The sequence below is a fragment of the Scomber japonicus genome, chromosome 2 (assembly GCF_027409825.1).
Source record: "Scomber japonicus isolate fScoJap1 chromosome 2, fScoJap1.pri, whole genome shotgun sequence".
In the NCBI taxonomy this organism is placed as follows: domain Eukaryota; kingdom Metazoa; phylum Chordata; class Actinopteri; order Scombriformes; family Scombridae; genus Scomber; species Scomber japonicus.
Genome location: NC_070579.1, coordinates 31,513,243 through 31,585,331, shown reverse-complemented (window position 1 = coordinate 31,585,331; position 72,089 = coordinate 31,513,243). Strand labels below are relative to the sequence as shown.

General features: G+C 41.1%; 1 protein-coding gene across 3 annotated transcripts; it reads left to right on the top strand.

Annotated features, from left to right (window-relative positions):
• The first annotated feature begins 24,289 nt into the window (after window positions 1-24,289).
• On the top strand, window positions 24,290-40,828 carry LOC128375787 (axin-2-like). Of its 3 annotated transcripts, none has more exons than XM_053336214.1 (11): window positions 24,290-24,492; window positions 25,951-26,894; window positions 29,458-29,598; window positions 32,322-32,424; window positions 34,361-34,501; window positions 35,095-35,516; window positions 35,627-35,776; window positions 35,895-36,131; window positions 36,315-36,419; window positions 37,092-37,217; window positions 40,005-40,828. In XM_053336214.1, the coding sequence occupies exons 2-11, from the start codon at window positions 26,062-26,064 to the stop codon at window positions 40,129-40,131; spliced, it is 2,385 nt and encodes a 794-aa protein (XP_053192189.1). In that variant the 5' UTR covers window positions 24,290-24,492; window positions 25,951-26,061; the 3' UTR covers window positions 40,132-40,828. The 3 variants fall into 3 exon arrangements, with proteins under 3 accessions (XP_053192189.1, XP_053192196.1, XP_053192181.1); XM_053336221.1 differs by lacking the exon at window positions 24,290-24,492 and adding an exon at window positions 24,725-24,838; XM_053336206.1 differs by lacking the exon at window positions 24,290-24,492 and adding an exon at window positions 24,984-25,056.
• The last annotated feature ends 31,261 nt before the right edge of the window (window positions 40,829-72,089 follow it).

The window sequence follows — 72,089 nt, the reverse complement described above, 5'->3', positions numbered from 1 at the left end:
TCATATTTCTGTTTTTTATTTTTAATGGCAAGCCAAGACATTAAAGGCAGATTATCCACACTGAGATATAAGCCTGTGAATGAAAGAGTTCAATAATCCAAGATGTAAATTGAGTCGGAGCATCTCCACTGAAGATTTCCCATTAGAAATAATCTTAGTCCAGGATTAGCCACAATTAAAACTGTTTTGATGTTCCCACACATACACACAAGCAGTGTTTCCATCGTTGAGGCGAATGCAGTAAAATAAGATGAAAGATTTTACGGATGACTTACACCTCTGTGGTATCTTCCATTGTGTCTATTGTAAAATGCAGCTAGACTATGGGAACTGTCATAATTGCCCATGCACCTTGAAAGGAGTGAAAGTGTTAAATGGTTTCAGGTCAGTAGAATTCACATACTTTTTATACATTGAATGTATCTATATTTTATGCCCATTTTTGATTTGAGAATAAAAAACTAAAACTAAAAATTATAAAAAAGTTTTTACACTTTTTACACTATGCAATGGAAACAGACTGCAAAGATATTTCCATCACATCTGCTACATGGCCTGCATTATTTCAATAACATTATCTTCAATTCATAATTCAATCCAAAATAACACATTTAATATACTTAAAATTATTATTATTAATGAGATCAATATAATGTAAATACATATTATATAGTAAAGTGCATGAATGCATTCCAGTTCATTCTTCTATTATGGTAAAGTGCATGTTGTTCCCTCTTCCTTTGTAGTGTTTTATTGGAGAATTTGTGGGACCAACTGTTTGTCTTGATGCACCCAACTCCTAATATTTGTATAACAGTAGTGGATGGAAACAAGCAGTAATATATGCATTTTCTTTTACCAGTTTTCTTAAAATTTGGTGGAACATTTGCTGTAGTCAATCCTTATTTCCTTGCCTTTGCTGCTTTGCCATGTTATGTATAGAAGGAACCGTCAAACCATCTGTGAAAACTCACAGATTACACACTGCAGATGATGCTGTTGTAGCTTTACTGCTGAGGGGAACAGGATCATGGGTCTGTGTCAGAGGACTTTCTGTCATGGTGTTAAATCATAAAAGGACAATAGAAGCAGTGTTGAAAAGTCATTACTCAACACTAAAAGTGTAATACTGAGCTGGTGAACAAATACAAAGAAGAGTCGGAAGCTGTTCTGGACAATAAATAGTGCTTTCAACCACATGCAGATGCAATATAAAAGAGCAGGAACATCTTCTGTTGAGGAAAATTAATTATTGTTAACATTTCCATGCTAATAATTACTCATTTTATGCAATTTTTATCCTTTTGTGTTGTTGACTTGCATGTTTGACAGTCTTATTGAAGTTACAAGGAAGATAGTTGGGCTGAGGCAGGTTCAGCTCATGGATATTTCAGGCTGATTCTAAGGGGGGTCTACAATATTGGTTGTCCTGATGATGACTGGTCCTGCATGTAAGGAGTCTAGACTGTAACCAACACGTTGCTGTTTTAAGGTCACAGTGAAGGAGTTCCCTGATCTACTTTGGCTTTTGTTCAGCTTATGTGAGGAACAATGTGAATCTATACTCTGTAATCATTCCCATTGTTGTATTGTGATTCAGTGACATTTTAATATCTGTTGTTTGTTGCTAGCTGGTTAATTGTCACAGTTACCATTTTGAACACTGGCTGCAAACAAAGATTTAACCCTGGTTCATCAACAATGATTGATTAGATTTGAATAAAATAAACCAGTCCACTTGGTATCACAATACCCCTCCCATTACTACAGCATCGGTACTTTAAAACAAAGACAGCAGTGTCTCTAATTACTAAGACAGTAATGCCGGAGAAAGTGGGCATGGAGCGGGATGAAGGAATTGTGGGTCAGGGTGAGTGGGTGGTGGATGTGTTTTAACTTGTTTATTCCAGACAGGTAGCCTGCAGAAACAATGTTAATGTACTGTGTAGCTTGTTGCTGATGCTTCTTCCAATTTATAAATCAGATATTGCAGAGCGAAAAGAATATTTCAGAGTGTACTGACTGAGGGTGTCTACAGCAGAACCTTGTCAACCATATGTTGCTAATGAATACCAGTGGAAACAGAACTCAAGTAGAAATATGTTACTTAACTGAGTTTTTATAAAAGTAGAAGCACTGGTGTAAAAATATACCAAGTCCAACAGATTTTGGGAGTCAGAAATGAAAACAAGCTCCTCAAATGATAGTCATAGTTGTACATTTTCTAATACTTACAGGAAATCAACATAACTTGTCCTCTAAGGTGTGTTGATTTTAAATGTACCGTGCCAAAAATCCATACTACCTCGGTAAAATCTAAATTAGTGTCTTTCAAAGTCACTCAGAAATGTGCAATTGCAGTGAAATACCACTAGGGGGCCCAAATCTGAGTTAAGGCCCCTGATAGGGACTGATTATAAATTCCTTTTGTAATCCTCAAGAGTATCTAATACTATTATTTGACACTGCTCTGCTCTCAGTTGAAATGTTCAAAACTGTAAAATAAAACTTTCCAGATCCTCATGTGCTTGTGTTATCTGAGACAAAATGGGAAAGGCAGGAAGAGACTTAGAACTGCCTTCTAATAAACCTACATTATGGCTGATATTTTATAGTTGATTAGATAATGAGAGAGCCAGAAAACAGAAATACGAGTTGTGTCTCATAATTTAATAATGAATGAATGTTTGAGTTGTGGATTGGTAGTCTTAAATGGTAATAAATGGTGTAGGTATTAGGTGAAAGTAGTTGTGAATGCAGAACTTGTAGCCATGGTCTTTCTCTGTGTAAAGTTGAATGGGAGGACACAAATTTGTTGCCTTATATGCAGGGATGTGCTTGTAGATAAAGTGCAGATTATGCACAGTTCAAAAGCCACATGATGGTTTTATCAGATGGCATCACTGTGCTGCAGTAGTTCAAAAGCCTGTCTTTTGTCTCTCTGTTCTGGATCTCTTTCATTCTTTCTGTTTCTATGCATGACTGTATATATTTTGCTTATCTAGAGTATGTCTTTCTTTCACCAGCACCATGAACACACACACACATAAGAACACACACCCTCCATTCATGTACCCCCCTCCTCCCCCAACCCCACAGCCCCGTGTCACTGTTACCACTTCGCCATCCGCCCTCGCTCTTGACCCGCTGACCCTCCGCTTGGTGTCTGGCAGCATCAGGGTATGATGTCGGTGACATCACCCGTCACAATGAGTCCACTGCCACCTCCGGCTCTGCTGTCCATTGTCCATCTGACAGTGAGCGGCCTTGTTTTTCGACGGAGGACGGCGCTGGCGTGGCACGCTCCCTCTGTAAATGATGAAAGAGAGCGAGAGAGTTCTGCTGAAAGCACAGGCCTTGTTTGGCTGACCGCGCTGGACGCTGAGCTGATCGGAAGGCGCCTTTCTCCCCTGACAGTAACTTCTGTGATCTGTGGAGATAAAAAAGAAGAAAGAATGTGTTTGATGTCTAGATTTGAATAAATACCCTGATGTTAATCGTTTTACAGCGTTAATCACATTTGGTGATAACACAGCTCCTTGTGTGTGTGTCTGCATGTGTGTGTGTGTGCGTGTGTGCTAACATGAGCGCATTTATTCTGTATGCGTAAATATGAGTCAGACATTGTGTACATGAGCTCGATTGTTAGTATGTGAGGATTTATTGTTCTAACATTGAGTTTGGGGGAGTGTTCGTGGCTCTGAAGTCCAACAAAAAAGGCAACTGTGCCTCTTGAGTCTTCTCTGCAGGCCTTAAATTTTTATGACACTCCCATGTTTGTTTTGTCTTAATTATGTGGGTCTCTTTTGGTTAACAGAGAGGCACATGATTAAATCTTCACATGTAGCGGCTTAACAACATGCAATTAAGACCCTCCATACAGAGTAGAACCCAGAAACACTTTGATAATTCCACATTCAAGAGATGAAACGAGAGAAGTTGAGAATGGCGTGTCTCAGACATTATTAGGTGGTGATTGAATTTGCTGTCTCAGTCATCTTAACCTGTTGTTTTTGACACATGTGAGACGTACATGTGGATGAACAGATCAGTGGAGATAGCGAGTGTTTCCTGGAATTCCACAGGGATCCACATCTGGATTGGATTTTTTACTGCGTTATGAAAGCTCCGGCTGCTGAGCTGAAAGCCGAAATGAACAGCAGCAGCTCAGATGTTGTGGTTTTTACCCTAAACTCTCCGAGCCAGGTAGCCTGGGGATCGGCTTCAAGGTGGTAAACTTGTAAGCATCTGGCTACGATATTACTGAGCCTCTAAACAGCTCTGATAAACTGTAGTGAAAGTACATTTTTAGCCTCTACTGAGTGTTTTTAAAGCAGATGTCTTGTCCATCTTCCACAATCTGTTCTATTAGATATTGATGTTTGATATATCTGATCTGACATGCCTGTTTGATCATCTGTTATACCTTTACTTGGTAAGACAGTTCAGGGTCTTTTGTGATGGAAATTCAACATCCTATGGCTTGTGTCCTTTGAAGGATGGAAGAAGCTTAGACAGACCTAGACAGAACATTTTCTCAGGAATTCACCATAGGTGTCACAGAGACAAAGCTTGCCCCCCTTCCTTGTCAAAAAAAGAAGAATTTTGCTTGCTGCCACACCATATGGAGAATTGTCCCAATTTCTTTTCCTTTATATCAAATGCGAGGCTTTTCAACTCAAACCTTTTGTAGCATATACCACATGCGATTTGGGCTCTTGTGTGGTGACGCAAACTTTGTGACTTTTTGATATCTCGGTGAGTGCTGTCTGACAAGTTTCTGTCACTCACTTTTTTTTCCCTTTTTCTCTCTCCACCAGCAAGCATATTTTCTACCCCATCGATTGATTAGCATACATCAAGCCCCTGTCGTCATGGCAAAACTTCATTTGAATCTTCAGTACTTTCCCCGTGTCTTTCAACCAGCAGCTGTCAGCCACATCAACACTAGACGCGCTCTGCGCCAGACAAAGTTAAATTGAAGCACACTCTAAGACTATATATAGATAAAATGTCACTTCTTTCAAGAGACAAGGCACCTTCGAAGTCGTCAATACTGAGCGCTTTATCACGGGCAAAATAACTTTGAAACTAGAGAAGAGAGTAAAGATGAAACAATTATTCTCTCTTCCCACTTTGTGCTTGAAAGAGGGAAAAAGCGAGATTATTCTAAAGTGGGTAGAAGCGTTTAAGGGGCTTGCTTTTTGATCTGCCTGTCCGTCAACGAAAACGATGAGCACCTCCTGATGCTTCTGATCGTTAGGTGTCCTCAAAGTGTCTCAAAGTCTCTTTGTTATCGCTGAGTGCGTCGATTAAAGGGAGGCATATCATTTATTCATTTTGCCATTGAGCGAAAGAAAGAAAGGATTCAAGAGCTTAGCGTTCATTTTCGTCAAACTCTCGAGGTGCGGTGATGAAGTCAGCTTTCTTTTGAGAGACGAGTAGAGTTGAGGTAAAAAGATGTGGAGTGAAAGTTTTTGCTCGGCAAATTTTGAAAGGCCCCACTGATCTTTGAGATAAAATAAATGGTGTTCAAACTTTATTAAACTTTTCTTTTAACAGCTTGCTGCAGGACGACAGTTCTGAAAAGAATTCTGTCTAACAAGGTGTTACTGTTGATTGTAGCTAATACATAAACATATGCACACCACCACACACACATACACACAATTGCTGTCTTTCTATTTTAACTATCTAGATCTGTCTTGCCTGTGCACACACACAGACACACACACACACACACACCAACACAGTGTGCACATACACACTGATCATATATAGAAAGCTTAGGTTTATTGGGATATGTCAAACTGATTTTAAGGATGTGGGGACACAAAGCATGCCAGAGTCAACACGCTCTGTATGTGTCTGGTTCCTCTTTTCAACAAAGGACAATGCCATATTCATCTTCGCTCCATTTTCCAAATGTGGTATCTGATTCTTTAACATGCCTCTCAGTCTGGAAGTCCCTCCATTCCTACTGTTTCAGTTTTTTTTGTCTTTTTTCTTTTTTCAAATACTCAATCCTGTTGCGAGGTGTCTCTTAGAAGTTGAAAAGTTCTTTTCAAGCCCGAAGTTTTTGCCGTCTTCACTTTTCAACTGGCAAGATGAATATTGGTGGGACAAAGCATAGAAAGGAAAGGCTTTTGACAAGACTTCTGAAGGCCCAGGAGCTCGTCCTGTCTCTCCCTTTTGCAGTTTTCCCATAACTGGCTTTCTCGCGTGGCTGCTAAAAAGACACCGTATCAAATGCAAACTGAGAAGTCACAGTCTTTCATGATACATCAGTGGGGCCCTTGTGGAGATGCTGCTCTGCTTAGGTTTTTCACAACTTTTGAAAAATGAGAAATTGGTGCATTCTCTCTTGTGTTATCAGAGCTGCTGACAGTAAGTTCATGTTCTGTACGTGCAGAAAGGCGATGCCATGAATACATGACCTGGAGCAAAATGGAGTTTTAAGGTGAAACTTGTCAGACTTTATCCTAAATAGAATTTATATGTCATGTATTTTATGAGTAGCAATATGTTGCTGTCTGTTTATGTTTCAAGCAGACCCTTCTCATTCATAAAAATCTGAAATGTGTGAAATGAGAGGAATGCTCAAAGACATGGCATAAAACAACATAAATGCCCAAAATAGTTTATTTTTGTGTTACATAGGCGTGAGTTGCTCTTTGTAGCTAGCGCTGTCTGGATAATCTTTGTTGGATATTTCAGTCTAAACACTCAGTGTTTTATGTTCACCAAGGCTGGGGGGCCCGTGGTTTAACACTTTCAAGAATCACTTTGTGAGGCAGCATCGTGGGGCAGCCTCAAGAAAACCTGAAATAGCTGAAACTAGACCTCTGTGCAAATAATCACCCTGGGCCTCTGTAAACCATCATGTTTATGCATTGTAAATTGTGTAAAGGAATGCTTTAACATTGTGTGGCATATGTATTTCAAGGCTTTGAACATTGGATGGTATCCGAATTTCACCCACACAACCGCAGGATTTTGCTCTTGCCTTTTGACTGAAATATCATTCAGATTCCAAAGGGACTAAAAAAAAAGCAACCTTTTTTGAGGCTTCCTAAAGAATGTCTCTGAAACCATTCCCAAGCTCCTTCCATGCATTTAGCTATCACTGCTGCAGGGTCAAAAGCCTTTCACCAGCTTTCTCAGTATTCTAAGTTTTACTTTGGTGACCATGCATTTTTGGAATTACACAACAGGCTTTGAAAGGTTTGTCTGAGTCTAAAATGTTCTAAATCCATAGAAGACATATTATAATCCCTCAATCCCCCACTAAAACTGGACATACAAGGTAACAACAGAGCTGCTTATATAAACACACAGTAGAGCATATTTAGATGTTGCGTCAACCTCTTTTCCACCTTTGAAGGAGTTTATAAGAAAGGTTTTTGGCAGGAGTGCAGTCGCCACACCGGTTATCTCTTTCCGACGCTGTAATTCACCTCATTTGTAACACACCTCCTTCTTTGATCTGCGGTTTCAAAACCTTGTCTCTCAACCTGTTTACCCACTGAGCCCTTGAAAAGACTGGGAATAGACTTGGTGATGTCATGACACACATACAAAAAGTTGCACCCACTCCTTGCATCCTCAACAGGTTGTATTACCCACAGTATGTCACAGGCTCAAAGAATTAGTCGCAGGCAGCTCCTAAGCCATGACTGAAAGATTTGTTGGTTTTACATCACATCTGAAGTATGTGCAACCAGTTGAAGTTCATCCTAGAAATGAACTACTGTTGAAGTAGACATTAAAGGATGAGCTCAAAAATGTTTAAGTCTGTCTTAACACAATACTCAGGTGCCCATACGTACATTGAAACAGGCAGTCCTGGTTTGAGCAATAATGTATTTAAAAGTTTATCTTATGATTATAATATGAAGTTGACTTTGTTTCAACAGAGAGTATCTTCCTTTTCAGCAACTGAAGGGATCGTAACAAAAAGAGGGGACTTGGCAGTAAAACTACTTTTAAAGATATTGACTTGATTTGACTATTTTAAACAGCCTCATGTTAGCCAGGCCTGTATGAACAGAAGGAATGATTACAGCAAGAACAATACGTCAATATTCATATGGGCACCTGACTATTGTTTTGGATAGACTCGAAAAAATGTTAAGGATTTTAGGATTTTCTAACAGACTCCTAATTGAATCAAGAATCAAGTCTAAATTGACATTTAATCTGATTTTAGAGTGATATATGTCACAGTATGTTATTGTCGTTCTGCAGTTGTTCTTCCTCAAAATAGTTTTTTAAAATATTAAATTCGCTAGTTTTTCCAATCACATAGGAACGTGATTATTGGACAATTCTGCAAAATCCTGAAATATGTTTTTGTTTTTTATTTTTTACATCCACTATTTTAAAATTCTTTCTTTTTTACACTATCTATGGTTAAGGTAAGGCAACCAAAAAATGTTATTATTCACTGTTATGGTTGGTAAAAAGGCAAATGTTAATTGCATGTCTGTGGCAGATACAAACAAACCCCTCCCACCCACCATCCTGACCTCCACAGTCTTACTCCCCACCTTGCCACATATAGAAAACTTTTCCAAACTCGAGTAAGACATAAATTAAACATTGGCGCTTTAGAAACATGATCAACATAACTCAAATGATGAAGCTAGTCACTTGACTCCATTCCTCCTACCTCATTAACAACTAAAAAAGTATGAGGAACCATCCAAATGTGTGAAACCAGCATATGTGCTCTTAGTGCTATCTCATCGTTCTAGCCAAGCCAGGAACTTAAATTTATGTTTGCTTGTGCTTGACAAAAAATTCCTTGTGTTTACTAACCATACAATAAACCTTAAACACAGAGTCTAAATTGGCCTTCTTAGAACAATGGACAATCTGGATGAGGTTCCCAGACAAAAACTGTCAGCATGACAGTTACAACGCCCGTGTTAAGATCTTAAAACTCTACAGTCATGCTTCTCCGGCAGCCTTGATCTTGCCGCCTTGACATATGAACACATTCAAGGACTCTCACATATGCACACGTTTGCACTTACACACATACCCAGGTAAGAAACCTCCCTCCTTTGTGAAGCAGGGAGATGATTTATATCGGGCACAAAAGCAAGTAGGGTGACATTTTGGAGCTTTGGAGCTTGGAGGGGGCTTTGAAAGGAAATATGATAAGTTATGTCTGTGGAATGTCTTAGCAAGAATGTGCAAGGATTTTGAACTCTCACCTCATCTGTGTAGCTGCTGAACTCTGGTTGCAATAGCTTCTGCATTCCTGTTCATTTGACAACATGCAGATAGTATTTTTTTTAAACACTGTAGCCTGTGCCATATCACAGATTATCCCACAGCCCACTGGTTTACAGAACTAGTTGCAAATGAGCTCCAGTGTGGGAATAACCTGTAGTGGCACAAGTAGATGATACAACTTGCCAAAAGTTATAAAACGTGAGATAATTTGTAATTTGCTGTTCATGTAGGAATAATGTTTTTTTTTTGCTCTCTTGACAGGTGCCGGCTAAGATTGTGGTGGAAACATCATATGGATAGAGCCTATACATGCAGTACTGGGTGAGTCATTGCTTAAGACTTTGCTGAGGAAATTGAAATGAAACATTTGGCGTTTTGGAGTCTTTTTACATCATTGCCTGTAATGCTAGGCTGCCACAATCCTGCTTTACAATAATTCATCTGCATCATGACCCCCCGCATTTGCCTGTTTATAGGTCTGGCCTATGTGAATGGTCATGCGCATTCAATTTGTACATGTTGTGACACTGACAAAAGAACAGCCTTCTCCCTCCGATTTTTCTCTAAATGCACACAATTATTGAGCTTCCTGATTTCAGCTGGAATGTCTGAGTAAGTTGAAATTCCTCCATTTAGTATTCTTTGGAGAATGTTTGCATTTGCTAGATAGTTTACAGTAGATGTTACAGGAAATGAGAAGAGGCAAAGATGGGGGACGACATGCAGCAAAGGTCCTAAGCCAAACTGGAACACTGTAACTGAACTTGAACACAGGAACATTTCCATTACATAGTCTGCATTACCAGACAGCAGTACAGTAGGACTGTGCATCTCCATCACTGAGGACGCATTTGCCAATGATCCAGTACATTAAACACATGCGAATTGTGATACAATACAACGCGATATGATACGATATGATTCATCCATATTGCAATGCAGTTTCAATTTGACACAGTTTAGTTGAAGACAATGAGATTCAATGCAATATGATGAGATTCAATGAATAATGCTGTGCAATTCAGTGTGATACAGAGAGTGCAATTTTATTTCTTAAGCATACAGCAAATCATAAATTAACTAAAAAAGTTCAGTTTTTTTTTAACAAACTTATTTAGATTGTACTGCAACTCAGTAAGCATCTCATTTATTCTACTTCTTTTTGACCTCTAAAAAAACACTTGGACTTTCACAAACAGGCCTTTTCATAAGTTCTTTGTGGTTAGGTTTAGGGTTAGGGATAGGGTCCTCTGTCTCCAGTTTACATGCGTATACTCCATAACCAAACCAATTACTATCAAAATAGTTTCATATTCCACTTACTCCAACATGCAGAACAATAATTCTAGAGTGTAACCACGAGCTACGCTCTTGAGAAACAGTTTAGAGAGGAGGGATCGATCTAAATATCAAATCATTGGTTACATTTATAAATAATAAGGCACAGGGTTAATAATTATGTATGAATAAATTGGATTTTGCCGATTAAAAGATGTTAGAAACAATGCATCACAAGTTCATCCCAATTACTATCCGGTGCAACTTATTTAATTGGGGCAATTGCATTGTGAACGGTGGTGAATGTGTATTTAGTTGCTATACACATCAAAAATAATCAATGTCCTTTCACAAACTCTCAGACAAATATTCCTCTGTTAATGTCATAGATCTACTGTCAAACCACTATTAGCAGCGTCAATACAGAATAATGAACAAAGCCTTCAGAGAAGAAGTTCCAGGTTGGTGTATTACAACCACTCATGTATCTTATCATTGTATTTTTGGTTGTCATTAGTTCATTCATTCAACTATTATATGCACCAAATTAATAGTTAAAATCTGGAAAAGGTGTTGACATGTTGCTACAAAGAATTCAGACAGGAATACAGGTTTTAAACCATTTCTAAGATTAGATTAGATTAGATGCAACTTTATTGATCCTGAAGGGTTTATCTTTAAGTTTTTTTGTACAGTGAGGGATTTTACATAGATTTAGGATACACTCAAAAGTGGCGTAGATAATCTGGCTAAACTATTGGCTTGTTTACAACTTTTTCTGATTTTGATATTGCTACGTTCCCATATCGAAGCAATAAGCCTTCTTCATAGCAGACATTTTGACTTTTCATAGTAGGAAAAGCACAGGTGTTACTAATAACATTAACAACGACGCCTATACCAGGAACCGCTGAAACTGAAGCAGCTACAGTAAATGGAATTCAGCATTCATCAATCATTTTATTTTTAACACCTGCTAGCATGTGCTTTTCCTACTATGACATAAAAAGTGTCTTCAGTGAAAAAGATCCATTACATTGGAGAGTACAATGTGGTCATAACTAAAGCAGAATTACAAAAAGAAGAGCCTAGTTGTAATAAAACTGAATTATCCTTTAAAGTATAGGATACGCATGGAATTTTGAGATGGAAAATGTGCATGGACCCTGATTAAAAGGGTTCAACACACACACACACACACACACACACACACACACACACACACACACACACACACACACACACGCCATTAGTCCCCAGAGCTCCAGCTGCCCAGGGCTCTAAAGTCACGTTGTCCCAGTGTGATTGAAGGTCCAGCTGGTAGACCAGCCCTTTTGATCCCTTTCCCTTTTATGAGAAAGACAAACAGCTCCTCGTCGTCACCCACACTGGAGTGATTGATACACACACACACATTGTGATCACAGTGAGGCACACACATGCATGCACACATTCACACGTTGATCACAGACAGGCACATGCGCACACACACGCACACAAACGCTCGCATTTTCTTAATGGATGCCCTCTCTCTCACTGTAATCACTCTGCTAATGACCTGCTTGAACTCTGAATGAAACCCAGAGGGTGAGAACAAAAGGTGGAGAGAGAGAGAGAGAGAGAGAGAGAGAGAGAGGGAGATAGAGATACAGTTGAAGCCATGCAGAGTGTGAACATGAAAGATTTATTCTGGCCCATTGTTATATATACTATAAAGTTCTGAGGTTTTAGTATTAGTAAGAATAGTCACTAACTTATTTTACAGTCATATCAGGATCTTTGACAGCGTAGTTCTTTCCCAAAAATGATCTGTTATAAAATCAAGAAACAAATGAAACATGTCAATGAGTGTCACTTCCTTGCATTGCACCATGCAACAATATCACTGCAGAATTTGGCTGCTCTGGGTCTTCTATTCAGTGAACATGAAGAAGCTTCAGTGCATCACAGAAACAGTCTTGCTTCTTTTTCAAATGCAACCAAAATGCTAAATAAGCTGGTAAAGGATCCGTTGTGATTTTTTTTAAATCCTAAAAAAGTTACTTACATTCTGCTATGCAGCGCATCTGCCTCCAAGCTTTGCCATGGTTGTTGTGTCTGGCTGGTGACAGGCTGCTCTTGTTGTGACTCCTTCACTTCCCAGTATTATTTATTTGGTACTTCTTTTGGATTTTAATGTTCAAGGAATTTATCTGTAAAAAACATTGATACTACAAGCACAACTCCTTTCTAACAAGACATTTTGTCTACTGCTGTTATATTACTACTCATATTTTGACCATTACTGAGTTTTTAAAAGTCTTATTTGCTGCAAGCAAGTGCATAACTGCGAGAAATGTTTGAGATTGAACCTGTTTGATTGTGATCTTCTTTAAACTTTTGTGATGTTTATCTGATATCTCTTCAAAATATGGAAACACATTTATTAAACTTTTCTACAACAAGCTCAATTGTGCAGAGATCCAGAGAAGTACTTACACTTTTGAGGGGCAGAGCCTCAGTTAAACAAAGGGTTAGGGTTATTAACTGTATATAATAAGTATATAATATAATAAGTTAATATACATACTTCACTTCTATAAGAGATGAGACAAACATATTTATTGGAGATCAAGTGTCCCTTCTGTCACCGGTCTTTAGAAGTCACTGTCACTGTACACATTGAAGATTCATTAATAAGGTCACCTGAGCCTTTCACTTACATGTGCTTTGACAGCCCAAGACAATACAAAATGTTTTGCACATGTACATGGGTAAAAAGAAAACACATATCACATCTAAAAAGGAGCCTCAGGTTGTAGTTGCATTTGTGATGCATGAGCTGTTACTTGGATGTTACTTATTTTTTGGTCTAAAAGGGTAATGGGGCCATACACTGCATAAGGCACTATGAGCACATTTAAAAAAAGAGAGGAAATCTTATTTTAAGGTTCTTAAGATAGTAAGTAAGTATAATATATTTATGTATAATATATGTTTAGTGAATTTAGTTTAGGATATTCAGTGTATGGCTACAAATTAAACATGTGGATTATATAATATAACATATATGGATCTGTAGTTGGTCCGTACATAAACACAGTTTAATGAAGCTGTTTATCATATACAGTTATTTGCAAGCTAATATCCATCCTGAATGTTTGAAGTGGGCTTTTCTAGTGATTGGCTTGTTAAAGCTGTTCTCTGCCCCCCCTCCTTTGACAAACTCTGGGAACAATAGAGGGACAACAGAAGGGCAGGGGAGGAAGGGAATGTGCAGCCGGATATACACTTCCTGGGTCTCTGCTGCCCCAGAGGCCTTTTAAGGACCTCCTTACATGGGGGCAATCCATACATGACACTTGCTCGAAACTAACTTTGAAGGGTTCTCCCTGCAGCAAAAGTGCTGGAACATAACATGTATTCATATTGACAACTGGACACTGCACAGAAACTGGTGTCATCTTTCTCATTTTTGCACCAAAGGGCATCAGGATGTCTGGGTTTGTTTTCAGTTTATAATGTTTGTAATGATAATCTAAAAAGAGCGTGATATAAAGAACAGACTCATACACTAAAAGTACCTAATGTGCTGTAGATGATTATTTCACAGTGAATGTAGAGAGAGAGTGAGAGCACAAGAGGGAGCGGGTAAAAGGATGGACACGATGAAGGACAAATGCAGACAGAAACAGACTACAAATAAAGATGGAAAAAGATAAAGAGTTGGAAATGCACCAAGCCAGACAGAGTGAGAAACAAAGGGAAATCGACAAAGAGATATGGGGGAGAGAGAGGGGAGGACATATGAAGTAAAAAAGGGCAGAGATAGAAACAAAAAGATGAAATGAATGAGTGGAGATACTGTGAGTCCTAGAGGTCAGCTTCTTGTTTTTTTTCTTCCCTCCCACCCTCTTTCTCTTACGGTAATCCCTCCAGTAGCAGTGAGCTGTTAGGCTCCTCCATAAATCAGCGTTTGTATGAAATACCAGCGGGAGCCAAAGGTCAAAGGAGAAAATTAGCAGCTGTCTTTTCCTCTCCTTTCATGTTAGCCGCGGGGCTAATCGCCAAGTGCGCCATCAGCCTCATTTCCACTTTAAAACAAACTCCCCGACAAGCTGGGGAGGAGCTGTTTGCCCGCTCTTACATTTTATGGCACCGGATTTTATTCTGAGAGAGAGGAGGAGGATTGGTGGGTGGGTGGATGGTTGGGGAGGGGGTGGGGGTGGGGGGGTTCCTACCCTTGCTTTCTCTCAGACTCTCTCTCTTTATGCACTTTTTTTCATATCATCATCTTCAGGTGTGGGAGGGCAAACAGTGGAGCATGCTCTTTTCACACTGCTTTGTTGACACATTTCAGCAACGCTGTAGGAGCAGTGATGATTGGCGGCCTTTCCCTTTGCTCCACTCCAAGGTGGTGCTACTTGTTAATATGAGGCCTGGTGAACTCTGTTGACCTTTTCAGTCCCACAGACTCTGTTATTTTCCTCCCTACTGTTTGGACTTGATAGTAGTTGAAATACTACTACTTTGGACCATACAAAGCATTATTGACTCAGTAATATTGCAGAAAGGTCTCCAATTGTGCTGAATAATGAAGACAATGAAAGATTATGCTTTGCTCTTCATCTGTCCTTCTTATATTCTGTCTTTCATTTTTATACTCAAATTCAGATACAATTAGCTTGAAGTGTGTTTGCATTGAACATGTAATTTACATACTCAGCTCTGAATGGGAAGATTTTCTCACACTGCCATTATATACACATAACAACGTAGTTTATTTCAAGCATCCCTTTAGCTCAAAGTTACATTGACCATTAGGGTTTCCCATACTTCTATATATTTGAGTGTATTCGAGTATTTCTGTTTCACGAGACGACCAAAACAAGTGTGATTGGCATGGCCAGATGTGCCATACGGGCAATCTGGGCAGGGACCCGCAATGATGAAAGAAAAAAAAAGTGGGTTTTTTGTAATTTGTTTGGCTCCACAGAAATATAACACAAGGCTTGACTCATTGTCTTGAAGTTGATCATTATGGTCACTGCAGGAAATCTAGTACGTCCAAAACAAAATATGAAGTAACAAGGTTTCCACCTGACAACAGTGTTATCCAATCGGAATAATACAAAAGTTGTTTGGGGTACATGAGCTTCGGTGCACTGGGGCCCCTCGGGGTACTAATCCAGCCTTGGTGATTGGTTATCTTCAGGTTGTAGCTCCTGACTGTTACAAAAAGTTCTCAACAACTTCACATTGCTGGGCTGCTTTGAGTCATTGAGTAATGAGCAACACCAGCATGTGTTGCTCTAAGGTTTGTCCAGTGTTTGAATGTCTATGTATGAATGGGGTCCAACAATCTTACAACAAATACCACTTTGGCAGATCCAGAAATGATCAAATTCATCTTTCCGGACAGTGAGTCAGACTTGTTGATTCAGTTTTTGAGGTAATAAATTGTTGCATTTTTGTATTTAAATTGTGTTACTATAGTAACGTCTATGATGGGGTTGATCATTTACAATAGAATGCAATCCAAAATAAAATGACTCCTGCACAGTCTTACCAAAAGCTGAGCATTATCTGCTTCACAAATGTAGTATTTGTTGTGCAGCTGCTGTACTTGATAACAAAAGATAGTACAGGTGCCTCCATTATTGTTGCACCCCCTGTATCTTTGTGTCTATGTCTGCATTTCTCCTCCATATATCTCTGTTGTTCTCTTCCTCTCTTCAAAACCTCACATTTCTTGTTTTCTGGTTGTAAATTCTGATCCTACATTCACAAGCAAGATATATTTCTTTCCTCATTCATTTTTCTTTGTCTTCCTTGCTCCTCTTTTGTCCCTCTTTGCCTCTCTTATCTCTTTCCATCTTACACTATACATCTCTCGTCCCTCTATCTTTCACCTCTCTCCATCTTTTTTTTTTCGCTGTGGGAATGTTTTCCCTATCGGTTGTCAGTGCAGTCAGTGAGGTGCAAAGCAGCAGTGCTTTGTTGATGTTCCTCTTTGCCTATCTGCTGCGCTGTGTGTTTTGAAACTCACCCTCCCTCTGCACACCTGCTGAGTAGCTGCATGACACTGGGAAACATCCCACAATAGGGTCAAAACACTTTTATCTTAGTTTTAGTTATGGATTTAGAAACTCTCTCGGGAATTAACGAACAATATGCAGCTGGCCAGAGCTGAGGTCCTGGATGATTGCTCTCTTTTACTGTATCCGGGACTTCCTTTATTCACAGTAGGTGGGTTTAACTCTTCATCTAGTAAACAGAATATAAATAAGAACCTGACTTGTACATTGGCCATTTTGAAGCACCATTACAAGAACAAAAAACAGCACATACACTTATATATAAGTTGATAAAAGCAGACATAATTAGGCTATAGACATGCATGTAAAGAGGCAAAGATAAGTAGATTTTATGCATGAGTAAACCTACTTGTGCAGCTCGATGAACATTTCAACATACTGTACTGGTCTGTACCCTTTCCTGTACTGAAACTGCTGCTTATAGTTGAACTGTCCAACTCTACAAAAAAAGTCAGCGGTTGTTGTTTTTCAGAGATTGGTCACAGCAACATGACTGGCGACCTCTTAGCCTTCTGCTATGAATTTCACAGTATTTAGTGTTTCATTCCCACTGTCATATTGGCACAAAATCCAAATCACTATTTCATTTTCAAACCTAAAATCAAGATTTTCTCATAAAAGACAGTTTGTACACACATGAGTCATTGTGGCTTCCGACCAAACGTGATGGAATGCTATAAATTAGGTTTCAGACTGCTTTGCTTTGTAATTGCGGTTTCCGATTTAGTATGAGATATTTCTTCGGGACTGTCAGAGTATGAGGCCTTGAAGTGTATGACGTACATTAATACCATGGAAATCTGAGGAAGTACTAGTTAACTCTCCTGCAAATTTAAAGCATCCCTTGAGTTGTTGTCGTTAGGTATGTTGAGGTATTGTTAGATTTCTTGTATAGAGGCATTCATCTTCTGGGTAAGGCAGTGTAAATTCCAAATGGCTGCTGTGGGAATAATGTCAGTGAACACTTCTGTTTGGCATGAAAATGAGATGAGGACATTACTTTTTCCTTTTCATATTATGACACATCTCTAAAATTAATAAGTAAAACCCTGCAAAACTCACCATCCGTTAAACATGCTACAGTGCTATTTCATGCATATTAGCATACACACATACCCTCAGCAACAGCAAGGAAAAACATGTAAATATTTCTGGAAATGAACCACATTTTAAACAATCAATAGGACAGCTATTCTCAAATCTAATCAATTAAGGAGCTAGCGGAACAAAATAGGCTGTGCACACCACATTTAGGGTAAATGAATGCAACCCACCATCAGCATACATGATTGGCAGCTCATATTTCAAAATATCCAGTTGACAGCTACAATAATTATGGCTTTTTATGACAAGCATATTTGCTCCTTCTTGTTTCATTAAGATAATTAGCATCTGTACGTATGATAATCCGACCCGTGTCAGGCTCTTTTATCTAGCCCATTATGACTACTGCTCTACAACTACAGCCACTGTGCAAATTCATTGGAGAAGTTGGGGAATTAATTTAGTAGTAGAAAGTAGTATGGTTGTAATGTAGTGTGTAGCAACAGGACAAAAAAGCTAAGTTTTAGGCGAAAAAAACATGAAAGTGACTGAGTGAAGTTGTTTTTAAATTGAGCAAACATTTTTTAAACTTTTTAGTTGCCTTACCTTAACCATGATTGTTGTAACAACCAAAATCTTTGCCTGAATTTAACCACTGGCTACCACTATTACTAAATGCGGAATAATTACTAAAAAAATCAACATTGGATGCTGAAAAAAGCTGCATTTGAACATAATCAGGGGTTTTACTGAATCAATTATCAACATTCTTGTCTAGCGATAGTGTTGGGTGTTTGGTACCAGCTCTGTCAGATTTCTGTCACAGCACATTTTGACCACTATCCCTCATTACAGAAGCAATTTGTTTAATTTGGGCTTATTTTGGCAAGATATTAGAGCCTTTTCCAGCCTCTCTCTCTGTTTTTATACAGTATCACTGTTTCAACAGTTGCATTTATAATCCAGGGACCAACTATTTATCTCTTTGGAAGTCTGATAGTTGCTTTTAAAATTCACATAGGAAAATGTTATTCGTCAGTCTCTTTTAAAGCTGACACATACTGCTAATTGGCATTCAGCTTAATTTGCCTGTGTAGCTGCCTTTGTAATCATGGTCCAGTCACTTCAAAGTTTAGGACCCTTTTCATGTAGTGTTTGTATTATTTTGTCCACCCTTTGGTATTTATGCTCGCGTCGACCTCAATCTCTATGATTGTGATTTTTGTGATGCCCTGTGAAAAACCGTGTGCCAGACTGTATGGGACGCAAAACAGGTTTTAAAGGTGACAACAAATCAAAACCTGTGTATCAAATCACACTGATGATGAAATACTTGACAGGTTAATGCTAACCCCACTCACAATTGTTTTTTTGTTTGGGTTTTTGGCATCAAATATGACTGGCCACAGAAAACACCCACGCTTTTCTTGTGTAGGGCGTCTGAAGCGGCAGGATGTGGATATGTTGATATCACAGCGGCTGGTTGTAAAGAAAGATTGTTAAGATTTTAAACAATGAACAATTGTCACACTGTTCTGTTGGTTTTATGGTGTCTCATGCTGCTTCTGTCTTATCCAAGAGTCAACAGCTAGGGGACAATTCATTTTGCCTTATCAGTGCATGGATTTGCTGTCAGGTTGAGCTTGAGCCGATGTCAGCATAGGTCTGTAACAAGTATTGTTCAGCCTCTAATAAGCCCGACTGCTGCTTTATATCAAGCATTTTTCTACATCATTTGTCTGATGCCCATTAAAGAAGTCTAACTGAGCTCAAAGTGAACACACACACATTTTTCTGGCTTGCACAATCAGAATGAGAATGATTTATTGAGCGCGACAAATTCACAAACTAATTATTACACATTAAATTGTTCTGGTGACATCACTGCAGGAATAATGAACAGTTATATAGAAGAGTCAGTGCGCATAGTGTGTGAGATGTCGTTGTGTTAACAATTTTTTAATCATTTTGTGCATTCATTAAATGATGCAACAAGGTCCCCAGAAGGTTGTTTTTTTAGTATAATATTTGGGTTGTATATAATCTTTAAACTGAGAAGGACAGACTCACGGACTGTCTGACTGTACAGGCTTGCTTGGCAAACATTTGTTCACATCAGATAGGGGGGTTTTGGGTTACCACAAAGGTTTGCCAAGCCAAAACGGATTAGGCCAAGCATCACAGGCATTGTTTCTATACATTATTAAACTTTTAAGCCACCGAAAAACAGGATTGTAAAGAAAAAAGAGAGAGAGAGAGAGTGGGTAGAGAAAGTAATTATTCATCCTTAGTGCTCACACGCACCCCCACATCTTCTTTAGCAAATCCCTCACTCAAGTTTCAAAAGATGACCATTCTGGATATTCTTAACCTTTTTATTATTATTATTATTATTTTAAAAACCTCACCTGATTGTTCCCGCTCTCCATTTTATTTAGACGTTTTCCCCAAAGTTGAAATTAAAGTTTATTTTCTCAAATTGGGCCTTTTAAAAGGAATTGTCTTAACAAGCCATAACAAGCGGATGAATGGCTGGCTTCTCAAACTTTAAGGGTGTTATGCACCATGTCCGACTTCAAAGCCCGTCTTAACTCCACACTTTAATTGTATCTTCTTCAAGCCTGTCTGCCTGACCGCCATCTGATTCTGCTGACAACTGCACTCTTCTCTCTTCTTCATGCTCATCCTTCTATCTCTCCATTCCTCCCTCTTCGTCTTTCTCCATCTGTCATGACAGATACACCCCCCTCCTCCTCCTCCTTCTTTCCTTTAGCTCTTCTAAAGTCACTCCGCTACAAGTGTCAACTCAGGCACGAGCCCTAAATTACTTTTTTTTGGGGATGAGTGTTGACATCTACCACTCACCCTTCAGCTCATGCAAACAGAATGATGCTATTTGCCCCTCTTTTCCTCTCTCTCCCTCGCTCTGTCTTCTCTATTTATTTCTCTATCGCTCCTTTTTTTTTCTATTTCTCTCTGAGCCTACAAACAGACATTCACGCTTCTCTCCATATGGGCTTTAATTTGCCATTGTCCCCCAAGATATTCCTCGCTCAGGCTTGAGATAAAGGGATAATCACTTCAAAGGGAAGCTAGGGGGGAGACTGCCCCCTCCCTCCTAGCTGAAAGGAGAAGTGGACAATACGCTAATTGAGAGGGAGAACTGATCACAGGGTCTGTTCAAAGGGACGCCTGGCCACGCCCCCTCCTCCCTCCGACGCACTTAATTTTATTAGTGTTTATGGTGATGCTTCAGCCAAAATTATCACTCAAACCCACCACAGCCTTTGAACTCCCAAATATTGGGTTATTTGTAATTATCCACCCTATCCACTTTTTTTTGGGTGCTATTTTAGCACAAGTGTAGGATTTGAGCAGAGGAAAGGCAATAAATCAGCCGCTGTACAGAATTTATTGTTCGCATTGTGGGGACATATACTGTGGGCTGTGATATGATGCAAATCCAAAAGTTCTTATGAAAAAGCGACAAAAAAAAAGAACACAGGCCTACTGTTTGACTGATGCAACTAATGATACACCATCAAAGACTTCTGCAGTATACTAAGAAAGAAAGAAAGAAAGAGAGAGAAAGAAACAAAAGATAGAAGTTTATTTTAACAATCCGTCCACTACACATTGAATTAAGTCCACTGTCTTCTTTGTGTTCTGATGTGTCACCTGCACTGAAAGCAGTGAAATGCTTGTCTTAAATACAGCCTCTAATTAAAGAGGAGCTTTATTTCCAATCTGTGGTGATACACCAGATGCCTTTAATTTCTTCCCAACCACAAGCTCTCAATTAGCCTCCAGGTCACCCCGTTTTATTGGGGCTTCATAGCAAGTCAGTGGCGGCACTCTTGTCCTGTATTGTGCTTTTAAAGCGTTTGGATCTTCCTGTGAAATGGTTAGGGCCCCCAACAAAAGGGTCAGGCCAGGGTCAACATCAAAAAGGGGGCTTCTTGTGCCTACTTTACAGCAGCCCTCTCTCTTTTGTCACTGCTAAACACAAGAGTGGGCATTCAAGGGTCAACAGGTGTGGTCTCGTGGGTTGAGCGTCTCATGACACCCAAATGAATTTAAATATAGGCCTACAGCAACGTAGCATTATCTATCGTGGTCATACGTGTGTTAGTTTTAGCAATGGATTCCAAACAAACACTTCCTGAATTGTTGAATAGTTTGAACTTTGCATGTCATTCAAAGCAGACTGAGCAAAGCATGAGCGAACCTTCTTGCCTGTCAGCAAAAATTAGTCTGTGGACTCTTTTTTCTTCTTCTTTTTTTGCAGTGATATGTGCGGCCTAATTTAATTTGAGCAAAGATAACATCTTATCCTGAATGTGAAATATCCCACTTTTAAGATTGTCCTGCACATTTTATAACCCCTCTATATCTCAATTCTCCTTTCAAAGCAGACTTTAAAGAAGTTAGCGTGCAGATAACAGTACGGCTACATATTTCATGGCTTTAATTTGGGCCCCATCAGCCGCGTGGCCCTTGAACGTCACAGCGCTAATGTTGCTGACCCATTTTATGATTTCATGATCCATCTCTGCAGACAGTGGGCACTTCCCCATCGCAAAGTGTTGGAAGCTTTTGTGCATTTTGGGTGCTGGATTGTTGGATTTGTGGCAGCAAGGTTTGCTTTACAGAGCCCTCCAATATCAACAGTGACAATGAGTGATCTCTTCATATTCACGCTGTCACACACACCTAAACTGAGACAAATAGACAAATACAGAAAGGGACTGTAGCGCCTGATATCGTGTAGCTTTGTGATAACATCTTATAGTGAACATTTCTTAAAAGATTACTCCTTTTATCTAATTTTTTGCATTTATTGGACAGTTAGTGGCAGAGAGGCTGTCAGGAAACAAGGGGAGAGAGAGAAATGGGTATGACATGCAACAAAGGTCCCTTGCCGGACACGAACCAGGGACCTTGCGGGTATATGGCTTGTGCTGTAACCACTCGGCTACAAGGTCGCTCCATAAGTTTACATTTTAAGTAAGCTGGACTCAATCGCCAGACTAGCTCACAGCATGCAGAAAGTGGTTGGCAGGATGTCAGTGTGATCATCTGGACTCATATTTGGCTCATATTTCTGTGCAGAATCTGGAATATATTAAAATGACTCAACAAAGTATGTCACAAGTAAATCCACAAGTTGGAAACGTATGTAAATGTTATTACTGTGGTTGGGGATTCAGTAAGAAACTTAACATTGAATCTACTTTGACAATGATATAGGTCTAAAGTCACCGAATAATCATTTTCAGCACTAAACAGTGTCAATCCATTAGATCACATGTCACCCAAACCACAAGACATAGTGCTTTGTGCAAATGCATTTGGACAAATGGACTAAGAAACTGACACATCTAGAAATCCACATGGGAACTGCTACACAGCATGCTTGTTTCTGTATGTATAGCTCAACATGAAATAATCACTACTTGGGGACCTCAGAGAAGTTGGATTTCATTAGCTCTCTTGTCCTGTACCATCATGAGAGTTTTGTGAATTTGAATCCTCTGACTTATATAATTATATTCTCCTTTAAAGTTGATTTTCAACATCAAAGGGACAATATAGCCTTTGAAGTACCATGGGATTGGATCACTGTCTAACCCACTCTTTAAGATTCTGTCACAATGACATTAGGGAAGTCATGTGAATTAAAAGACTAGAGAACTGCTCTTGCCTTTGCTCTCTGTCCAATTTCAATCAAAATGTCATGCTGTGCCATTTTCCCTGAATGTGGAACTGGCAAGTGTGTTAGCTTGACATCTTTGCAGTTAAAAGCCTGTGACTAATATGTAAATTATTTGACAGTTACACTCTATAGGATTATCCAATCTGGCTATAACTTAAAGAATAAGTTTTAAATCATTGAGGACATTATTTAAAATTATAGTTAACCAAAAATTCTTTACTGTCACTCCCCTGGCTCTGGTAAGCATGTAATTAAGTAGCAATATTACTGTAATGACGTAAGGATAAAGCACTTAAATTCCCTTTATGTTGTAAAACAATATAGGGGTAATAAAGAAAGATTTGGCTAAGGAGATAAATACATAGAACGGTAAAAGTATTGTAGCCCAATCCATATCATAAGAGCTTCTGCTCAGCTATATGAGAACGGACTAGACTCACTCCTGTCATCTGTAGAGGCCACAGGCAACAAAAGTATCGCTTTTGTTTTCTTTGTGTTTCTGTTGAAACTTTGTGTAGTAACAGACGGACTGTAAGAATAATGCTATTGGCGCGGTAGATCACTTACTTCTGACGCTCCAAAGCCTCGGGGAGTTGGCTCTAGATTGCCTGTCTTTGATAAGGTCCTGGCACACGTGTAAATTATTTCCCTGTCTAGAAAAGTTCATTTAAACATAAGTTAACTTATTGCATGGTTTCGCTAAGGAAGAAGCGATCAAGGAGAGATATGATGTCATTTGTGGCCGTTTCCATTCCTTTGTCTCCATTTTAGTTCATTTTCTTTTCTTTTATTTCATTTTGTATTGCGAAGATGAGACGTTGTGTTTTTATGTATCTTCCGGGACCAGGCCAGCGGTTTTTTACTTTGAAGTCCACAGTTAAACCTTCAGCCCAGTTGGTTTAGAAACAGCCCGGAGGATTTCTACCGCCTGCCATGACTTCTTGAAACACTACCTGGGGAGAAAAGTCGAGGGGAAACGCGTCTCTCTTTTATTCGCGGTTGCACCAATGTTGCCCAATGTGAGAGACATTACAGGACGGAGAAGAGCACCGGGGCGGTTGTAGGCACAGCCTGTTGTTGGACTACTTAACTTTAACGTTTTCTAATCAGGGAGGCTGTTCGGGTACATGGATGGTAAGTTGTAGGAAAGCTGTTCCACAGGCCCCCTCTCTTGGCCGCTTTGATGTGCTGCTGCTGAGCTTTGAAGTTGAGAAATGCGGGCTATGTTTCTTGTTTGTGGGCGAGAAATACGGTGAGATAGATAAGAAGCTTATGTGTGTGTGTGAGAGAGTGTGTGTGAATGTTTGAATGTGTAGCTCAGATAAAAAAAACGAATATTTGTCGGGTGGTGCGTCTCCAAGCTGGGAAAAAAGTGGGATGTATTCTTCAGTCAGAGCCCCCCCTCCACCTCTTCTTTTACCTCCTCCAGATTTTGACACCCCCAGTGATCTACATAGGGACTGAGCCTGCCTACTCTGAGGTCAGTTGTTGAATGGGACAGGGTACATTAAACTACAGCAGTTGTTTTGCAGCGAGACACAACACATGTGGCACGGTACAGGCTTTAAATAGTCCGACGTCGCTTTTTGTGCTGGATTAATGTTTGGAGAGTTTTGGATCATACTCAGCTCTACTGAAAATGGAGTAATAATTCAACTTTTTAACGGGTTTTACTCTGGTTGGATCTGCTCTGCGATGGTATGTTTTACGCACGTTTATTACGCCTTCATCCATTGGATTTTTTAGCATCGCTTTCGCCAATCTGTACACTTACACTGCCTGCTGAGTGTGGAAGTCGTTATGTAGCATTTGCAACAGCCGAGCAGACACTTTATGTTGTTTTATGTTGCAGTCTCCTTCGATCAGGAACCGAGGCTCCGATTAAAATCGCTCAACTATTGGATAAGGTTTACGGTTTTAAGGTTTTAAATATAAACATCTTTCTGTCGTGTTGGTAGTTCAGACACGTTGCCGGGACTGTGGCTTTAATAATGTGCTGTAATAGCCTTCTTGGGCAGATATTAAAGCGATTGATCGCTTACATTTACGCACGAGCGACTGGCTTTTCCCGCGGGGCTTTTTACCCCCGTACATTACAACGTTTAAGGTCATTATGGTGCAGATCAGACGCATATCCACTCGTCTGTACATTTCTGGGATGGTGAGGATGAGTGTGGGCTCCGAGTGAAACCGAGTCTGTGTGTGTATGTGTGTGATGCAGACCGGGGTAGGGTACGGTCGTCCGAAACAGATTGGGAATTAATTGGAGTTGAAGCCTGTGACATGGACTCGTTAGGAAAACACGTGTAAGCCACAGTTGTGAGAATACGGTTTTGGTAAAGAGTGAGGCTCTGTGATATGATTGTTCTTGTAAAATGTTTTTGATGTGACAAATCAATGCACGTTGAGAATGTAGGCTGCAGTTGATCTCTGATTTAGATTATAAATAGATAAATGAAACGAAAAAAACCCTTTCATATTTCCTTTCTCTGTGAACCCGGCGAGGGTTTTTGAAAGGGACTGTTTACTTGATGTCTTTCTTTGAAGTTCAGCAGGATATGGCTTTGATTAGATCAATACTTTGTGTTTCAGAGTGAAGAGGAGCTGAGAAGCTCCCCCGCTGCTTTTAGAGAGTGAGGAGGATTAGGCTGGAGCTCAGTGGAGGCACGACGGCACTCTCACACGGCAACCGGAGCTGGAGCCATGAGCAGGGCGCTTACGGAGCACATCAGCAGTAGCTTCCGAGAAGATGCTCCTCGTCCTCCGGTACCGGGGGAGGAGGGAGAGGCGTCATGCTACAACCCCAGCAGATCTGCCAAAATGAGAGCCCAGAGCAAGGTTAAAGATAGCGCCGTCTCCGCCGCGCCTCCCGGCTCCACACCGCGGAGGAACGAGGATGGACTCGGGGAGCCAGAGGGCAGCGCGTCCCCGGACTCGCCCCTAGTTCGGTGGACAAAGTCTCTGCATTTTCTTCTGGGCGACCGGGACGGCGCTCACCTCTTCAGGACCTTTTTGGAGCGGGAGAATTGCGTGGACACTTTGGACTTTTGGTTCGCCTGCAACGGCTTCAGGCAAATGGACTTAAAGGATACCAAAACGTTGCGAGTTGCCAAAGTTATTTTCAAGCGGTACATCGAGAACAACAGCATTGTCGCCAAGCAGCTGAAACCCGCCACCAAGACCTTCATAAGGGATAGTATTAAGAAACAACAAATAGACTCTGCCATGTTTGACCAGGCACAGACGGAAATTCAGTCGAACATGGAAGAGAATGCATACCAGATGTTTTTGACCTCTGACATATACCTCGAATACGTGCGCACCGGCTGCGAGAACGCTGCGTACGTGAACCACGGCGGTCTCGGCAGCCTCAAGCTGATGTGCGGATACCTTCCTCCTCTCATGGAGGAAGAGGAGTGGAGTTGTAATGACCTAAAGGCGAAAGCGTTAGGGTCTGTGGTTGGACTGTCTGCGAAAACCCTGAGGGCTACTGCTACCATCCGGACAGCAGCTGAAGTGCTGGAGAATAGTTGCAGGTAAGGGCAGCGCTCACCTATCGTTCGAGGATGCATGCCTTCCTTATTACATCTTACTGCATGAGGACTTTTTTATGACTTTATTTACTTTCCTCGTGTTCATTATTCCTTCATTAGTTAAACTGCAGTGAATATGTGGCAGTTGGTAGTTATTTAACAAATGCCTTAGAGAGAGATAAAGGCGCTTGATCAAAGGGTCTCAGAGGAACATGCCTGTATATTTGTGCCCTCCTGCCTTGCAGTTAGTCAAGGGGTTGGAGGGGTGGAGGGGCGGGGTGAGTACAAAACATCAATGGATCTGAGCCTTCCTTTTAAGTAAATGGTGTCTTGCAGGCAGCCCTCTGCTGGCTTGCTCAAGTTTCCTGTGCTTTGAAACCCTTCCTCCGGTTGAGGCACAAATTCAGACAGCAAGACACAGACTGTTACAACTACATGAAACAGTATGATGCTATTGTAAAGTTATGCAGTATCTCTCTCTTAATTCTACTAACTTAGCCCTATTGCTATTGTACACCATCATAAAATCTCCCTAACCCAAAGAAATGCTAGTACACAGTTAAGAGAACTTGTGCAGTCAGACTTGTGCCAAGCAGAGATATTGTTCTCTTGGTCAGAGATGAAAGCAGAAATGTTTGTAGAAAGCATTTAGTCTTTTATCTCCAGAGCCCTTCCCACACATTGTCCAACAGCTGAAATCTTTTTAAGCCAGGAACATTTTCAAAAACTGGATTTTATGCATGAGCCTCCATCAAAGGGTACTTTAAAAGTGTTTTGTTCAACTACTTTGTCCTCACATCTGGACACAATTATTACTGAGAGGTTTGACAATGTCTTGATGCTTTGGTATTTGTAGGAAAAGTGCAATTTAAAGATAATCCATACTTTCCTTGTCAAGTTAACCAAACATTTTGTGAGACTGAGGATTGAGCATTGCCTTATGTATGACTTTTTAATAACAGTGTGAAAACTAATTGATTAAGTTTAATAACTCACTTAAGCAGTCCCTTTAGAATGTTATCTTTCATGTGAGCAGATGTCAGATAACATCATAGGACAATTACTCATTTGCCTGAAAGTGGCCATGTTTAGTTAGGAACCAGTAAGCACAGGGTTTGTTGACATGTGAGCATCTCCTGGTTTCCTGGTGTGATCCCCTGCATTCTTGGTTTTCACTAAAAGAAAAGCAGGAGGGAGAGAGCCCCTTTTTCTCCCTTCCGTCACCCGTTCTCTCCCCCTTTCCCCCTGCCCCTCACCATCTCTTTAGGTCAACCAATTTCCATCTCAAACATGTGGAACTAATTTTGCCACTGCACAGATTCCTTTTTTCTCCTCTTTTTGAGAAACCTCCAACACTGGTGATAGAAGAACAAAACAAAAAACAAAACATCCTCAACTCAGTTCCGCAGCTTCAACCACAGATCCTATTTTACCATAGATAGTGTGTGCATCTCAGTGTTTCCCTTCTCTTTCTTTTCTATCCAACACTTATCTCTCCTTTTTGAAAAAAATCTGTCTGACAGAGACTAAGCATGCTTTGGAGGGAGACAGGGAGAGACAAGAGGAGGGGAAGGGGGAAAGACAGGAAGGGGGGGATCATGAAAGAAAGAAAAGAGATGGAGAAAGAGAGTGGGGGGTGCAGAGAGCCCAGCTGTGCTAAATACCTGACTCTTTGCGCGGACCTTCCAAAGGTCAGGTTTGTGCTTGGGGCCTACGGCTTTAGTCATGCTGGGGTTCTCCTCTCAGCACTCCCGGCAGAAGGCATTCTCATAAAGAAAGGGGCCCTCCTTCCCCCTTTCCCTCTCTCCCTCTCCCTCCCTCCCTCTCTAAAGCTCAAGTTCCCCCTTCCTCTTCTTCCCTCTCTCTTCCTTGTCCACCCCCTTCACTACTGGAACAGGAATGCAACACAGCAGGAGAGTAGAAAGACAGGGAGAGAGACTTTAGAAAGGAAAGCAGGGGAAAGTGGGTAAAGGAGGGGCCCCAGACTGAATGATGGAGAGAGGGAAAGATAGAAGTGGGAGAGTGTAGAAGAGAAAACACTCCAAGGAAAGAGAGAGTGGAGTTTCAGAGTGGAAAAGTGGAGGAATATGGGTTGGCCCAAACAAAAGGGTGGGGAGATAACAGAAGAGAGGGAAAGAAGGGAAATACTGTTGTTCATTCACACACAGAAAGTCTGCTCACTTCACTCACTCCAACCCTCACCCTTCAACCCCGCCAAACACACACGCACAACCCCTGTATGTTAAGGGGAGGGGGGCATGAAAGAGAGGAGGAAAGAAAGACCAGAAAAAGAGCACCCATAGCTCAGTCTCTAATATGGTTGTCACATTCCTCCAAGCTCCAAAGTCTCATGAAAGTGACTCTAATTACAGAAATCTGCACATAACATCAACAAAAAAAGTCCAAGCTGCCACATTTCCTTTTAAATTTGTATACAATGAAAACAGAAGCAGGGGGTAAAGTAACTTCACCCAACTCTGTCACAACTCTTCAGTGTTCTTGCTTCACACCACAATCTTGAAAGACATCACATAAAAATGTGGAAAATCTCTTCCTGGGTCCACAGGTCCCACCGTCGGGGAGATCCTGCCAGCCCATACTTTGTCAACTCCGGCTACATCTTTGCCCCTGCCACCAGTGCCAATGACAGCGAGATCTCCAGCGATGCCACGACAGACGATTCCATGTCCATGACGGACAGTAGCGTGTAAGTGTTTTTAGATTTTATCGAAACCAAAAAGTAGATGGGTCAGTTTCATTTCAACTGGGGCTACTCCGGAGATAATGTAGCAACTTCAAAAGGCTCATTTCCATTCAGCTGACCCCGGCCAAAGCTCTGTGAATTTTATTATTTCCATACTACCTTAATGTCCCTGGAACAGAGTTCAGTCAACACCTTTCCAGGAAAATGTTGAGAGATGTGAAGAAAAATATTTGGCCTTGTAGTTCAACAGACTCAGCTTTTCTTGGGGCCAGGGGACGGCACTGTTGCGAAATAATGGTCTGTAATGTATTTTAATTATACAGGTAATTCTATTAATGTGTAGTTGTTGCTGTGGCCTCTAGGGAGATAACTCTGGGAAAGTCATTATGTCTGAAGACCTTTTGAAGTTTATTCTGATGCGTTGCAGGCTGGAGAGAAGGGAGAAAAAAAATGAGATCGTCTTGATGTGGGTGGGGGCGTTGCCTCATTTTCCTCAAAGTTGAAATGTATCCATCCCACCCACCCTTCTGCCACAACAGACTTGTTTTTTTCATATTATCTAATCGCTTTTTCCCTTTGAAGAGCTGGAGGAGAGGGGGAGGGAAATGGCCATTCGGGCCTCAAGACAAACTCATTGAAAAATGTTGGCACCAAATGAAAGGAGGCTTACTCACATGGTGGGTCGGTTTCCTGCCACTGGCCTCTGCGGCGTGCTGAGATCATGTGTCTGCAAGACTTTCACAGGGGTTACTCATTGCTAGACCTTGGGACAAGGCATGAGGAACTCCCCCTGGCCAGACTAGGGCACCCCCAGAAAATCACCTCCACCCACCCAACCCTCCACAGCTTCTCTCCTCCACCCTCCAGAGCCAATAGCAGGAGTGGTGAGGCTCGAAGTGCAAGGGAGTGAGAAAATAAAGTGCATGGAGTATAAAGGGCTTAACTGAATCGCTTTCAGCCTATTGTTAGGTGAGGGGAGCTTAGGGGGATAAGAGGGTGGCTGGCTGCTTTGAAAATGACTTGCACAACTGAATAGGAGATCCCCATAAAGTAAGGGCCCATGAAACCATGAAAGAGTCCACGGCTGTTTTCTCTTCCCCAACCTGCACAAAGCACCCAGTTGTCAAATGGTTCACCAGGGTGGGGACAGTTTGGGTTGATAAAAACATAGTTAGTGAGACGGAAGTTGGCGAGCTTTGTTTGGGCATGATGTTTTGCCACTAAGTTTGGGGTTCCTCTTAGCGCACAAATTCCTCTGGGCTGTTGAGTTTTACTTTTGAAGAGTTTCCTGTGTTTCTTCCTGCGCCTTGAGGGATGATGGCTTGCAGTCTCAAGGGGAGAGTTTGTGAAGCATTGATTTTGCCAGTAGGCCCAACTTACAAGAAGCTTGCTGCAACAAGGGTGATGTCTGTATCTTGGCTTCATGGTCTGATTCTTCCTGACAGTGTCACTCTGAAATGTGACTTCAGAAACTTGGTCAAGAGGAATAAAGAAGAAATAGATTCATTGTTGAACAGCATCGTCTGTGAAAGTCATATTCTTTTAATAGTTCTCGCCAAGGTCTTTGACACTGAGATCTCTCCTGTCCTTGTCCCCAGCTCTCTCTCTCTCCACCCCTAACTGATTTTAATAAAAAACGCAGCTTCTTCCTCTCTCATTCTAGGGAACAATTTGATTAGTGCGTCCTTTTATAGTGGTTAAAAGGCACACTGCAAATTTGAATCTCATTTCCCAGATAAAGAACAAGAAGAGGAGGATTTGGGAAGGGGGGGGATAGAAGAAGGGGTGGGGGGATTTTTTTTTCTCTTTTTGCTTATATCTTATTTATGGATTTACTTGGACGCTGGGGAATGCTGCTGCACCAACTTCAAACATTACCTTATCTTACAAACCAGCCTTTTGATGTTGCTGAGATCAGAGGCTCACAGCAGAGCGCTTGCCAAACGAAGATGGCAGCGGGTGCATATGTGCATGAGTGTGAGATTTCAAAGAGGCAGCAGAAAAAGTAGCGTTTGGGCTAGGTCAGACACTTCTGAGCAGCCAAAATGGCCAAGATAATTGGCCCAGCTTAAGTGGCAGCTGACTGGAAAAGCTAGCAGACACAGAATGAAAAACTGAGAATAAGATTCCCAGAATAAATGCTTTAATTGTCCGGAGACTACCAGTCTTCTTAGCTACATCTCTATTTTCATATTAATATATCAGTGCTACAAAACCAGTAGCATTTGCTAGCTTCCTTTAGCTTGATGTAGTTTCCAACTCTAACTAGCTACTGAGGTAACTGAAAATTCTCCTGCCTTTTAAACAACTGCTGTCAGTTGACAAGGACTAATCTTCAAGGACTAATCAGTGGGATTCTTCTTTTGAAGCCCACAGTAGGATGTTTAGCATATCTTGCCCATTGTCCTGTTGTGTTTTGTTATGTGTGTTTTTGTTGCCTTGGCTTCAAGGGTTCTTAGGTCTTTTGATTTAGCTTAGTGTGCCTAGTGGGTGGTTACTGGGTGGTGTTGTGTCAGTCACTTCAATGATGAACTGCCTCCTAAGGGGTTTTTTTTCAGCACAAAGATTGGCTAATGGTGCTAATACACAATATGAGTTGGTGTGAAAGTAGAAGAATGACAGTATATGAGGAAAAAATAACCACAGGATAATTGGTGTCTGAGTGGTTTGCAATGTACTGGATTTAAAACAAATGTAAATGTATATATCTTGATTTGTGTTTACAGAGATGGAATCCCTCCATATAAGCTGGGCACCAAGAAGCAACTCCAGCGAGAGATGCATCGCAGTGTCAAGATCAATGGCCAGATTCCACTACCCCACTTTCCTGTAAGTCCTACTTCTTTAAGTTCTATTTCCTGTCACAGTGTTGCCTTTTTTTGTAATCCGCCAAACTCAAACTTTTACATGCTGACAGACAACTGGGTCCTGATTCCCTCGAGGAGCTCTCCTTTATTTTCTTTTATTTTTATTTATTTATTTTCAGAGAGCGTGTTGTGACAGAATACTATATTTCATTGCCCCGCTCGTTTTCATATAAAAGTCGGGGTAAATGAAAGGCAGGATTTGCATACCACTTCACTTCCTCTTCTGCCGTTTCAAGCATCCCCCCCTTCCCACTCCTCCCCTCCACCCTTCCCCCATTCAACTAGCTTCTGTAGGGCTGTAAATATAAACTCGTCGTTGTATTCATTCTCTGGAACTGTAGCTTGTCATGCAGCGCCAGTGTGTTTTGCGCATCGATCATAAAAGCTGTGGTTATTTGGCGCAGGTAGTAGACATCATGGCATGATAAGTTCATCATGAAAATGAGCATGTGAGAGACATAAATGACTGCCAAAACTACTATTAAAATCCCAGCAGATGAATAGGAGTCACAGCATTACTCAATTACCCTTTCCCGTACTCTCACCCTGGTCCCATTACTATTTGGGTCATACTGTGTGTGTGTGTGTGTGTGTGTGTGTGTGTGTGTGTGTGCTTTGAACACACACTGTTGAAGATTTTGTTGACCTGCTGAAGTTGTTGTGGGAAGGTTTAAGGAACTAGGTTAGAACAGATTGACATGGGTTAGGAGGCGGGACTGTCAAGAAAAGAAATTCTTTTGTCTTCATTTCCAAACACAGGTGTGTGTGTGTGTGGGGGGGGGGAGTTATGTGTGTGTTTGTGCATGCATTTGACAGTGTTGTCTGTTCCCCCTTTTTTCTCTCTTCCTCTCTCTTTTCTCACTCTCAATCTCTCTCTCTCTCTTTTCCTTTCCCACTTGCACTCCTTTAATGTCTCCCTCCTGATTTGGAGATGGCTCTGTCTCCCATGATGCACCAGCCCCAGGCAGCAGGGGCCCCGTGCAGGGCTGGCGCTCCTTTGCCAGCAGCTCCGCTTGCCTTTCTTCTCCTTCCCTTCATCGTGTCTACAAAGAGATGAGAGGAACAACAAAAAAAGAGTCAAAATCAAGAAAGCCAGTGTGCCAAATAACAAAAAAGTAAGAAAGGGAGAGAGAGGAGCCGGCGCATAAAGTTAAAGAAAAAGGAGGATAATGTGACTAGAGTACCTCTGAGCTGCCCTGCATGCAGCCGGGAAATAAATTACTACTTCCCCTCAGATCTTCCCAGTATTTGACTCCTCTATCCTCTCCCTCCCTCTTTTCCCTCCTCCCTGTCTAGCTCTCTCTCTGCCACCATTGCCACTTCACAAACGCACATCTCAATCCTCTTCCTCTTTTTTCATGCTGTTAATTTTGTCCCCCTCTCCCTTTTTTTCTTCCCTTCTCCTCTCCTCACTCTCTCTTCTCTGTCGATATCTGGCTTTTATTCGGAGATTTAAAGCTGCGTGTCCCTCCCACCCCTAGTGTGCGTTTGATGTTTGACAAGGGCCCTTTGAAGTGTGCTGACTTCAGAGGCTGCCTAGCTGATGGCTTGGTCGGGCTACAGAGGGTGCAGGCAGGGGGCCTCCCCTCCGAGCGAGACCAACTGCTACCCCGCCATTGCTACCCCCTTCACTCCCCCTCGCCCAGTAGCCTGGCACTGCCAAGGGCACTGGGCATGAGAAGATCTAGGGAGGGACGGGTGGCGGAGAAGGTTCAGGTTAGCTTGAGGGCAAGGGCATCTGGATTAGGCCTTTTGGAATAGTAGTAGGCTTTTTGGAACAAAATGGGATTAGGGCAAGGGCAGTGGATTAATGCACCATATTGCATCCTTCAGAAACACTAAGCACTTACACTCACACACACTAAAGTGTCCTTTCTCCTGCATTGTTTACCCTGCAGAGGACACATCGGCTGCCTAAGGAGATGACCCCCGTTGAGCCCTCGGCCTTTGCTGCTCAGCTCATAGCCAAGCTGGAGAAGCTGAAGCGAGAGCAGGACACCATGAGCTCATTGGAGGAGAGGCTGCAGCAGATCCAGGAGGTACAGATGCACACAAACCTGTTAAGACACTTTCACCAACATTTTGCATGGCAGCCACATGTGAATTCTAACTCGTATCCAAGTTAGGTCAGATTTATGATACCTTATTACACTTGAAAAGCCTCTATGCCAGGTTTTGGAATGTTGAAGAACAGGGACAAGACCAAGGGATTTGAAAAGTCTGTCTTGGTTTAGCTACGACTTCCCTTTTCCTTTCTGTCCTCCACTATTTCACCAGGAGGAACTTTCAAACTTATGTTTCTAGACACATTCGTAAGTTCCTTCAAATAGTTAGCACTTAGCTTCTCTCCAGTGGCACGTTTGCTGAGTATGTGTAGTGCCAGTCTCTTTGTGAAGCACAGGCACACTCTGCATTATAGATGAAGTGCACCCAAAGCCTGTTAGCGAAGATAACAGCGCGGCAAAAAGGAAACTCAAATCAAGTTATCCAAGCGTTTGCTCTCACTGACTTCACACGATGATAGATATAAGTTGGTGTAAGTTGATACATAAATTCCTCTGCTTGTGACTGTGTATGAAGATTTTTTGTCAATTGCCTGAACTTTTTAGTTTTTCTTTCTTGGCTCGTCCAGGAGGAGGAAAGGGAGGAAAGCGGCGACCTCACCAGCAACACCTCCCTCCATCATCCCCTGCTCCCATCTGGCAGCCAATGTGAGGAAGACCCCCAGGCTATCCTAGACGAGCACCTATCCCGCGTCCTGAAGACACCTGGCTGCCAATCACCAGGTGTGGTTCGGCACTCACCGCGCTCAGGCTCCCCAGAGCGGACGGGCGCTTTGGTGTCCTCTGGCCATGGGCCCTTCTTTGGTGCTTATCCTGGGGCCGCCAAGGTTCTGATGACAGGCAGGCAGTCCACAAAGCACATCCACCACCACTACATCCACCATCATCACGCTGGGCCCAAGACCAAGGAGCAGATCGAGGCCGAGGCGGCTCAGCGTGTGCAGTGCCTCTGCCCTCCAGGGGGCGCCAATTATTCCGACTTCACCCCTGCGTGAGTGTAACTTCTTAGCTATGCTGAAACCAGTCAGCACGGTACATTAGGTCTTAAAACCTGATTTCTGTCACTTTCTCTGGTCCTAACTTGCCACTCTCTTCCTCCAGTCGCTGCAGCACTTTGTCCAGACGGCCAGTCAAGGCCACAGATGAGGTTGTGTCTCCTCCGCGCCTTCCCCTAGATGCCACCGACCGCTCTCAGAATGTTTGGCAGTGGATCCTGGAGAGTGAGCGGCAGGGCAAGCACAAGCCACACAGGTAAGTGTCTTGTGAGGAATCACCTCAACATCATTTGTACCACAGAATGACCTCCAGAGAACAATACAGTCTTGAGTTCACCACTCATGTAACATTTTGACCCTTTTTAATCGAACAGCACTCAAGGTCTAAAGAAGTCCAACCCCCTTGACTCCAAAACCCCGCCCAGTCGGACTCACTCCTCCTCTTGGGGTGGAGGCGGTATCGGCAGTGGGGCTCATCTCCGTGGTCACCACCCAGGCCATCCGTTCATTCAGGACCCAGCCATGCCACCCTTGCCCCCACCCAACACCCTGGCGCAGCTGGAGGAGGCCTGCCGCAGACTAGAGGAGGTTTCCAAGCCACCAAAACAGAGGTAGGCGAACTTGGACACACTTGGAACACACATTCAGCCGTGCACATAAATCATATCCAATCGTATTCCCCACCTTCCACATCTGATTGACCACACCAGCTCATACTGTAAATGGTGTCCAGTGGTTTCTCCTCATATTGATGTGATTACTGATTAGCATTGATGTCTCTGTGATTCTGACAGGCATTCAGCAGCAGCCAGCAGCCTTCAGAGAGACAGGAGCCATCCAGCAGCTGCCTTCCCCACTGGAGGAAGCCCTCTAGCCAGCCCTGGACTCCAAACAGACGAGTACGTATTTCTTTTTTTTTTTTCTTTTTTTAATCTGAAACACATTCCTGTCTTTGTTTCGACAACTCTATTTTTCTTAATTTCTTTTTCGCACTTGCTTTCTAGCCTTCTAATAGATTTCATTCCCGTTACACTCAGACACTCTTTTTTTGATCATTCCCTCTCTCCAAGCTTGTGTTTTTCGCTCTCTTCCTCCCAGATTTTCTTGCTCTTCCCTTCAAAGAGAGATGTTGTGAGTCAGCATAGCTATGTCTTTGAACTCCTCTTCTCTCGCTTTTTAATCATTTAAGATTAAACATGCTTTAATACGAAATCCTAACTACCCACCCGTCTCCCAACACACACGCACACACACACACACACACACACACACACACACACACTCACCAGTAAAAACCTAACAAAGATGTGTTGAGTAGCCCCTGGTAACTCAAGTTTATCGGCCCTTTTGCACATTTGTTGTCGAACAGGGTGGGTGTTTGATGTTAAGCCGCAGACAACCTGACTGTGAGGCCTCTTTTAGTTTTAATTGGTTGACCGTCAGTGATCGAGCTGTCTTTTGGCATCCTTTAATTAATATTAGTAAAGGATAGTTGTCCGCTTTCAACAGTCTTACCCTTTCTCTTATAAATCCAGATGTTTAACCCCCATTTTTTCATCTTGCATTCTTAGGTCTAAGGAACTAGTGGTCACCTACTTCTTCTGTGGTGAGGAGATTCCTTATCGCAGCATGATGAAGACCCACTGCCTCACCCTGGGACACTTCAAGGAACAACTTAGCAAGAAAGGCAACTACCGGTAAATACAGCACCGACAACACCGCACAGATCACAATACACCAGCACATAATTAGATGGTTCTGCACACCTGTTTGGTCGGTGGGTTGAAACTGTTGCCCGAGTTAGTCAGCTGTTTCTGTATGTGCATTTGTTACTGGTCGTGTACTGTGTATGCTCATCTGCTGAGTGCTAGTGTGAAATACTGGAGCCCCATAGTTGAAAAGAAACTGGGCTGATCCACTGTATTCAGAGCTTACACACAGAGAAAGAAGAGAGAGGGGGGAGGAGGAGGAGGGGGGGGTGTTCTGGAGCAAATTTTTTCTCACATCTGGTACTGATTTCCATGGTAAGGCAGCCTTAATAAATATGGCTTTGAAGCCTAGGCCATTTTATTTTGTGCACAAAGACCATTGCAAGGCCTTCAAATTCCTCCTCCACATTATTGCATCAGGCATTAAAATCAAATGCCGCAAGCACTTTCTTCTGTTAATGACTGATAGCAGTTAACACAGCAAACATACCTCCTGTTTGTATCAGACATTCAGGGGGAAATTCTCAAACAATGTAAGGACTTGTTTGTTAAAATACAGTTGAAAGAATTATTTTAAAAAAAAGAAGCCCTCAGTTAAGTCCAAGCTTGCTTTATCAAGTAACTATTCCAGCACTGCGTAGGTTGTTCGCCACTGAAAAAGACATGGAGCCTGCATGCCCATGACATCAACATTAGGTTACAGCCACATCTGCTTGTTAGGCAAGAGAGAGAAGGCCTGCAAACAAGTCATTGCACCCCTGCTGTCACATAACTCTTCAGCGAGCGAGAGAAAAAGGGTGGGGGGTGAGGGGGGGATGAAGCGTCTGGCTTCAATGGCAGCAGAATGTGTGGAGTTGGTTAATTTGGACATGGCAGCAGTACAGCGGAGAACAGTACGCTGCGGCTCTGCCAGACGATATTGGTGCCAGATGTTGCGAAGAGAGAAAAATCCTGCCACATAAAACATGTTCCAATGGAAAGGCTCCTTCTGTCTCTCTCTGTCTCACTCTCTGAAACAAAGTGATGACTTTGAACTATTTGTGAGTGAGAATGTAGCTTTTTTTCCTTCTTCTTCTTCTTCTTAAATTCTCCCGCCAATTACAATTGAGAAAGGGGTCACGCATTTATTCGGTTGATAATAATGAAGATGAGAAGGCCAAATCCTGGCCAGCAAAACTTAGACAACAGAAGAAGAAGTTTGCTGAAATGCCATATCATTAAACAACGCCATCATCCCTCTGTCGCATAGCTGCACACTCAAATAGAAGCTCTTGCAGTTGTGGTAACACAGCCTCCTCCTCCTTTGTTTGTGTGTAATTACAATCAACATGGAAAACAAAACTCTATGTGTATGTTTTTGTACGCCTCTCCTTACATGTGATATTTGAATGGCTCTAAGCTGAGCAATTGCTCATAAAACACAGAGCGTTTTTTTTTCTTTCTTTTTTTCGTCTTTTTTTTTTTGTATTCCGAACGCAGGCACACATGGGCAAAATGAGGCATTTTTCCATTACAAAGCTTATCATTAAATCCCCTCCCGCTGATCTTTTGCTGGGTTTAAAGTAGAGAGGAGAAATCATTAGGAGCTCCAGGAGACTTCACAGTCACTGGGACCAAGCTAACCCTGGGAGTTATCTCTGCTTGAGAGAAGAAGAAGAAGAGTGGGCTAGCTAGGTGACCCGTGACCTCCAGGAGACTGTCTGAGTGGTCGCCCTCCTCCCCTTTTCTAGGGGTAAAGCCCCTCAGGCTCGGCCCACGTCCAACCTATCACACCCACTCACTGGGCCAGCGAAGGCCTCCACTCTACTTCCCCCCTGCTTTCTTCCTTTTCTGCTCCCCCCTTTTTTTTCTTCTCTGTTCTCCGCTGGTGATCGGAAAGCTGCCCGAAGTGTGTGTGTGAGTGTGTGTGTGAGATGGCAAGTATGTGTTTATATGTGTAAGGGAGTAACATAGGGTGTGTGTGTGTGTGCCTGTGTGTGTTTATATGCAAGCAGTGGAGTGTGCCCTTGCATTCACAGGCAGACTCTCAGGCACCTGAAATGTCAACCTGTGTGACAGAAAGGCCCTTCATTTGACAGCCAGCCCAATTAGAAGCCATGGAGACACAGAAAGGGAGGGGGTCACTGCTGAAGAGAGAGAGGAGGAGGAGGAGGGGGAGGGGTAGTGGTGGGTGGGGGGGTGGCGACTTAAGACAGCCTCTAATTAACCCTTCAACTTTAATAAGACCTTGCAGGACAGATAGGCATCTATTGAATGGCCAGCACTCACGATGAACAAGTGGATGAGGAGACAACCACACTCTGATGAACACACACACACACACACACACACACACACACACACACACACACACACACACACACACACACACAGGCTGTTTCTAGCAGCTTGAATTATCACAGGGAGCGTTTAAACGGAGGGTTCAGCTCTGTTTGTGCAGCGGTGTGATGTGGAGTCAGGCTCTGCCTTTGAAGTGTGCAGGGATGGCATTGAAGGCTATGACTAAGTTGTTTTGAGCAGGATCCATTTCTGGCTCTCAGAGTGTGTGTGTTTGTGTTTGATTTGGACTAAAGGGAGTTGTGCGCGAGCGCGTATATGGAAGTAGTTGTGTAGGTGCCTCAAAGCGGTTTAAAACACGATGAAATGTATCAGATGCACTCCTGCTGCCATTCTGTCAGCTTTCGTTTGAGTTCTTTTTTTTCTCCTTTTTTTTTCCACGTACACCTACGCTCAACATTTTCTAATCACAGACCTCTCTCTTTTGTTTCTCCTCAGGTACTACTTCAAGAAGGCCAGCGATGAGTTTGAGTGTGGTGCTGTGTTCGAGGAGGTGTGGGAAGATGCCAGCGTGTTGCCCATGTATGAAGGCAAGGTCCTGGGCAAGGTGGAGAGAATGGACTGAAAGCCACTTTGTTGCCAACCAACCAATGCCCTTCCCTGCCCAACCAAAAGCTAAACTGTCCCTAAAAGCTTGAGCAAGAGACTCTGTGTAATTAACAAAAAAAGAAAACACTCTGGACTCCTTTTTTTTCTATTTCTTAATATTAAGCTAAACAGAGTTAATATATCCAGCACAAGAGGAGTGATTGAAGGAAGACGAGCCAATGAAGTATGCCGAATCCAGAGGAGGTACTGCCCCTCCCTGACTTTCTCAACCAATCAGCCTTAGAAACACAAGGGAATGACACGAGAGACTTTAAAAGACCAATACAAGGAGGAGGATGATGATGATGATTTGAGGCCAGTAGGGGTGAGACCCTGCCTCTTCTTGAATATAACCACTGAAGATGTAGATGACTGTTTCGTTGTGATGTGATAAGAGACCGACGGTGCGTTCTTACCGGCTTCCTGGCCGAGTGCAGCGGACTAGCAGGCACCGAAGACGCAGTGCCACCAACCTGCTCTTAACGTTACACTCCAACAACGTTACAAAAACGTCTGTACGTGTGCATATACATACATGCATATATGTATATATACATGTATTATATATATATATAGATGCTTTTGTCATGAGTTGAAAGTTTTTATTAAGTATTTATTGAAAAAAACAACCCACTCCCCCTTCCCTACTTCCCAAGTCTCCTTAAACCTGTGTCCCGCCCCCCCCCCTCCCTATTTCTAGCCAATGGGCAAGCTGCTTTGAATGTTGGGAGAATACTGTGGTGATATTGTTTAGTGTTTGTTTTTACTTTACACAAAGGACGTGACACTAGCCTAGCACCTCCCATAGCCTTGTAGCCACGTCTGACCCAAACTAACAACCTTAGCAGGGGTCTTGTCTGAAGCGCACTCCCTCCACTATTCTAATGGTCAATCCCAGTCTTATATGCTGCTGATAGTTTGTAATGTTAAGTTTGTCACACTAGTGTATCCTTTCCCTCGCCCCCCCCCCCCCCGCCCCTGCCCCTCTTTTTTTGTCTTTCTCTCAGTCCGGCGACAGAGCTCAATCTTTTTTGTTGTGCCTTTGTTTGTAAACCAGGCATTGCACAGGGTGGGGTGGGAGGGTGGGGGGTGAAAACAGTTGCAGATACACACAGAAAGGAGACCTGGAGCACAAGTTGTACCATCTAATAATGGCAGTGTTTACAGCCCGCACACCAAAATAACTTGTGCTAACAAGAACCAGTTTGGGTCACAGAGAACGACTTCTTGAGGAAGTCAGCTAGAGTGTCAAAAAAAAAGAAAAAGATAAAAAAAACACAGAACATTGAAGAATTATGGCTCCGATATCCTTTGAATGTTGTTACAGTAACATCGTATATAGCAGAGCTCCTGTATACATTGTAATTATGCATTCTGAAGTATGGATACTGACACATGTGATGCACACATAGAGTACGCACACACACATAAACAATACACACATATAAACACACTATCGCTGGTGTTTTATGAGTACAGCACCTGTGCCTACATGGATGCCATACCATGTGCTACCCTGTTTCAGGGTTTTAATATATATCCCTTGGTTTTCAGAAGGGTTTTATGTTGAAAAGATATTTTTATGCTTTTAATATCCTGTAATCATGTTTTTTTGTTTTTGTTTTTACACCACAGCCTTTTTTTGTTTTGTTTCATTCAATCTGTATCTGTAAATTATACATTATATAAAGAGTTTCATTTTAAGATTTACATGGACCTATAATTATTGTAATTATTGAGAGATGTAGCCTTTATTAAAGTTTTATATTTTTCAAATGAAATCTGTTGTGTCTGGAAATGCTTCTTTCACTATTCTACAGGGGAAAAGATGCTTGTTTAACACTGTAACTCAAGTATACTATGTGTTTATATTACAGCCAGTTCAGACTGCACAGGAATACACTAAATAATAAGACAAATAATACCGTTTTTCCTGTGACAGATTTTTTTTAGAGATAATAACAGTTGATTAGAACATTACCTGTCCACTGTGTTTACAGAGCTGAAATCACTATGTGACACCTGCTGAGGTAGAAACACATATACAGTGAGGTTCTTGCAGAAATCACAGATTTAGCACCTGAAATATTGTTCAATGCTAAGCGTTTAGTATCAAGCATATCAAGGGTGTCCTGGTGTAACATATAACCAAAAAGTCCCCAGTTGAATACTGTCTGGGGACCCTCATTTAAAAAAAAGGCAATCTATAGTCCTGATAATAATAATACTAGTCCTCATAATTAGTCTATAACAAATGTCTGTACAGATAAATAGTGTGATTAATCCTTATTGTTCAGTTTTTATGTTGATGGAGAAAAAATATTTACAATCATACTATATATATATGATATATATAATGATCCAATGTTAAATCAAACAGGAAAATAACAGGTTCAATGAATTGTGTTAAATGTGAAGAGTTTTATAAAAGACAATTTGCAAAGGAAAATATGAATGTAACCTGTTGTGAAATATCAGCATCTTTATAACCATCATGTCTTTCTAAGTAATGAAGAAAGTAATATATAGTTATAGTTATAGTTATAGTATATAGTTAATTAAAGATATACAGTACAGTAGCGTAGTGTCATGAGCTAATCAAACAGTGTGGATGGAAGGTGGGAAGGTGACTATAGTTGAACCAAATGAATGATTAAACACATTCTTGTCATTTCTTCAGTCATTATCAGAGTTCAAAACAAAGCTGGACTGAAAATCTGAAAGACATGACTCATTGCTGGAAAAAAATGATTGAAGTTTAAATTCATGAATGCAAGCTGTTAATTCACAGCGTTAACAGAAACCACTAAAAGCCTGTAACCTTTTGATGCATTACGGTCCCTCAGTGGTTAAATGTGCGGGTTCTGTATTCAGCACTTAAATGGAAAACATTAAGCATGGAAATGGGGGCATGGGCTAATTGGTCCTATTAAAGAGCAATGAGGACCAGCGCTACTCTCTGACAGTCAACACAAACATTAATGAAGCACCCTGCATCCCCTATCAGAGGGCCCAGCCATGTTTGCCTCAATTATCTGGCTTTATTTCAGCAGTGGGGGAAAAAATCGTTTAATACCAGGGAATAATTCAATGGTGGGGAGCGCAATGTGCTCTGCTGCATGCAGACTCACTCACTTGTACAGCTCAATTCAAATTGTTGACATAAAAAGAGACTCGCAATTGGCAAAAAAGCAGAGGTAGCCACGTAACAAAGATAACAACAGTCATTACTGACAAGCTTTCACTTCCCACAAAATGATTTTCTCGTTTCTTTCTACCCTGGTAGCTGTTCCTGGCAATATGGCAAAAAAAAAGGAAGAAAAACAGACAAGCCGCCAATGCTTGTCACATCTATGAGACACTGTAGGTTTTCTCTTTCTTTAAGCACTTCTTTTTGACTTTAAAAAAAATCATTTTACTGCAGCCGCCCCTTAACAGTTTGTCTCTTTTTAGCACCACAAAATAAGTAATGAAGAAAGTGGATTAATTTACAAGACTCTTTTCATCAAAGGCACACAGCAGTGAAACTTCAACATATAATCAATGCATTACATACTCCCAAAACCCTAAAATCAATTCCTCCATGGGTTTAACTTCACAATGAGAAGAGTTTAATCAGGCTGAACCAGCTAGTTTCTGTTGAACTGTCTGGAACGGGGCAGGTGTAACCCTCCACCCTTCTATCCCCAACCTCCCCCGCCTCTCCCCAACTCTATTTTTACAGCCTCTTGGGGCTCCGGCTTTGAAGGGAAACCTATCCAGGAAAATTGCTTGCATTTTTCCCCACCGAAGCGTTGATAGATGGACATTGACTGTCGCATTCCCTCTCTCACACATCAGGAGCTCTGGCTTCCCTACATCCCCTCACCCCCTCCACCCTACCAACCCCACTATCTTTCTCTCAGCCTTTCTGTGGCATTCCAGTCCCAAATAGGTGCTTTGTTGAAGTGCAATGCAGGTTACACGGAGTTTCTGAAGTTGGTGCTTTCACGGAAACTTGACTTCCACGGGACGCTTTTTTGACTTCTTCAACTTCAATTTTAATTTGAAGCACACAATCCGTTCACAGTGACTTTTCTTCAACACTGAACACTTCTGTGGTGGAAGTTTGATTTCATTGGCAGCATATGCTATTCTTTCCCCTTGCCCTGTATGCCCCCATATGTCTCATATGCCGCTATCCCTGTCTTCTCTCCAAACAGTGGCATTCATTTCTCCTTGCATTGTGGTAATTGGCATAGCATGGTTGGGGCTATTGTAAACATGGCTGTGTGAGACTGGTATAAAGAGGCACCAGTCACTCCCCAGGCTAAGCTAGTGTGCGAGGCAGGCAGGGGCTGCTGCCTATTGTGCTGGTGAAGCCTTTGTAGATTTGCAGTGGGCCCCTTTTTAATCGCCTTCTCATACACCGCCTGCCGACTCGCTTTGCATATTTAATTGCCAGGTAAAATCATTTTGTCGACAATCCGTTTAATTATTTGATTGTACAGTAACCGTAAAGAGTGAGCGAAGGGAAGAGGAAGGGATAAAGGGGGATAGAGAGAAGGAGAGAGACAGAGAGAGAGCAGCAGGCAGCGGAGAAAGAAAGAGGTCTGTTGCCAGAATAGACATCAAAGCTGTGCCTTGATGTTGATGTTGAATGGGCATTAATGGTTTCTGAAGGCAAGAGATTGCACAGGAAAAAAAAAGAAAGAGAGAAAAGAAAAAAAAAATAAACCCTCCTTTTTCTCTGACAATCCCGCCAGCAATCTCAGTAAATGCATAAACACTGGAACCCGGTGCCAGATAGAGGGGTTGAACAGAGAGAAAGAAAGTGAGCGAGAGAAGCTAGTTGGATTGTTCACTTTCATTTGCTGTAATGACCGAAGGGTGAGTAATGGAGAGGAGATGGGTCAATTGGACTGATTGGAGACTGGCAGTGATTAGGATATCACAATGTTAAACCTTTAGGGTTAAAAGACCGGAAGATTGAAATCAATGTCTGTTCACTTATCTGAACTCATAGCGACCAATTTGTGTCTCATCTTCACACCTACAACTGTTAGCTTATACTGATTTTGTAGCAAGGCACCATGTCAGGAAGTATTTAGCAGCATATTGACTCAAATAATGATTGGGAATCCAATGGGGCTGCACTGTATCTTAAATGTAATCAGTAATTTAAATTTCAGTTTTGCTCATTGAATCCCATAACAGGCCTACTAATTATATCAAATTATATCAAATGTTTAGATGATATAGAAATGAAAGCGATTCAATTCAGATGTTCTATAAGGGATGTTAGACAGGCAGAATAAACTTAAACCTATGTTATTTATTAGTCAGACTTTTAAGATCATTATTTTTAGTTTTTACAGCTTTTCACCAAAGAATATCCATGTTTTTAAAAGCAGCAGATCAACTTAAATGGATTTTCCCCTGGATTTTATATTTCTATAGATTCCAAGAGATTTATGCTTCCTGTTGAATGGCAACACTACTGAGAGAAAAATATGGAGAAAGTCCAAATAGGCTGCTCATTGTGCACTAGCTAACAAGTGTTTGTACTCCAAATTGTGTTTTAAACTCCAAATTTCAAAGGGATTTTTTATGCTTTAAAAAAATCTGATTTCACCCTTTTTTTATTCATCAAGTTGAACAAAGATACCATTCAGGACTTTTTCATTGACTATTTTGAGTCTAAGCATACTGAATAATCTACTGCAAACAGTGTTAACCGTGTCTCTAGACATGTCTAACCATTATAGAAGATAGGAGTGTAGTGTCACCACTGCACTCATACATTTAAGCAATAAAAAACCTCTTATCACATGCATATCAATTTTAGTTAGTAATAGTACAATATGAGATTGTTTTCTCCACAAGATGGAAGGATATTGCATATCATACTGCATTTGCCTTCTTGAACTGAACCTCAAACAGTGGATGCTGTCCTCTCTCCTGTCACCATTCACCTGAGTGTTGTCGTGTGTTTCATGATGTGTGCGGTGGGGCTTGGCATTTGCGTGTGAACGGTCCAAGCTTGGGGCTTTAACTGCAGCTTACCTCTGAAACTCATCCAAAACCACCTTGATCCTCTTTCGGCTGGCACTGCTGGAGATCTCGCTCTTTCTCTCTCTCCCTCTCTCTCTCTCTCTCTCTCTCTGTCTCTCTCTCTGTCTCTCTCCGCCAGTCTGTCTATCTCACTCACCCACTCTCCCCTCCTCTTGTGTTGTGAAGTTTACTTATCTTTCCACCTTTCCTGAACTATCTTGTTTCTCTGTCATTCTGTTGTGAGGGTGATGTGTATATGGGTGTAAGGGTGTTGAGGGGGGGTGTCTGCTATCTGGAGGGAATATCTAGATTCAGCATAACCTTGAAAATGCATGCCTGTTGAGCAAGTACTCTAATTCAGAAGAACAGAGAACTTTGTCTTTACAGTCAAAGGTTTTCTATCAATTTTGGCAATGTCAGTCTTCCAATCTGGTAGTCTGAATTATATCAACAACTATTTGATGCATTACTATGACAATGATATTAATGGTCCACAGAGGATGAACTCTACTGACTTCAGTGAACCCGTCCAGCATTGCCAAGAGCTTGATATTTGTGGTACAGCGTAAACTATCTCTGTGACTATCAGAAGGGTTGCCATGGCCCATTCCAACAGCTTTGTTAATCAGCTTTTCCTCCAAGGCCACCATAAATTTAAATATTTTTTTTATTCTCAGCATCTATTGGACTGATTGCTGTGAAACTAGGTTCACAAATTCATCCATTCAATCCTCAGAATGAACTGTAATAAATTTGATCTCCTTACTTTTCATCAATCATCATCATATGCTAAAGACCTAATTTTGTCCAATATTTTGTCAACACTTTAAAGATATACAGAGATACCTGTAAAACTAATGTGATGTCCATGTGTACAACTTGGTCTACACAATTTTTAAAAATATCTTTTTTATGCCAAACCACTATTTCCAGGGTCAAGAATGAAGTTTCACACTCAAATTGTGACCAGATTTCTTGAAATGCGTGGATATCAGTAATTATCTCATGGATAGTGGTTCTGTGCCTATAATAATCATAAACTATACGACTGCCCACAAGAATTCTAAGGAGAAAAAAACATATAGCAGCTTTCTGGTCCTCTCTCCTCTGATTTAAGAGCACTCTTTTTGGACAACTTTTGTTCATTTATTTTGGGAGCATCCATTTGTCTCTTTCCCTTTTTTCTCTGCCTCTGCCAACTCTTTGACAGCAGTGGATAGGCATTGTCTATTTTGTCTAACTACCCCCTGTCGGGTCTCAAACCACCCCCAAGGGAAGCCTGTGTTCTTTGGGCAAGATAGAGATTTGGGCCCAAACCACTGTCAACAAGGGGAACAATTTGGCTGGCAAGGGCCATATTTACAGATCGGTGAACCACAGCTCCATTTAGCAGTGTTCTTTCGTCAGTAAACACCACAGGACGGTATCTTTCTCAGATCTCAAGAGAAGAAACAGAGATAGAATTATGCCATGTGGCCCAAAGTTGGTCTATGCCGACCACCATCCGGACCGCCATTGTTTAGAACTTCAGAACGGCCAAATGATCCGATAACACAAGTTTGTCATGGCACGCAACCTCGTCCACATTCCACAGTGACCCGACGGAATGCAGTCCCTCGAAAGGCTTCGCCTGTGGCCTCAGATGGAGGCAGTGTGGTGTATTTTGAATCCATCAGACTCTTGTCTTTTCTAGAACGGTCCTGAATATTGGGAGCGGCATTTCTAAAAATACAATGATTAAGGCGTTGTGGTTTTTCACATGAATGCTTGAACAAAACTCCCTTTGGGCCATTGTACACACACAAACTATGTTAATGTGTGAAGATATGGCAACCTTGAGTCTTGTTAACACGTTGGCCCACACTACATTGCGGGCGGCTTGGTATGCAAACAGAGAACTGGTTTGGACTTTGGTGTCAGAAAAGACTTTGAAGCTAAACATACATCCTGACTGATGAGATCGATTAACTAGTACCACACTGTAGCTCTGAAGGTCTGGTCATGAGGTGGTGGCATAAACAAATGGAGAAAATGCAGTACAAATAAAGGCTGCTTCTCTGATCCTATTTTGGTTGCAAGTGGCCAAGTGATCCCTATTTACAATGTTACTTTGCTGCTAAAAGTACAAATGTCAAAATTAAAAGATTAGTGGGACAAAAGTAGAACACAAGTCCCATTAGAGTGTCAAGAAGAAGTCATTAAAATGAAGGAACACTCAGATTGTTGTTGCTCAGACAAGATTTCTTTTTCATTTTGGCTGTGTGGTTCTTTTCTCTTTAGTTGGATGTGGATGTAGCCTTCAACATGGGTCTGACTATCCAATCTATGATTTATTTTTACTGTAATTTCATTAGCACTTCAGTTTAGCTCAGCTTAACCCAAATTGCAAAAGTGCACAATGAAATTGTTTCCATATTGCTGTTGCTGTGTACATGTACATCTGTGCTCCATGTTCTGTGCTACAAATTCATCTATATTTGTTTTGTTTTGTTTTTTTAATTTTACCAGGACATATTTCACTAAGCAGCACAGGGCAAATAAAGCATGAATAAAGTAACATTATCTCCCAGAATACATGTCCAGCTGATTCAGAAAACAACTTATTTTCCAAAACCTCAAAATCAACCACAAAGAAAGAACAAGTGTAACATTCACTTCCATGACCTGCAGCAGCAACCAGACATTGTCATCTATACATGTTGTCGTGCTTGGGTGTGGCCGCCATGGACAATATTGAACTGAGCTCTTTTTTAGAACTGGGGAATTTCTCTGCGCTTTTATCCTAAGACAGCCGTAGTGCTTCAGTGTTGTGCCTCACACATACCTTCAGGTCCGCAGTCCATTCCCCAGACGGCTGTGGGAAATGTGGTGAGGCCACTCTGGGTTTGGAGGCCTCCCAGGGACCACAGGGATAAAAACTAGCCTCCATCATGTGACACAGTCATGTGACTATCATGAAACTGGAGTCAAAGAGTAGAGGCAAAGGGGGAACAGAAGATATTCACCATTTGATCTGCATAAAGATACATGAGATAATCCACAATGCACAAGTCATATGTCTCATTCAATGATCCCATGACACTGTTGTCTAGGTGTTGTGTTTCGCCTCACAGCTTAGATTCAAACCAGATCATCATTTAGTGACTAAAACAATCTTAACCAGCCTTTAAATTTTTTCCAACATTTTTTACCATCCAAAACAAGTTAAACCACACCAAGAGTTTACATATGCCTCAATGAACCTTTGAAATCCACCTGGGTTGTGGGTGTGTGAGCCCTCAAGCCTCACTGGTTCCCATCGTAGACAATCTGCCTGGCAAAGCTCAGGGCTTAGCCACCATTGTTTACTCTTTACCCACAGAGCCCAGCACCTGTTAGAGATTGAGCTGTACACAACCCAGCTGCAAGCCATTTTCATCTAACACCCAAGAAGATAACTACCCCTGAAGCAAAAACGATTAGGCTAATTGGCCTTGATGATGGGAAGGGACTAAGTTGGATGAGAAGGTAGAAAGTTGCAGGCGCAAAATGGCTTGCTCCAACTGTCCATCTCCGAACAAGCTAACAGACAACCGCAAAATGCAGTCATTTCTTAATGAGGACTGTTGTGGCACTGTCTTTCCATGCTTGTGTTCCTCATCCCACATGCCACTTACTGACGGGCCAACATGCCCCCCCTGGCACGACAAGAGGCCACCATTGTGAGGAAATGGCTTTGCAGTCTGCAGGAGCCCACAGCAGCTCTGTCTGTTTTCTCTACTGCCTCCCTGTCGCCAGCTTGTCCCTCTTCTCCTTTGCTTTTCACACACAGGCAATTAAGTCAGTTTCCCAATGCTGTGATCCCCTCCAACATTCTTTGTTCTTGTTTTTTGTTGTTTTCCTGTAACTTAGGTTCTCTCCCTCTTTCTTGCGGGTTTGTTTCTCGGGTGAGGAGGTCGAGGCTGGGGGCGGAACAGAGAGAAGAAGAAAAATGAGGGAGGGGGGGTTACATTTGCAGCTTTATGACTAACCACATGTGTTTCTGGGTCTTTGTATTTACATGTTTCTCATGGAAAAGAGGGTGGTGGAAGGGGATGACGGGAGAAGAAAGACAGGCATATGGTTCTTGTTTGTTGAGTTAAATTCAGAGCCGGACTGTTTGTTTCCTGAGATGAGCATAGGGAAATATGTTCTCATAATCATTTTCAAATTTGACTCTTCTCTAGGCAGTGGTGAGACTTCCTAGAAATGAGATATTTATGTAAATACATAAAAACATCCTTCATTATCATACACAGAAATACTGAAAATGTCCAGAAAAGTTGTATTTTTTGATGCTCTGAGGGATAGTCACTTAATTTAAGTACGTTTGATTGAAGGTTTTGTAAAGCGGAGATATTTGCTTATTAAAGGGGCCAGATTATACCCCTTTTCCACAAGTTAACACAGTTCCCTGGGGTCTTAATAAAATGTATCTGTAATGCTTTATTTAAAATACCACAAGGATCAAGCACCACAGCAGTCTTCTCATCCTGTCTAAACAGCCCTGTTCAGAAAGGCCGGTTTGAGAGCTTGTCCCACCCACCTCACCCCCTCTTCTGTGGGGGTGTTCTGGCTACCATGGCAACTGTTGAGCGTGAACCTCAGAGAAACATGGCCGACGGAGAAAACAAAGCAGTGCAGCAAACACACCTAATGCCTCGCCTTACTCCCACAAGTTTGACCACGGGATCATTTGTGTTTATTCACGTTACTCAGGCGACTTTGACCACGCCATCATTTGTGTTTATTCACCCCAAACAGCCAGCGAGTGACGTCAGGTACTGACTAGTCCCCAACCAATGCTGTGATGTTACTGAAGCTCAGCGTGAATGAACCCAAAATAAACTTTTGTTGTGATTTCATTGCAATAAATGGATCAAATGGATGCTGAAATAACTACATTATGATGCTGACTTGTAAAAAGTGGTGTGAGCAAACAAGCTTGAAAATAAATCCATTAATTCCCAAAAGCTTAAAAAATATTTTAAAATAAACATATATATATATAGATAGATAGATATAGGCTTGTTTCCATACACCTGGTTGCTTGTTTCTCTCACATCCCCTGGCAACACAGTTTGTGTGTCAGTAGGAACACCAGAGACCCAAATATATCTGTACAAACACTGACAAAGTGAGTTTTTCATAATAACCCTTTAAACAGTAATACAAACTCACATTCCCTGTTACTCTGGCTGAAGCTCTGTGGTACACACTCCTCTGCTGTAACTCTTTCACTCTGTATGCCTTGGGCATCTTAACTGCTGGCACTGGGCTCATCATTATAAAGCCTTCACTAGAACCAGAACCAGGTACTTTGCTCCCCCTTCTTCCTCTTGTGTCTCTGAGCTGTGCCAGCCCCTACCCACATAAGTCAGTGTTTGTCCAATTGCCTTGTAGGGGTGGGTGTGGAAGTGGGAGTGTGGGGGTTAGGGGGAGGGGAGGGATTGGTTGGGGGGGCATTCCATTCTCCTTTGCACACCTTTGGCTTGTGATCCGCTCCAGACCAGAATACTGTGGGAAGTATCAGAACCTTGTAATTTGCACAGATTGCAGGACGTAACAGTTCTATGTCAGTTTATTGGACCTGTTGGCCTCATTTTTTATTGAAAGAAAACTCCACCCTTAATTATTATTACACTATAAAATATCATCAATTTGTGAGTCTGGTGTTATTTTGTGTTGCAATAGCAGTTTGAAGTGGTGTGATTTCCTTTTTGTGGTGTAGGACTTTCTCTTCACCAGCAGTACTTTGGTTATTAGAAGGAAGAACCAAACTTCTTATTCAAAATGTAACCTAGTTTATGGATGTGCTGCAAAATTGTTAATTGAAATCAATATTTCCCTCTCCTTTTATGGATTTCCTTTCTCTGTGTTTGTTATAACATTCAAACACTAATGAAGCGCCCAAATGATGCACTCACCCTTGATTCTAAGGCACTAACACTAAATCCTTTTAATGCAGATGGTTTAGATGTCTCTTGTAGATTAACTGCCAATATCTCATTAGGATGTTGCATCATTTATTTGGACTTTAGAAAATAATTAATACACCCATCTGTGTGGTGGAGATACTTTCAGTCCTGCTCTTGAGGACTGTTGATTGACTTGTCCTGGCTTGTCAGATTGCACCTGTTATTGTTGACAGTGTTAGAAAAGAGAGTTCAAAAAATCCTTTTCTGTTCTTCATTTAATACTTATTTTTCATTGCAGTAATTACTTCCCCAAGGAATCAAAGAAAATGTCTCTTACCCTTAGAGCATGTGTGTATTTTAATGCAATGCAATCAAGCATAAACGCAGAGCTATACTATTAGGTACGTGGTTTAACATCGCACTTAATAAGTGACTGCTTTGACAAAAGGGTGTGAATCATGCAGCCCATTTATAATTTCTGCATTTGCATGTGGTGTAAAATTAGTCTTTTGGTAATTTTTGGCTTGCAGCCCAGTGCTTAAATTAAAACGTGTTTTTATTATGTGGTATGAATCTTTGGCATTCTGGTTCGGTGAAAACCAAAATATTACAAGGATAATGAAAGATTTGTTTATTTTATTCCACATAAATAAAAAAAATTGACAAGAAATTGATGAATTATTTGTGATTAAGAAAAGAAAACAATAACTAAAAAGGAGACATGTGCAGGAGGAGCCAGTAAAACCCATGAGGGCTTGTTATGTGGCTGTCTTATGATGAGACATACAACATACAATCTTAAGAAATACAAATACATACAAAAGCTAAACAAAAATGGAGGTGTTGCAAGTGTGTCATAGAATATGTAACGAGATGTTGCAATACTTAATTGGTCCAGAAAGAAGAGTATGGTTAATTTCTTAAATGATTTTAGACAATTGGAATTTCTAATATGAGCTGGTAAATAGTTCTAACACAGAGGAGCTTTCAATCTATTTGAACATGTTGAAAAAGTTGTCCTGGGAAAGGTGGGATGGAGATTATTAGCTGACCTTGTATTGGACTTATTTGTACTTGTATTGTGCTATTTGCATGCCTAATATTTCCAGACTTTACTTCAATACCCAGTTGTGACTGTAAATGCTGATGCTACTTGCTAAGAGAAAGAGAACAGTTTACTATGTAGTGAGTTATAGAGAATCTGTTGAGTCATATTTGGCACTTTATAGCTTCAGTAAAGCCGTTCCAGCTCTCATGAACATGTAGTGGAGGCAAAAACTGTCATATGTTTTACTATTGCAGTCTGGGTTATTACTCCTTGATTATATGTTTGTTGTGTTTGCATATTTCAATACCTTTTTGGTAACTGTAGTAGCCCAAGAAACCTTATTTTCCCCTCAACTTTATAACTTTCTCTTGCAACTGCAATAAAAAAAGCCAACTTTGGTGCAAAAATGACAAACTTAGTAAGATTGGCCTCTGCACAGCTGTCTATTAAAACTCTACCATCTTTACCGCAGACTTCTTGCCACTATGAAATGGCAATAATGTGTGGAAAGTTACAGATTTTTGGATTTAACACGCAAAGTAATTATTGCAATATGTAATATTCAAGAAGGTTGTTCAAGATGTTCGCTCGCATGATATTTGATTTTTATTGTTTAAGGGATTCCAATCAGTGGGAAATTAAAAAACAATAGAACCATAAAGACATGTCAAAACTGAGCCAAACATCAAAGAGACATGTTCATTCAAAACAGTTCACCGCTAAATGAGTCACAGACATCTTTCAGGAAGGATGGCCTGTGGTTTTTGTTGAAATGGGACACTGAAAAGGCAGAAAACAGATTATTTATTCATGTGTTGATTTGGTGGTTGTTTTTGTCCCTCTTGTCACACTTCCATTTCAAATGTCAAAGGACCTCATTTGGGCTGTGTCACAAATGTACCACGTGGAGACAGAAAAGAAGTTGTCACTCCTCTCGCAGATGGAGTCGGCGCTCTCAAGAACATCTGAGCGTGGCGTTAGCTTCTAGCTTGTAAACTCTTTGGAATCACTTCATGAATATGGGTCGAGTTAGAGAAAAAGGATTCGGTTTCTTGATCCTGTCATCCACCTGGGAGTGTTTTTTTTTGGGGAGGGCGGGGGGAGCAGAGCATGTGCAGTGAGTGGAGGTGGGAAGTCATGTGTGATGGTGGACGGGTGCGAGCCAGGAAACAGAAAGATAGTCAACATCTCTTTATTTGCCTGGGTGTTGGCTGATGTAAACAAACGCAGAGCTTATGCAAGCTTTTGATCTTGTGAACCGTGAAATTTTCTTGGTGAAAACAGGAAAATTAGGCCTCACTGCAGGGAGGGAGGAGGGGCACGGCAGGCAAAGGCTCATGGGAAAAGATATTTAGTCTGAGATCGGGACTTCCAAGCTATTAAATGAACTTCCCCCTTCAGACTTAATTTGATACAGCTTAACACTGTTTTTCTCCCCCCAAATGTTTTAACCCCGAGGAACTCATAAGGATTGGCATTGGTGGAATTATTGTTCCCTCATCAAAGTGGCAGAGTTGTAATCGAGCCCTTTGTAGTTTAATTGTCTTAATTCAATGGCAGGTCCTCGTGGCAAAAAGACCATTCATCTGGGGCATACTGTGGATAACAAGGCACCAATAACTAGACGATTAGTTCATTTTCACTATAGACAGGGCTCATAATGATAGATACGCAAATCTGCACCGAGGCACTGTTCTTTTCATGTGAGGATCCCATTGAGCAAGCCGATTCTCATCAGATGGCCACATTCCCAGCCCCAATTTTGTTGACATTGCAATAGCAGCTCTAGGGGATGGGGGCAGTTGGGTGATAAAAGGAGATGAGGGGGGCTACTTGAGAGACAGAAAAAGAAGAAATCAGTTGCTTTGCCCATGAGCTGCACTTTTAATTTTTTTTCCCCTCACGTAGCTCCCTAGTAGGATGTGTGAGTTTGGTACAGAGGTTAGCAAGCTGCCCCCTCCTACCACCACCACCACCACCACCACCCCCTCATGGAAAGCTTGTGCCCAAGAGCTATCCATTTGAACTTCAATGAGAGGCAGCCTTCTTGTGAGGACTTGAAACAGGCATCTTTGGGAGGCTGTTAGAAGTGCCCGGGCATGCCTTCTTTACCTGATGTGATGTGAAGCTCACTTTTGTTTGATGATTCCATACATAGATACAAACTGGTATCCTTGGCTGGGAAAGAGCGAGAAAAAAGGAGCAGAGGGAGGAAGAGAAGATGGAAAAGGGACAAGATTGACATTATAGCTACACCACACCTGTTACAGTTTGTTGTTGAGATTTAAAGGATACGTTTAGATTCCGTCAAAGTCTGTCTTAATACAACATTCAACAGTACATATAAAATGTACATATATGTTTAAAACGTTATTGGATCATTCCTCCTCTTCATATTGGCCTTCTAGCAATCCTTCCTAATGCAGATCAACTAAAAAGAGATAGGGGATAAAATATATAGTCTTTCCTCCTCTCTTATGTTTAGCTCAAGCAAAAAAGAGGCCATCAGCTGTCATTTTTGTACAATCATACTGCCATGTATTATACCTATCTGGTGTTGTATCCCACAGGGGCGGAGCAAGGGTGGGGTTTTTAGGGCTTGCATCCCCGAATATTTTGTCAAAAGCCCCAAATCTATTTTAAACACTGTCACTGAACAGTGACTTTTACCCATTGCTGACTGAATCTGAGTGAGTTTATAATAATTGTGATTCAGAGTGAAACTTCTGCAGACGTGTCAGTTGAGGAATGTTACAGGGTTTTTAAAATGAATAAAATATTTTTTTGTTTCCATTCTGATCTAATTCCTTATTATTATTTATGTATTTTTATGTGCAATGTTTTTGGAAAATTGTCAGTAAAGATCAAAATAAATCACTACTACTACTAATGTTTTCTGTAGTTATAGAATGCAGTAAAATTAAATAATTCACTACTACTACTACTACTACTTAATTCATAATTTAATAATTAAATGAATGTAAAAAATTGGCCCTGGCTCCGGGTGCTCCGGGCTTAGCCCCACATCTTATCAACCCCAATCCGCTCCTGGTATCCCAGCAACAAACCCACAACCACAGAGTCCATCACAGCTTAGCAAGGAAGAACTGTCCATTAAAAAACATAAAGAGTGAGTTTTAGAAACACCCAGAACATACCGAAAGTTATGATTTGCGACTGCCGGATGCTCATATGAATTTCAGCTTGAACATTTCATGCACATGTTCGCTCAGAACAGGCATTGTGGATTTCGTCACCCACCTCTAGAGGTATTTAAACAGGAAAACAAATTTGCCTTTTGTCACTCACAAAAAAAATGTGCGCTGGATTGTTTGTGCAGTCTTTGTTTATTTGCCACAAACAGTCAATGTGCAAACTGTATCTTACAGATGTGAGCTGTAGGAGTGTGTAGATAGATATCTGTCTCATATCACATTCTGGGTGCATGAAGTCTCTTTTTGGTGCGTGCACTGTTTGTGTCTCTGCAGCTGTTTTAAACTCTTGAGTTCAGAGAGTTCACACACTGAATATATTTATCTTTTGGTTTAACATGCATGAAATGAAGTAATTAACAGACAGGAGTAAAAACACCACAGTATTTTTTTCTATTAATGGTAAAGAAGGTATGTTCAGAAGTAGCCTATTTATCATGCAACTCATAAATCATGACACATGGCTGTTTACTGCATAATAGATGTTTTTAATAATAGAAACCAGTACCAGTGTCAGTGTTGTCATTCTGACTCTTGCATTTGGATCAAATCAGAACAAAATTCAGTTATTTCAGTATTGCCCATTCCTCATTAGATTAAGTTAGCTGTAGCTAGCTAGAAACATGCACACTGGCTGTTTGTATCAGCTGTGAGTGATTTCAACAGAAACAGTGTTTTTCTGTTATTTTTCTCCACTCTCTTTTTGCCACATCACTCTACTCTGAAGGTGTTTAATAAAGTGTTCATTTTTAACTCAAGTTGAAGTATTTTCAACTTGTATGGACACACCTTTGCCTCACAATTACCACGCCACATCTAAAATTAGCTTTGTGTGGTGTCTGAACACACCTTTACACCAGAGTCATGTTAGATAAGGATCTTCTTCTCCCAGTGAAAACTAAGGGACAATAATTAAAGTGAAGAATTGTTGCTTTGCAGTTAAAAAAAGTGTCCTAAGAATGACCAGGTAGGAAACCACCACACCAACTCTAAAGGCAGATCTTAACAACACTTCTTTTGGAGACACAATTATCATCAGAGAATGAGGTTTCAAGCTCAAGGGCCCAGCAACACTGCAGGCTGGATTAGACTGGCTCTAGACAGAAAGGTGGGTTAATGAAAGGCACAGGCCAAAAGGTGCATTTTGGTCCAGTCATCGTCCATATTTCTGAAAGGAAAAGAAAACCCCACCTTGGGCCTTGGGTTATGGAGAAAGTACTTCCACTCCACCTCCTGACTTGACACACTTAGACTTCCTTCCTTGGGCTTCCCCCTTCCATTAAAAGTAAAAATTCCTTAAAAAACGTGCCAGGCCAGGCTGAAACTCTCCACCGGGGCCTCACTTTCCTTTGCACGTGCGTTGCTCTTGATCCAGACCAGCTCCCTCAGCAACAACCCTCTGCTCCTCTCTGCTTCATGCTGATCATTTTTTTTTCTGCCAGTTGTTCTAAGCTTCCTTTATAGAAAAGGACACCAAACAACAAACCAATGACAATTTTAGTAATTGAGTCCATATAGCTGGCAACTGGGCTGGAAGGGTTACCTCCACTCCCACATAGGCATGGTTTGTGTCACTGTTAGGGACCAAGCAGTGAGGTAATGAGACAAGAGTGAAGCTAGAAATAGTGTTTTATTTACCCAAAAGAAAGCAAAAACTTTTATGAAACCAAGAACTTAATAACTAGGCCTGTAGTTGAAGTCAACAAAAGATAACTATATTCAATATAACTGAAATGTGAACAGAAGTGATGCACCAAAATGACATAAGGGAACATGTATACTAGCTTAGCCAAACCAAATAATGGACACTGACAAACATACCATGTAGTGATCTACTAGTGTCAATTGTGCAATGTTGACCCTCCCTTGGGTCAATTTTGGCCCTTGTCAATTATGTGATTATTTGCTGCCAAATTTGAAATGGTTTCAAAACAGTATCATGACCAAATGTTGACAAATACCAGTCAGTGATGATTCATTGACAAGTCATCAGATTTCCCCCTGATCTTAAATTTAGTTAAAATATTTTATAATTTCTGCTTTTTCACTCAAAAATGAGGTATCATTTCATTTAAATGAGGCCTATTGACCATCATTTCCATGAATATATGTAAAACTTGCGGAAATAAGTTGGAATGAAATGGGCTAAAAATGTCTAACACATCATTTAAACCTTATGCTTTATAAATCAATCAAACCAAGCAATCAAAAGTTGCATGGTCGACAGTAAGACAACAGGAAGGGTTAATTGTTCGGTGTGGTTGCCTGAAAATGAAATGATCCTGTGTAGAAAGGCAAACTAAAGTGGACAGTGAGTTGGATGGATAGCAAAAAAAAAAACCCTGCGTTCTTAAATATAGAGAAAAACATAAAGCCAAACTCAGAGTGTGTGTTGTGGAGGTTACTTCACTTGATCCTCTGTGTATCACATTTCATAACATAATAGCTAATCATATATTTGGCATATGAGGGATATATTGAGACACACGCACACACAAGCATCCAGTCTTTGTATTATGATAGGATAGGGTGATGGAAACAGTTTGATGTTCTTCCATCTCTTTCGACATTCATTCCTCGATCTCTCTCTCTATTAAACAAACATTTGGAAATCTATATGACTTCAGTTTCACCCTGCAGATACTGAGATGATTTGTCTACCAGATGTGTGGCGGATGCTTCAACACTCAACGCTTCATTCCCCAAATTTCACAACACAACCCAGTTTTTTTGGCCTTTTGTCTGTGTTGGCTGCTGTTCAACTTTGTATGATAATATATCAAAAGGTTTCCCAATCCAAGTTTGTTTGCCTCTTGAAAAAAAGCAGTCTTTGTCTGTGTGCTTTGTAAAAAAGAAAAAAGAAGTCTTTTTGAGAGTAGAAGTAGCCCAAGGATGACAGGCATCATGTTAAAATGGCCAAGTAGCAAAAATGTCACCAAAAAGCACATTCTGCATTACTTTTGATGGAGATCCGCCTTTTAACAAGTTTCTCCTTTTAAGATCTTTTCATATCATAAAGAGAGAGAGAAAGGGCAGAAGACAGCAGACAAAAGAACCCAAACGCAGAGACTTCACTTCTCCCTTGAAGATGTTAAAATTAGTGTCTTAAAAAAAATCAAAGGCCCAACATTAAACGCTGAAAGATGCTTGAAATGTCGACACTGCAGTGTTTTAGAAAAAAGGACATAAGATGAGAGATACTTGCAACAGACTTTGGTGTCACTTCAAAGCCTTGACTTTAAGAAAGTGGGCTAATATAATACTGATAGGAGAATCTTTACCTGGCTCTGTTGACCTCGTCTGAGGCTTCTGACAGTCCAGCCACAGATCCTGGGACCGTGCCTTCACACCATGGGGTAAGGGGGGGGTGGGGGTCGAGGGGGCTAGGTTTGACGTGTAACCCCGGAGGTCGTCTTTGGTCTCTTGCTCTGTGATGGCCCCCTTTCTTTTCTTGTTATGTTCAGAAAAAGATGGCCGCCTTTGAACTCCACAGTAGCTATAGAAACGGCTGGAGTTCCTCCACTTTAGCGCTTGGCTGTCAGCGTCTGACTGGGCCATCGTGATGGGCCAGCATCATTAGAAACCGGCGCACACAGGACACACATTGACACATTTGCTGACACAGGGTATACAAACAAGGCCCAGTGGAAGTGTGTATGTGCATGTGTGTTTGTTTTTTAGGGGGGTAGGGGGGTCATTTTAATTGGCTTGGCCTACAAACTTACGAGCAACAGAGAACCTATGAGCAACAGAGGCCTGATGTGATTATTGAGAACTCTACTTTTTTTTGGTAACAAATTAAAGAGTTTGCTAACGGAATAAAAACTTGTTAGTGTTCCGTGCTGAATCAGACAGAAAGTAACGGTGGCATAGTGAAGTTGCTCATAGTTCAACAGGTAAAAGATCAAAGGTTACCATCTGCTGCGTGGCACCATTATGACAAACAAGATTAATACATTCATTTCACATTACTGTAGGTACTTGACATCTTCAGCCTTATGTTCCCTCACAAGCCTACTGAATCATAAAACCTTTCTCCTCCTCTAATTTTTTGTAAAGACTTTAATTTTCCAGTCTCTGGAACTTCAAAGAACCGACTATTCGCGAGTCCACATCCCTCCGAGCGCTCGGCGATTCTCCATTCTTTCATTTCGACGGCCCCCTTCAGTAAATATGTGCAATCGCCCCGCTTTTCAAACAGATTCGTTTTCCCATGTATTTATTTTAAATGAATATTATTAGCTGGCCTGGCAAGAAAAGGTTCTTATGCTAATCCACAGGAATCACAGGCATTTCCATTTAATGCCTACTTATAGGCCATTCTTTAACGACTATTTGCCTCACAGTCTTAGCAAATGAGCTCTGCACCCCAGACTCCTCTGCGTTCATAATTTCATTGGAAAGAAGAAGACCCCCCCCACCACCACCACCACCACATCTCCCTCCACCCCCCACCCCCCCTTTTTTTACTTTGATCCCAGAATGTGTTTTTGAATCTGCTGGTTGTGTATTCGAAACATCAATGGAGACGCGGCTGCAAGTGCTTGCTTTCATTATTTTTCACAGAGATAAAACGAAACAACAGAGGGATGGGAGGGAACAAGCGGTGGGGGGGTGGGGGGGTGATGAGGAGGGAGGTGGAGGTGGGGGGCATGATGGAAGGAAATGAGGGGAGCAGTAGGTGACTGTCCGGGGCAAGCAAGAGAGACAAAGTGTGTCAAAAGTGGAGTCATGTCCTTATCAGATTGTATGTCCTGCTTATTAAAAGTGCTGACCTCCCTGCCAACCCTGCCATAATTCCTGCTCCCTCTCTTTCTATAGAGCCTTATCTTTGGGGTTCCTGAGTAAAGAGACAGACATATCTATGTCTGAATTCTTTCATATGAGGGGAAGGTGCTGCTTCTGCTTCTTCTTCTACAGACCAAATGTTTTAGTCATTGTCACAATCATTGTGTTTCCCATTTTTACCTAACAGCGATGGTTGAATACTTGGTATTTTAACCTGGAAACAGTGTTGCTGGGTAACTAGTTAATTGTAACGGCATTACGTGATTCAATTATAAAAGGAATATAACTGTATACTATACTACTATAATAATACTACAATCTGTTATAGTTACTGAAAGAAAATGTGTCATTAAATTACTGTTACCTCCTCCATGATCCCACTCCCTCCCTCTCCCTCAGATCCTCTTCCTCCATACACCTGTCTGTCCCCTCCACCCGTCTCACCACTATGGGGAGCAGAGCATTCAGCCGCTCTGGTCTTCGTCTCTGGAATTCATTAACACCCCAACTCAGAAACATCGATTCATTCCCCCACTTCAAATCACAACTTAAAACACATCTGTTTAAAACTGCCCATTCCATCTGATGCTAATTGCTCTGTCACTTTTATATTGCTTTTATTTCTATATTTCATTTGCATTGTTCCTTCTTTTTAATGTGTTTTTAATTACTGTAACTCTGTACGGTGTCCTTGAGTGCCAAGAAAGGCGCCTTTAAATAAAATGTATTATTATTATTATTGTTATTATTATTATTATTATCAGTGATGAAAATGTTGTTGATTACAAAGGAGGTTACATCTGAAGTGAGAACTTTAAGATTTTGCTCAGAAGAATTTTTTTCCTCATATTTTTTCATACATATAGCCTATTGCTGTTTTCAATCAATTTTTAATTTTTAAATATTTTGTAAGTAAATCATGATGTGGGCTTATTTGGATGCATGGGTGCAAACATGGGCTTAAATGGTGTCACTGTACCAATTAGGCCCATGCCAGACTTAATACATTTCTATTTTATATTCCAAAATCTACATGAACTAATGACTACATTTTCAAATGAGAGATAAATGTTGCTTTAGAAGAAACTATCTCCCTTATAAATCATGTCAGTATCCATGAAAAACAGCTCAACTTAGATGTTGGTGCTTAATGGGTACACTTACCCTAACAGCTGAAAACATGTGTTTTTTAATTAATCAAAAAAGAATCAAATGCAATAAGTTACATTACTTTGATTAAGTAATTGAAATAGTTACATCACTTATACAATTTTAAATAAGATAATTAGTAATCTGTAACCTATTATATTTCCAAAGTAACCTTTTCCCAAACCTTTTAGAAGTCCTGGCTTCGTGTTTGACCGCTGTCATTCCAAGAAAGTGCTCCAATAAAATATGACCTTCACCTTGAATCCCTTGTCCACCTCTAGCGTGGCACCCTGCGCCGTGACTGTGGCGAATGGGGGATTGAGGCATCCCACCAAGGTATAATGAGTGATGGGGCTTCTTTGATTCCTAGAAGGCTTTCATCTTCAGTCAAGGCCTCCACTGGTAGAAAGCACTTTCTCTCTTCCTGTTCTTCTTTGTCTTTTTCCTTGATGTTTCATGGTGAATACGGAGAAATAGATCTTTAATACGGTCCCCATTCGATTACCACTCTCCTCACTGTAATGCTCACATCATGCATCCCTTCTCCCTTCTCCCTGGCTCCATAATTGGGATGCCATCACTGAACTGCACGAACCAATTTTTGCCTGTTGTCAATGTGCGATAGAAAGTTAGCGAGACAACCTTTGGCTGCTCAAAATCATTATTGCTCGGGCTCATAACAACCCTCCGAGAGAGGCTTTTTGGGGAGCTTTAAGAGCACAGCAAGTCACTCTGAGGCGAGAAAAAAAACTAAAAAAGATTGCATGATTTGTGGCGAAAAAGAAGCGAAACTTGAAAGGAAAAGAACAAAGAAAGCATTTGTTCTTTTCTCTGCGCTTGCACCCTCAGTCTAGGGTTCTAATCTCTTATTGTTTCAGACCCAAACAGAGACAAAGGAGTCGCAGATCAAAACAAATGACTATCAAGCTATCAAACAAGCACCACCCTGCTATGATTCCAAACGTTGACTGCGGGAGTGCGAGAAGAGAGTCAGAGTCAGGCGGGTCGCGTATTGTTTCCAGTCACTTTGATGCAGAACTTAAAACGCTGGCAAAAAAAAAAGAAAAAAAAGAAAAAGAAAGAAAAGAAGAATCAAACGTCTACCATGAAATAAGGAGAGAGGAAAAGGTGAAGAGAAAGAGGGGGCGATGTGAAACATGCGAAACACCGTTTGCATATGTGCACTTGCTTTTGTTTCATTAGCGGTCCAGCTGATAACCTTTATTAAGCCTGATCTGGAATTAAACTTGTGGACCAGCGGTGCTTTGAAGCTACAACTGGCTCTTTTCCTGTTTGTGCTGTAAATGCAGGTTGTGGTGCGAAGATAAAGCACTTCTGAAGGATATTAAGACTTGAAAGTCCCTTGGCTATTCACTGGTACATATTTGATGTTGTTCTTTTGCTCCTTGGCTAAATTAGCATATCTCTTTCAAAGCCCCCTCCCCTACTCTTCTCTCACCCCCCACCCCCCCGACAAATGTAATCCTCTGCCATCATGTGTTCACTAAAAGTCATAAATGATAGAAGTATATTGTGTACACCACTGACACATCAAAGTAGAACACGATTAGCAATGATGACTCGAGTTTGTTTTCTCCCCCCCCCCCTCTCCCTTCTCTTTTCTTCCTCATCATTGTAATCAGCAACCCCCCCCCCCACCACCACCACCACCTCATTCGCTCTCTCCTGTATTTTTTCGTCTCTTTCATTTGCCGCACATCACAGTCACTGTTTCAAAGTTGTCGTACCAGTTGCGGTAAGGGTGAAACAACCTTTGCCTCAGTTTGTTCACTTTCATTCAGTCTCTCTCCAGAAAAAAGATCTAATTTTAGTCGCTATCACATCGACTCTTTCCGTGTGACAGCTTTCTCTTATCCTACTCTTTTCTCTTCCCTGAATCGAGTCATGTGCGGTGGGTGACAGGGCAAATGTGCCACACTACTGTAGATGAGCGGTAGGCTGTAAGTTAAACTGCAAGGCACATGCTCTGCCTCATCACTGTGCACACATCAAAACAAAAGGCAGTGACAGCCCCATTGTGATCTATTATTTAGCCCCCTCCGCATTTGATCACTAGCGCGTGCCATAGTGATGATCATGCAGATTAGGCCTGTTTCTTCCAGCTGCCCCGCTAAACTCCTTTGCTTTTTATTGTTTTGGGATTGGCATTTTTGCCTCTCTTGCAAGTGTTGTTAGCAGACAATTGTGATTTTTCAAGAATATGTTCCCAGAGAAAGGTTGACACCACAATTCATTAGGCAGCAATGCATCAATAATCAAATATAAAACTGTGTATAAACAAGATGACTTGTTGTAATGAACGAATGTGTGACTGGTTGACCTGTCCCTGTATCATTTTTATCATTTCATATCTGATTCAGAATCCATAATCAGAAAACCAATAATGACCTGTTATTTCATTATTTGTTTACAACTCCAAAATCAATGTTTTTTGTGGATTTGATTTTGTTTTGAAGTTAAAGTTTCTCATTAAAACATGAGAAAATGGGATTCTGTCATTTAACATTTCTGATTGTTTGACCATAAAGTTATTGACTTTTTTTGTTTTGCTGCCCCATCTCATTCACTCATTCCATTCCTTCTGGTAGCTACTAAACTTGAAGGAGATATAATGGACTGCTTAGTCCTTTTCCGAGAAGGAAAGCATGTCACATTGAGGGAGGAGTATACCCTTTTGCTTAATTTAATGAACTAGCCTTAACTCAGCATTCTGTCCACCAGCCAGTCTGGTTGAAGCCACACTAATAACAGCGAGAAAATTACACTGAATCAGTAACAAATCGGTTAGCTAAAGAGTACATAAGGCTTGTCTACTACTACCAGTAATGTTATAGGTAATGTTATATTTTTTAATATACTTGGTTAATCCAAAGGTGTGCTGAGCTGTTACAAAAGTTACAAATGTAAAAGCTTAACACTAAAGTGACTTTGGTGACCAGTTAAACACATACAAATACAATGCAGCCTAGCCTTGTTACATGTTACTGTCACTGAAGTAGTGGAATATAAAGAATAATACAGCCATTCAAATGTATTACTACTGTACTGGTGTGTCTTCAGCCACATCTTTGGTGCTTTCCTCTGCGGTAACTGGTAAGGATGATACACATACCTAGCAGCTAACTAATGTTAACCAAACCCATGCACATCAGTTTTGGAGGAGACAAAACATTTTTACTGTTTTATTCCAGCATCACTGCTTTAACCTATGCCATATCTATACTGATATTATTGCCTGTAGTTGACAGACCACACAAACATGGTGATATTCCAGGATCCTGGTGGGTCCTCATGATCTCAGCATGTCTCATTAGGAGTTCACGGAGTCCAAGGCTAATTTGTGACCCTTGTCCCTGAATAGCTTTTTTTTTTTTACTTAAATGTTCATATCATCATTCATAACAAAAGTACATAAGTTAGAATAAAGGATTACAAAAATTACAATAATTTACATGTGCTGCAAACAGTATGTATGCATGTGTTTATGTTCCCTAATTAATGGCTATATGTGTATTATGTTTAGGTGTGTGTTTCCTTGTGCATGCCTGTATGAAGTCTTTATGAGTATGTATGTGCTTGTCTATGTGTTTTTGTTCCTCTATTTGTGTGAACATGTGTATTCACACATATCTAATTAGTATTCAATGACTTCAAGTTTCATTTTGTTACAGCCAGTGTTCATTTTCAGATCAGTTGGTGTTTTCATTTCTTTTGTTGGGCATTCCAAAAATGTATCCCTTTTACTGAAAAGGATGACTGACTGAAAGTCATTTTTTGCACTGTGCCACCCTACATTGCTACATTAGTGGCAATTCTATTCATGTTTGTTATTGTGACATATGGGCAAAGTACATCTGGGGCGAGATACACACAGTTAAAAATCAATTTGATAAAAACAAAGCTTGATAAAGCTGTCATAACTGAGCAACTTGTACTTATATTAATTTTACAATGGTGCCATTTGATTTGTTTTTGATCTATTAGTTTCAGTGTTTATTTATATTGTGATGTAATGGGTTTGACAGTTGACTGTGAAGCCTGTCTCTATACAGTATACAACAAAATAGGATAAATGTGAAAATATCATGGCATGCATGAACAGTTGAGATGCCTTAAGAAGTATACAGTGTCTTATCATTCTAAAACAGTACTGTACTCTATACTGAGTACTCTGTACTCAGAAGGACATAATGCTGAATGTAGTGTTTGTATTGTAAATGCACTTGCTTTTTGTTGTTGTATTGTCATATCTTGCCACAACTTTCAGTGCTTGCATTCAGACTTCCAGTGTAGTTCCTGTTGTATTCTGAATTGTCTTCTCCTTGTGTTTTGTTACTTTTATTTCTTGGGTTATCCCAACTTTGTTGATTGTCTCATGCATTTCACCTGTGTCTTGTTTCTCTCCACTGTCTGCAGCTAGCAATCAGCCCCTGTGTATTCAAATCCCAGTATTATCCTGTTTAGCTGCCAGTTTGTCTTTTCTTACATTGTTGCTTCTGTGGACATTTTAGTCAACCTTGTCTGTTCCTTATTGAATGTGTAAGACTGACTTTTGATTATGAGTATTAAAACCCCGTCATTTGATTCTCCACCTGTTTGTCCGCTCCTCATTCAAGACCCCCTGCTATGCTCGAGATTAGAGGATAGGGAACAAGCAACAGAAATGTGCTATGTCAAGGAAGATACTTGAGATCCTTTCAATTTCTCATATTTTAGATGGGGAAAACTAGACTAAAATTACTGTGGCAACATAGACAATCAGTTTAACATATAGTTCAATTTCAAATCGAGGACATAATACTTTCATTTCATTAAGCATATAGCCCATCTTTGAATTACAGTCCCTTTGATCTTAATGCTATTTCTCCAATATTTTAACATATAATATAATTTCAAATCCAGGACATAACATTTTCCATTTCATTGAACATATACACCATCTAAAAATAACAATCCCATTGACGTCAATTCCTCTTATTTCTCCAATACCTTGTATGACAAAATAAACCAGGCAAAAATCTCTGTGGCAACATAGGCAATAATAGTTTGATTTATCAACACACAGTGTAACTTAACAGTGGCAGACCCATCGACCTCATAATACCATTCTTTTCCTTTAGCCAGTCACTGAGTTAAACTAGGTTGTTTACATTGTCAGGGTTCAAGACTGCCCTCATCTTATTAAGTATGTTGCCTTCAAGTAAGAAAACTCTCTCATAAGGGATAACAGTGGCAGGAGTGGCCAGATATTTGGGATCCAGGGCAGACAGCTGTGGATGGGCCCCTGTGTGAATTGACCACGACTGCAGTTGGAACTAGGTTCTGCTTTATAGGGGCTCAGGCCCCATTTTGTCATCTGAATCTGAGACTGAAGCCAACAGGAGGAGGCTCCTCATCATCTTTTCCGGCTCCTCTGAAGACCCTGGATTAACTCTACTGGGTTCTTCTAGCAGCAATGCCTCAATGCTGGTCCACAGCCATTTTCTCTCTCTTCTTGGTAGATACTTTAAGTCCTTGAAACGTGGGTCAAGTGCTGAAGCCATCTTGAGCTTAGCTTTCCGTTTGGATAGGTCCTTCTTAAAGGCAGTCTTGAACTTCTCCATGTAAGCTGGGTCCTCATCCGAGACCATGGTCTACAGTACAATTGGTAGAGAGCAGATTACATCACATGACATGAAACAAAAGTCTAACCCCCAAGGAGTTCAGCTACATATCTGCAGTGGATGATAACAAAATACATACAGTAAGTTTGTTACATTAGATTGATATTAGTACAACAGTACATTTAATTTAGGATCAGAAATTGAATTAATATTGCACCAATTGATAGCCAATTAAAAAAAAACTTGTATTAAAAAAGGACAGTAAGAAGTAAATCATATTTTAATAAAAACAATTGGTCTCAATGTTGGCATGTTTACCTGCATGGTGTAAGGAGGGTCTCCAGCCTGTGTAGTGTGTCCCACTCAGATGTGGACACCATCACTAACTTGTGCATCAGTTGACCCAGAGTAACATTTACAGCCTCCTGGTTCTTCAGTAGATGAGAGATCATGGCGAACAATGAGTTCTATATTGTTGACACATTTTGTATCAGTTGCTCTTTTTATTGCCCTAGTTCTGTTTGCTGCAAGTGTAGTTCCTCCATAATGGCAGAGCTGTGCTTATAATGCCCCGCTATCTTGCACTTGCACTTTAGCAATGCGTCACCAAACCCAGTCACCAAGGCAAACAGTGATAGTTCTCAGTAACATGACCAATACAAGGCATGTGCTCGAATGGAAGCTTTCTCACTTCAGCTACCATGTTCTAACTGTGGTGACCTCATGTTAAACTCCCCAAGCCTCTGCTACAAGGTGTCGGCAGACATCACAGTGTGAGTGGGCACAGAGAGGACAGAGAGGACATCAGGTGACCAATCATGCTTATAAATAGGTTCTGAAATGAATGTGTTAAATCATACTAGCGTCATACGAATATTAACAGCATTGCATAGCATCACATAGCCTGGCACAACAGCCATATCATATTCACTGACAGATACAACCGCATCATTAATCAAGTGTATGCATAGAGGTTCACTGGCACCAACATGCTCAGTAACGTTTAAAAAAATTACACTTGAACACTTACACTTGCATAGCAGCCATATAAACCATACACACACACACACACACACACATGGTAGACATAGCAACATCAGCATAAAATCCAATTGTACACCCAACGAAAACTACACTCAATAGAAAATAATATTGTAATAGGCAATAGGCTACTACAGTCTGAAATTGTAAATTAGCTTGACTTTGATGATTGCAGCAGGAGTCGATGGGGGTTTGGTGTTGAACACTAACATTATTCCATTATAGTCCAATGCTTTAGTCAGTTCTCTTTCAAAGGATAGCAGGGACAAGAGTTCACTCTGTATGTTATTATTGATGCCCTGATGCCAGCTTTTATCTGACTGAGAGTTGAAAAAAGTCTTCTAACAGTACAGCTTATTGCAACTGCTGATGGTGAATTAGCAGCCATGTACGTGTTGTTACTGCTGGCACTTGTTGAGGAGAAACTGGCATAGGAGTAGGTGTCTGTATTCACGACTGCTACCTATTGGGTGATCTAGCAAAAAAAGGAAGCCTTCTGATTGGTCAGGACCCACCCAGGCCCACCCACGATGTGTGCCAGCTGCCACAGGCAGAAACTGTTCAGTGCCAGCATCAGTCAAGTGACTGGTGACCATCTCAAGCATGGTTAATGAATGTCAATGATGTTTGCAGTCACATTGAGGTAATTGTGATTGAGTCCAGTGACCCACAGCCATGGCAATTTATTCATCCCCTGTCAGTACATCCTCTTTTGCACTCCTTGAGGTGGTTATCGTGTAACAGGTAGACTTATTCAGTTTGTGTCTGAACACCTGTTCGAGTGTTGCTTGATGTGACTCGTTGCTAGCATCAACGGATGAACTACCTCTGACCTCCAAGTTCACTGTTAAGTGCGAAGTGATATTTCAAGTTTGAACTACTCTGATGGTACAAAAATTCCTTATAGCAGAAATTGTACTCCTATCAACAGTTCCACTACATTCTTTCATTTTACATTAATCATACATCTTTCTATTCTACAAAATGAAAGTTTGTCCGAGGTAGAACATGAACTAAATAATAAACTAATACCTTGTTTGAGTATGGAGGGACAATGATTTGGTGCTTGTAACAGCTCCAGTGTCTCTCCCTTTGGTCCTGTGGTGTGTGTTTGTGCTTTTCTGGTCCTTGGATGGGTGGAGCTGAGGTGCTATTGAGTACTAACTGGGAGCACCTGTCCTGAACCTGAGCTTAATTAAACCAACCTGCTGTGCTTCCAGTGCTCTGATCTCTTCCCCACTTACCTAGTCTGACTTTCACACTGGGTCTTGTTTCGAAGGGTAGTTAATCCCTACTGTTCATCACTGACCAAATCCTTTCCACTTTGAGAATTTGTTGACATGCTTTCTGATTAGATGGAATTATACTGTGGCAAATGTAAGAGTAGCATATCAAAGTAACCTCTGTCTCACAAGCAAGGACCATAAATTCACATTGGATATGCTTACTTAAGAAATAATACAGGGCCACAAAACATGATCTGTAAAAAGTATTTAGATCACACACTTTATTATGTCAGTTATGTTCAGAGTATTTACAGAAAAGCCTCATCCTTGTTGATGTTGTTTAGCAGTATCTCAACTTGTCTTACATGTACAGGGACATGTAAAACTATTGTCAACCCTGATTTGGTTCTGCATACCATAGCCAACTACCACAGATCTGGAATTGTTTGAATGTGGTCAATTTTATTTACTTTGCACCAAATCATAATAGTAGTTATCTCAGGGGACTTTTCATATAGAGCGGGTCTAGACCGTATTCTTTACAGAGACAAAATATTCCCCCATGAGCAAGCACTTGGTGACAGTGGCAAAGAATAACACCCTTTTAGTAGGAAGAAACCGCAAGCACAACTGGGCTCTGGGTGGGTGGCCATCTGCCTCAACCAGTTGGGTAGAGGTAGTGAGACAGAGAGATTATGGAAGAGAACATAGCACAATGCTAGTTCCACATAAGGATGTATAGTATTAATAATAAAAAATAAACAAATAATTGTAATAGTGGATATTGAGCAGGGATCATGGGGGCAGTAGGTGGCCCGCAACCACAAATCCAGATTCTACAGGTTGTAAGTCAGAAATACCTGAAGAAAGCAACAGAAGGAGAGAGGAGATAGACAAGAAAGCACAAAAGTACAAGAAAGAGGATGGATCATTTTTAATTTGCACATACACACAACATGTGAACAGAGCAGCACAGTGTTGATATGTTGACCATTGTGAATGCTCATGTAAAATATTAGTTTTCACTGCTCACCTGTAAACATTCTCATAAATGACAAGGTTATTTTTGGCATGGTGGATTGAGCCAACATGTTGCTGCTGTAATTGTCAACTGCCAAGATTTGTCTCACCCAGAACATCCCAAGCTTCTCCTTCTGATCAAAAATGAAATTTATGGTCCATATATATATTAAATATGGTAAAGGATTGATGAGAATTGAAGAAATGTATGAAATCTTCGATAGACCACATTATTTAACATAATCATCTCTCTCTTCTCTCCACCCTGCTCCTGAAGGCCTCCCACTATGCATGTTTTCTTCCTACCCCAACACACCTGATTCAAATAGTGAATTGGTTAGCAACCCCTGCAGCTTATTGATAACAAACCAATCATTTGAATCAGGTGTGTTGGAGCAGAAAGGCATCTAAAACATACTGCTGGGGGGCTCCAGATCCAGGATTGAGAAACTAGACACTAGGCCTAAATGTTTTCTTTAGAAGGCTCCATTTCCAAATCCTGCTCCTGGAGAACCGCTGCCCTGCATGTTTTCCATCTGTACTTAATTAAGTTGAATTAAGAAAAGCATACCTATGTAATCATTTTGATCAGTTGCACAGGACGGGTGGTAAACATTGAGGGCAAAAATAGGTACAAGGAATGGGAAACCTTCTCCTACAGGTGAATTCTTATGCATGCTGGTTTGTTTTTTTATGTTCTACTATAGACTATGTGCATAAGGTAGCCTTATATTTCAAAGGGTGATGGACCTTTTGTTTACAGAGGATCCTGTTTTTGCCCAAGAAAAGGTTGCCCCTGTGATTATGAATCATATTGAGCCTCCTTCCTCTGCTGCTCACCCCAACCTGCAGAGGTAA

Excerpts from the sequence above, each read along its gene's own strand:
- LOC128375787 (XM_053336214.1), top strand. The coding sequence starts at position 26,062 with ATGAGCAGGGCGCTTACGGAGCACATCAGCAGTAGCTTCCGAGAAGAT. Across the intron at positions 26,895-29,457 it reads GTGCTGGAGAATAGTTGCAG|GTCCCACCGTCGGGGAGATC; the intron begins GTAAGGGCAGCG and ends CTGGGTCCACAG. Across the intron at positions 37,218-40,004 it reads AGCAAGAAAGGCAACTACCG|GTACTACTTCAAGAAGGCCA; the intron begins GTAAATACAGCA and ends GTTTCTCCTCAG.